Genomic DNA, 65002 nt, shown 5'->3' on the forward strand with positions numbered 1-65002 from the left:
CACAGACTTTTCATTGAGTGGGCAGGGAAAGCAGGATTCACAGGCTTTTTCATTGAGTGGGCATGGAAAGCAGGATTCACAGGCTTTTTCATAGAATGGCCAGGGAAAGCAGATTTCACAGGCTTTTCATTGCGTGGGCAGGGAAAGCAGGATTCACAGACTTTTTCATTGAGTGGGCAGAGAAAGCAGGATTCACAGGCTTTTTCATTGAGTGGGCTGGGAAAGCAGTATTCACAGGCTTTCTCATTGAGTGTGTTTTGGGAAGCAGGACTCACAAGCTTTCTCATTGAATGGGCTGAGAAAGCAGGACTCACAGGCTTTCTCACTGAGTGGGCGGGGAAAGCAGGAATCACAGGCTTTCTCACTAAGTGGGCTGGGAAAGCAGGACTCACAGGCTTTTTCAGGAACAGAAAACGAATTTCCAAGGCATCGAATATTTCCAAATCTCCCTTTATTGCATTATCGTTGAAAAGTTACCCTGCTGCATTTGTAACTTTTTAATGACGATGCAATAAAAGAATATGCTCACAACCCTCTCCTGGATGTCTCCAACAACCAAATATGTCCTAATACATGTCTTTTTTTTTACATTTTCCACAGATCCCGTATCACCCCAAAATGGAGCAGAAATACGTGTTCGTCCCTGAGCCTGTGTGCACACATAGGTCAAAAAATGACAGGAAGCTTTGATTCTCTGAAACTAAGGCGCTAAAAGAAAACTGACATTTATTTTATTTGAGACATAAAGTGCGCCCCTTGTCTTGAGCTCCTCATTATATAAAATATCTCCGGCAGCAGCCAGTTGCCATAGAGACCTTGAGAGAGCATGTTTATTAGACATCATTATGTTTTTTCCTTCAATCCCTTTTATTGTGTTTTTTTTTCTAGAATTTTTTTTTTTCAGTATTCAAAAACTGCTTGAATAAGTGTCTGTGTAGTGTATACATATATATGAAATAGAGATTAAAAAAAGGAGATGGCTACAAAAAAAAATTTCACGGTTCACTTAATGGATGTATAATCCTCCGCTGTCACTTTGAGACAATATTTCAAAGTGCAGCGTGTGATATCGACATTAATAGAAGCACTTTTTTTTGTTAATGCATTTGCCTAGAGCAATTTATGGTAATTATGTTTATTTCTTTTTTTTTCCCCCTTTTTTACAGACCTTTTTGGAAGCTATCCAGATAAAAATTGGAGGGAACAAGTTGTAGAGATCCCAAGCTATATAGTCTTATTTCGTCTTATTTTGCTTTAATTATTGTATTGTTAACGTTGTTACTTATGACTTGTGTTTTGAAACTGTTAAACTGTAAAGCACTGCGGAATATGTTGGCGCTATATAAATAAAGATTATTATTATTATTATTATTATTATTATATAGACCAACTCCAAATTGAGATCTAATGTGTCCCCCACCACCCTTGAATGTGCCCCTTTTGAAGCTCATCATGGTCTCATAGGCTATCATTAATTTTATTGTCCCCAGTATCTGCTTCCCCATTGATCCAACTGCCTCCTCGGCTACTTTCTGGGCCTATGTAGCCCCTTGGACAACGAAATCCCAGTTGACCACTCTTCGCTTTTAATTCTTCCACCTTCCCGTGCGAGACCTTTAATTTTTTTTGTTTGAATTTCTTTTTCTATTTTTTTATTTTATTTTTAGCTGTATGAGCTGTAGTTTTTATCAATTCCATTTTGGAGTCCATATGACTCTGTCTGGACTGATTTAGCGAATCCTGCTTTGAGCAGGGGGTTGGACCAGATGGCCCAGGAGGTCCCTTCCAACTCTACGATTCTATGATTCTATCACTTTCTCATCTCTTTTATCTGTCGTTTTTATCAATGCAATTTTGGAATCCATATGACTTTCTGATTTTTTTTTAATTTTATTTCTTGTTAGGTGAAGTGAACAAAAAACTCCAGCAATTCTGCCATTTCAATATTTTTTTACGGCATTCAGTGTATGGAATAAATATGATATATTATAACTTCGGACTGTTGCGCATCATGCAGCAATGCTACATATGTTTTTTTTTTTTTCTTAGCTTTCATTTAGGCATAATTCACGTTCATGTTTTTTAAATATTTTTTTCCATTTTTTATCTATTTCTTTAGGGGACTAGAACCTGTGATCACTTGATCGCCTCTATAATACACTGCGATGCTGTAATATTGAAAGAATTGTAAAATGTCCTGTGAAGCGTTGCCTATGGCATAGAAACTTAGCAGACACGGGGGTCTTCAATAGGCTACCCCAGCTGATGTGACAGAGCCATTGGCACCTTGTATTCTTGCTGAGGCGAGGACGATGGAAGCTGGAAGGATCACCCCATTTTAAATCTCGTAAATGCAAGTTTCTTAATTGTCAGCTTTATCTAAGATGTTAAACTGCTGCGATCAAAGCTAACTCCGATAGCAGCAGTTAGAATCCGGTGCCAGCTGTATAATACAGCCAACACCCATCCTGCATGAAGCAGGCTCAGCTCCTGAAGCCGCTCCATATGTGCAGCGTGCCAATCCACCATTAACGTTCAGTGGACGCATGAATTGACACCTGTAAGGACTGGGGTGGTCTCCCCTGGTGCCGTGGACTCCAGCACTTACCCGGGTTCACTGGGTACTATTGCCAGCCATGATAAAAGTTATCAAAACTGATGAAAAAGGAACAGAGAAGATGTTGCCCTTAGCAACCAATCAGATTGCTTCTTCAATCTTCAAAAGGGTCAATGAAGTATGAAAGCTAGAATGTGATTGGTTTCCAAGGACAGCTCCTCCCCTTTTTTTTCTGTTGCATCGGTTTTGATCACTTTTCCTCCATGTCTTGTCCTTCAAGAGTTAAGTACTTTTACGGCATGTCCTTTTCCGTAATAGAGAATGTCACATTTAATCATATATTACATTAGTAAACGGTTATTACAGATTATATGTTGGCTACATATATTTATTATACGACATTATAGCGTGATGTAAAATCCTAATTGACATCCTCTGATTCTAAAAAGCTTAAGTCAAAGACACGTAATGTCTCCCATCATTAAGAAGCCGGAATGCGAACATAGCCGTCTCCAGAAGTCGCATTGCGAAGCCTTAAGGACATGTGGTCTGTAAAAAAAAAATAAAAGCATAAAATATAAAACAAATATGTGGTTTAGTTTCCAGGCAGGCACCAAACAATGGGTTTTGTGTGTATTAGTAAAAACCACAAATCAACACCAGGCCGACTTACATCCTGTAAAATCCGATCCTCGGCGCGGTTTTATCTGGGAAATGTTAAATCGTTCTCTTCCAGTTTCAACCTTGACTGTAATAATATTCAGTACATGGCGGAGGGACGTCTGCACAATATCTGCGGAGCCGCGGACTGCTTCCAATGGACAAATCATACAACCAAGAAAATGCCATTTAGGATATTTAGAAAGCAGATAAGTGACCAGATAAGTCATAGGCCCAGGTCCTCCGTCACGATCATGGCTGACACCAATACCTGGCCCTGTACACACATTGGGGGAGATTCAACCAAGTGTTTTCGGCAGAAAACTGGTGTAAAACAGTTTGAAAAATTGCAACATTTTTGTGCAACCTGTAATTTCAAGTGAATTTAAAAACAGCTTAGCCAAATGGGTGGAGCTTGGGAGGAGCTGGGGCAGTGCTACTCCATCCCGTTAATTTCAGCAAAAGTGCCAGTATTCCTAACGCCAAGAAATGCTACTCCGGTCGCTGGCAAGGTACAAGCCAATTCAAAGGGAACGTGTCATCAGAAAATTGCCTGTTGTTTAAATCAGGTTTTTATGTTTATTGCATTTTGATTAAATATTTTTTTTTCCAATATTCCATATCACTATATATAAAAAAAATCTGAAATTTTGCAATTTTCACAATGCCCACTAAGTCCAATGCTAGAGTTTTCAATTCCTGTTCTGATCAAATGACTTTTCATCAGATTCATTGACATTACAGACAGGGTAACATCTCTTAATACATTAGATGACATAGGATCCACAATTCACTATATGAGATATCACAGCTCACCTCCTCCCCTCCTGTACAATGACTGATAACACCTCCAAATACAGTAGATAACACAAGATCCAACATACACAATAAATGATGTCACAGCTCACCTCCTCCTCCAATTCCTGTACAATAACTGATAACTCTATATGCAATAGATAACACAGGATCCACCATTCACAATAGGTGATGTCACAGCTCACCTCCTCCCCCTCCTGTACAATAAGTGATAACAATACATCAATACACAGTAGACATAAAAAATGCCCTAAATAATAAACACGGAGGACCGTGATAACACCAAACACCTATGTAGAAAAAATGGATGGATAATATCAAAAGAGTAATTATATGGCATCCATAAATATAAGCAATCTGCAGCTACCTGCATAATGAATTTTAGTTACAAGGTAAGCAGTAGTCAGCAATAATCATCTGTAGAGAAAAGTGCAGAGTGCAAAAAATGTCAATAATAGGGTGCAAAAGAAGTAAATAAATAAATATACCTGGACACTACTGGACAAGAGGAAAATGCATACCATGGCTCCAAGTGCAGAGTAGAAAAATCAGCATCAATCATAAGTATATAATGAGCAGCCAGAGAGATGAATAGTTACCCAGAGTGCCGGAAGCCCCAGTGTACCCCCTGACGCACGTTTCGATGTCAATCTTCCTGATATTCACCCCTTCTGAGGAAGATAGTCTGTATACATCTCCAAAACACTTCCTTTTAATATTTCAATAAAATTTATGTTTTATACATTACTATGTTTGGAGGACTTCTTTTTGCTCTACATAGGTGTTTGGTTTATACAGTAGATAACACAGGATCCACCTTCCACCTTAGGTGATGTCACAGCTCACCTCATCCCCCTCCTGTACAATGACTGATAACACCTCTATGTACATTATGAACACAGCTTATATCCTCCCCTCCCTACACAATAACCTTTGTCCTGTAGAAAGCCAATGTATTAGAGTCTATTAAAGCTTATGCCCATGTGGCTATGTAGTCTAGTCTTGCGCCTTGTATTCAGTCTGAAAATTGCGCTTGACTTGTTATATTTATTTTTACTATAGATTGTGATATAAAAAATAGTAAGAAAAAAGTAACAAAAAAATCTGATTTAAACAAATTGGTCATTTTTGTATTATACACTCCCTTTAAACGGGTTTCCCAAAGTCAAAACTTATCTTCCATCCATGGTTACAGGGGATAATTTTTTGATTGCTGGGTAATCGACCACTGAGGCGCCCAACGATCCAGATATTAATCTGAAGAAAAGGTCTCTGTAGAACCCCCTTTGCACGACTTCTATTCCATACATTGTCTATATAGGATTATGGGAGAAAAAGTTGTACAGTGTTCCACTATTTCTTGCAGTCTCATTGTCAATTAATGTCAATTAATGGAGCCAATTAATGTCAATTAATGTAGCCAAGGCTGAACATGCACATCTCTGCTCCATTCGTAATGGAGCTCTACAAAGTCCTGTTGAGGAGCTATTCGAAGACCTGTTGAGGAGCTATTCGAAGACCTGTTGAGGAGCTCTACAAAGACCTGTTGAGGAGCTATTCGAAGACCTGTTAGGGGGCTTTACAAAATCCTGTTGAGGAGCTCAAAAAAGACCTCTAGAGGAGCTATTCAAAGACCATTTGAGGAGCTCTACGAAGACCTGTTGAGGAGCTCTAGTAAGACCTGTTGAGCGCTACAAAGGCCTGTTGAGGAGCTCTACAAAGGCCTGTTGAGGAGCTCTACAAAGACCTGTTGAGGAGCTCTACGAAGACCTGTTGAGGAGCTCTATGAAGACCTAATGAGGAGCCCAGTTTTTTAAATCGTTGGGTGTTCCAGCTGTCTGTTTTTGATACCTCAGTTGGCCAGCAAGGTATTCATTGTAGCTCTGTCCTACTACATAGGTCTACTTATCAATGCCAGATGTTAGTATGAAATAAATGACTACGTCGTAAGCTCAATATTTATTTTAATACAAATATTAAGAGTGAAAATGAAGGTCACTACAGCAGAAATGCAGATGAGGAGAAAAATACATTGCAATGCTCATTAAAAAAAGAAATATCCTAGCTGGGTTGGATCTTAGATGCACCTGGATAAGGCTTGTTTCATGCCCTTGGCCTTACCTCCAATGGCAAAAAGAGGTCTCCAGTAAGAAGACCAACAGTCAAACTGGGTACTCCTACACATATCTAGTATGTGCGTACGATGGTATCCAGTTCTGAATTCTAGACAAGTGTGAAGACTTGTCTGACATACATGAGGCACAGTATAGTGCTATGAATCCATCTCCATAGTAAAAGCCCAAATCAATGACAGTACCAAAAATAATGATAACTGTAAATGTGATCTAATACAATTCATAAACTATATTACACAAATGAAAACACTGACATTTGTTTCATACCAGATATCCCTTTTTGCATAGGGAATATTTCATTATCACCATAAAAAGCTACAAAAAAATCCCATTTCCACTGCAGAACAGAACCCCACTTTTATGCAACAACAGAAATAACGAAAATAATCATAAAGTTAACGCGCCGCTCACATCTTATTTCCTTTGCTGCAGCAAAGTTTATTACCTGGAAAAACCTCTTTCTTCCTGAGAGATTTTTTCCATGGTTCACTTATGCTACTCTTGTCATTGCAACCAGTTGCCAAAAAATCATAAAATCGGCCTTTGCGTTCATGGGTACCACCCGCATTGGAAGCTTCGCAGCTAAAACTGTGCGTGCCCCTCTTTTCTTCTGCTGATTCCTCGTGCAAATTTAACTTATGTTGAGGCTTTGAATTGGTAACAAACCCCCCGCAGGAAGGGCCTTGGATGCTGTTCCTGTATAAAGGAGCATCTGCCATGCTGTATTCCATATGATGAGAGCATCCGGGCAAAGGCAAAGAGCTACTAGACGAACAGGAAGCTGCAAGATGCCCTCCATTGGTGTTAACAGCAAACGGGATGTTTAAGTAATGGTTGCCACATTCCTGGTAAAAACAACAAGTTTGAAGGCTACTGTCGTCCTTGGCAATACGAAGACGTTTCCGATAAGGGCAATCCTGGGGCACAAACCATTCCTGTGCTGATGCCCCACTCAGGGCACAGGCTGAGAAACACCAGTTGTTCTGCAGGAGAATCTCGCCATGGATTCTTTTCATCAAGTTGTTGATGAGGACTGATCTTCTGAGGAACACTTCGGGGTCATCAATGAATTTTAATTTCTCCAAGGACATGTAAAGTACATGGGCCCTCTCCTCAAAGATGGATACATTCTAAATCATGAAAGAAGAGAAAACAAAAATGAGATTTAGGGAAAAGAAAACAAATTATACAGTCAATTAAATGCTAAAAACTAGAATGTTCAACCAAAATACGTATAGAATGTGTAAGGCTAGGGCAGCAAGACCTAGTCTGAAGAAGGTTAAAAAGGAAAAGGTCCATTTAGTTTTAACATCATGTAGTGTTGGCCCAAAAGAAGACCAACTAATATATTTCTTTGTAATTGCTAAGAGGGAATTTACTAAATTTCTGAACCATCGAACCATCTTGATATGATTTATTTACAAATCAACCATCCCAACATCTTCTAGCACAAAGTCTTTATAGGTGGACTTAGGTCAGCAGAACCCACAGCCAAAGGTAGAGGCCATCGTCTAATGTCTGTAACATTTTCAGATGTCATTTGCTTGTTCTATGGTGGAGACCAAAGAATTTGGCATGTTGAATTTCAACATACCAGTTCCATTTTTACCAGGGAAGTAACCTGCCACCGGAGCGGTCTTGTAGCTGCACCCTTTAACAACACTTGGACGCTCCAATGAACTGAGTGCATGTTTTTCATGGAGGTCCTTAGGAATAGATTTCGACCAGCTTTATTGTTTTTACAGTAGACAATCAGGAGGCCCCAAACACTAATGATTGGCACTAAAGACTACTAAGGTCTACCAATTCCAGTGATCTCTTTGATTGACCACCTCCCTTCCCTTCTTTACAACTGGGATTTTTTGGTCTTTTCGGAATCACATTTACCCATGGAACATATGCAACCATTCCCAATGAGATATAACTCGGAGGGCTTACTTTTTACCCTACCAATGTCACGTGTGTTTATTTAGATCTACTTTTCCTTAAAACGACAAAAGAACAAGAGGAATTACAATAAAATACATCCCCGGTTGATATTCAATTAAAGCAAATGGACCATAAAATGAAAAGATCTATCCAGCGATTATAGAAAGCGTGATAGATAGACATCTCCATGATTGTAATTATATAAATGTAATATATCTGCGCTGAGAGGAGAGAAAATTTCCAGACCAAAGTGGAAAACTTTCCACATGCTACCATATAGGAGCATTTATAGGAAGTCCCGTATGTATGCACTTATTTATTACCCAGTATTTACACACAATCATTCACATCAATCTCTGTACCCATAAAAGTTCACAAAGTACAGTGAAACTTCTTTTCTACAACCACCCAAAATTGCATGACAAAAAGGTCTTCTAGATGGAATTGTCTTCACAAAAAAGTTGGCCAGTATGGTAGAGGTGAGCAATTCGATTCATGCTGCCCAGACCCGGCATGACAGATCTTCACTTCTGAGCTTGGCATCCTGGGCACCTTCAGCACTTACTGGTCATGGCGAGGTTATGTCATTATGTGAGGATTAATGACTAAACCTCACACGTTGTCGTAACCTACTTTAAGCTCCAACGGGGCATCGTAAGCCCTAGAAAGCCAAGGATTTCAGGAATTGAAAACCCTGGCCTGAACGTTGGACCAGAGCAGTGCAAATCGAATCACTCATCTCTACTATCTTCTCTATTATTGGTCATGAATAAGTGTAAAGTGGCTTCAAGAGCCAAAATGTACTCAAAGCTGTTTTTTTTTCCATAACTTCTCGACTCTCATGGCAAATTATAAAAAAGTGCCTCAACATATGTCATAAATGTTTAATGGACTAGGGATCCACTTCTGGAAAGAAAATCTCTTATTCACTGTTCCCTACAGTGACCAGCGGTAGCCGCAACCTGGCAGAATGGAGTCCAAACTGGGTTGCCAACCCTCCAGAAATTACAAGAAAGTCCATAAAAATTGGTCACTTTTTTCCCTACCTGTAAAAAAAAAATTGAAGGCGTCCGTGATTTTTTGAAGCTGAAGAAACTTCTACAGATATTTCTGATGGCAACTATCATCATTTTGCACTTTACAATGAATGCAGCGAATGTCGTCATATCCTAACTATGGGCTGTAGACCCAGATAACTTATAACTATAAAGATACATTCTTGTTTTCCAATGTGTCCATAAAAAATGTTGTTGGCCTGTTTTTTTTTTAATAAGATGTCCAGAAAAAAATAATACGTCAAGTTTGCAATCCAGACTTGGATGTACAGAACCATCACATACCCATACCATCCTTATTCATTCTGCATGTGGCTGTGCAGAACAGTGGTTAGTAGAGTTCCCAATGATGGAATCTTCTCATTTCAGATATTTTTGGATATGCCATGGATGTTGAAATTGAGAAAACCTCTTTAAATTAGGCAAAATATATCTATATTATTCAAAAGTTAAAACTATTATCATAACTACATGGATCAAGTCACATTTAGGTGTAAGGTCCTAAATCATTTCCTGTGTGTTTATATGCCATATTAGACTTTTTAGTAGAAGAGTCTTTACTATAGAGATTATTGATGACAGCAGAAGAAGAGTAGGTTGACCTTGAAAGGGAAAGTGACCTGTTTACTCATGCGCTTATGTTTGTAAATACAGGACTTCAGGTGTAAGGGAAAGCAAGAGAAACAACAATAGGTGAGGAGTGTGTTGATTTTATGGGAAGTAGTGACCTGTCCAATATCTTGCCACTTATTGTGTATTATCGCAGCGCTTGGTAACTTCTTAGAGGAGAAGCTGTGTTTTATATTATATGTACAGTGCAATACTGGACCAAGAGCATTGTACAGGTGATACAGATCAGCGGAGGTCAAGAATGGGGGAACGCAGATCTAGGTCTCTTTCCACCAGCAAGTGACCCATTCGAAAAGACCATCTGTAAGCCAGGATGAACAGTCACTCAAGTGGATTTCCACTCTGACGGAATATTGGGAGCCGCGGGCAATCAGTGGGTGCTGATTTGCTGCAGCGTTTATGCGACATAACAGATTTTTCAGCCTTTAAACCTGGATCATCCCTCTATTATTTTCAATGGACAGTTCGGTAGTCGGTGGGGCATACCCCTAATCTTTTTTTTTGGCAGACACCCTCTTAAAAAAAGGAAATATAATTGCAAATTGTAAATTTATTCACATATTTCCAGAAGGTATGATAGAGGAAAGGCAGAATTGGAGACGTGGCAGGTCTTCTTTACACAGTTTAATTCAGTTTAGAATCTCCTGGAAACATGAATAAACTGATAAGTTGGCATCATTATTCCACCCTACAGACGAGGAAAATGGTAATGCCTTGTAGCCTACTTCAAATTTAGTTTTCCAGGAGGAAGAACAGAGGAACAGCACAATATTAAATTCTTAGAAATTGTGCAATTTTATGGGAAATATTAGTAATTACTAAAACACACATGTCGACAGTACTTATTTCATGCAAATACATGATTTTTTTTTAAAAGTGGCGTGAGAGGCAGAAAAAGCAACATGTTCGCAGTGAACACTCAGGAAAGGCATTAGAATGTTGTACCAAAATATTTTGGAAGCAACAAAAGCCTTACACTCGCTGCCATGTAAAAATAAGACTGAATGCATCGCCCCATCTGTCATTCCTGACCTTGAATATTCAGAGGTGTATGGCATAAATTGCAGCGGGTACGTACCATTGTGCGCCACACAAACAAAATGCTTGAACTTGAATTTAGACAAAAGATTAAATCTGCAGTCAGAACCTTAAAAAAAAAACCTATAAAAAGTCATTGTATTTCCCCCCTTAAAAAAAAAAAAAAAAAGACTTCTGGCAAATGTTAAGAGTAACATGGACTCAGACGACTTTATGAAAGATGGCGGTGTGCCAAAGATGACACATAAGGTGCCATGGAACGGGATGGAAAATTCTTTACCACGTAAGTACTTGCAGGACTGCAGCGGAGAAGTTAAACATTTCCGGCCACACCAGCACTGAGGTAATAGGAGAGAGAAAGCCTTGGAAATCGGCATCTGCACTTCATCTGCTTTTCTTCAAGAAAAAAAAAAGCCCAAAAAAGAAGTCTGTAGTTTATTAGTAAAGTTAGCGGAGATCGAACGGGAACCATCTATATGGTTTGAGAATTTGAGAAATTGAAGCTGTTCATTTATTTCTACAATTTCAGGAGGAATAACAGAGGAACGGCGCCGTAGTGCACAGCCCCGTAGAATAACACCGGTCCGAGTGTGATCCGATACTTTGAATGACAGAAATTACAGTTGTCTGCGCGATCCCATAAGGGTGATTTATTAGACTACTACATGCACCAAAATTGGGCTTAATTTGTCCCAAAAAAACATTTATGCTTTGCATCAAATTTATTATATGTTTCAGACACATTCTTGATACATTTTAGACATGTTTGACAATGGGGGGACACTTATCAGAAAGAGGATGCGTGCAGCAAAACTGTGCTGAAGTGGCGCCACAGTTTGGCTTAACTTGGTTGACCATGGAAAGCCAATTTTCAATGCTGTTTAGGCAGTCTAAAGATGCGTCAGTCTAAAGAAGGATCAGTCTAAAGAAGCATCAGTCTAAAGAAGGGCCGGTCTAAAGAAGGATCAGTCTAAAGAAGGATCAGTCCAAAGAAGGGCCGGTCTAAAGAAGGATCAGTCTAAAGAAAGATCAGTCCAAAGAAGCGCCAGTGTAAAGAAGCATGAGTCTAAAGAAGGGCCAGTCTAAAAAAGGGCCAGTCTAAAGAAGCGCCAGTCAAAAGAACTGTCTCTCTAAAGAAGCATCAGTCTAAAGAAGCTCCAGTCTAAAGAAGCGTCAGACTAAAGAAGCGTCAGACTAAAGAAGCGTCAGTCTAAAGAAGCATCAGACTAAAGAAGCACCAGTCTAAAGAAGCGCCAGTCTAAAGAAGCATCAGTTTAAAGAAGCGCCAGCATGAGCCACTATGACAAATTTGATGCATTTAATGGTTGTTTAGAGCAAAAATGCTGTTTTTTTCCAGCATTTTTGCTATTGCATTTTTGATGGCTTTTTTTTTGCTGTGTTTTATTGGGTTTTTTATGTATTTTTGATACAGTTTTGATGCAGCATTTCGCAATAGATTTTTTTAGTGATAAAATTCTGAGATTCTTTTCTTTAAAACAAAGATTTGTTATTTTTATACCATTTTTACGCTCTTCTAGAGAAAAATGCACCAAAAAACGTGCAGTTCAACCGCATCTTTAAACATGTGTTGGGAATGGGTTTCATAAAATCTCACCCACTTTGCTTGGACACTTAAAAAAACACAGGATTTACACATTTGGGTGAAAATACTAAACTCAGTTGTCCAATGATTATCATATAATCTAAAAAAAAATCTGATATCCTTAGTTTTGCTCCCTTGCAGGCATGCCACCCACATCGTGTTCTGGGCTCTGGGCAGGGAAGGAAAAAGTTATATATTCCTTGTATTATGTCAACTTCCATGATGTCATGCACATTAATTCATTCCAGTCACACTGAACAAGTCTTTTCCGGTACAATGGACACATGGTTTATGTTGCCAGTTTCTGAGACCTGTAACTTTTTTTTGCATTTTTCTTTTGAAAAGGGACTGACAGCAGCATTTGATGGGAATTACTGCAGCGATTGGAGCTAATCCTGGTTGCTGCTTTTTGAGGCAGATGCCAGCTGTATAAAACAGCTAGCACCCAGTCTGAGTAGAGCAGATTCATCCCCTCAGCCCACCTGCAACCGATAGATATATGGAGAAAGCGAGAGAACGAGAGTGAGGGAAGAAGGGAAGGAGTTAATAAAGATCACAGATGAGTGCACAGACCCCCAGGCGATGAATGACTGTTCCTGGTAGTCCCATAGAGAATGAATGGAGTGGTGATGTGCCATCAATCTATCCAGGGCAATTCAGAGCTATGTTCTCGGGATCCATGAGACTCATCTGGGGCAATTCACAGCCCTGTTCTCAGGATCCGTGAGACACAACCGGGGCAATTCACAGCCCTGTTCTCAGGATCCGTGAGATCCATCTGGGGCAATTCAGAGCCCTGTTTTTGGGATCCATGAGACCCATCCGAGGCAATTCAGAGCCCTGTTCTTGGGATCCATGAGACCCATCCGGGGGAATTCAGAGCCCTGTTCTCGGGCTACTGAGACCCATCCGGGGCAATTCAGAGCCCTGCTCTCGGGGTCCATAAAACCCATCCGGGGTAATTTAGAGCCATGTTTTCGGCATCCGTGAGACCCATCCGGGGTAATTCAGAGCCCTGTTCTTGGGATACTAAGACCCATCCGGGGTAATTCAGAGCCCTGTTCTCGGGGTCCATAAAACCAATCCGGGGTAATTCAGAGCCCTGTTCTCGGGATACTGAGACCCATCCGGGGTAATTCAGAGCCCTGTTCTCGGGATACTGAGACCCATCCGGGGCAATTCAGAGCCCTGTTCTCGGGGTCCATAAAACCCATCCGGGGTAATTTAGAGCCCTGTTTTCGGCATCCGTGAGACCCATCCGGGGTAATTCAGAGCCCTGTTCTCGGGATACTAAGACCCATCCGGGGTAATTCAGAGCCCTGTTCTCGGGGTCCATAAAACCAATCCGGGGTAATTCAGAGCCCTGTTCTCGGGATACTGAGACCCATCCGGGGTAATTCAGAGCCCTGTTCTCGGGGTCCATAAAACCAATCCGGGGTAATTCAGAGCCCTGTACTCGGGATACTGAGACCCATCCGGGGTAATTCAGAGCCCTGTTCTCGGGATACTGAGACCCATCCGGGGTAATTCAGAGCCCTGTTCTCGGGATACTGAGACCCATCCGGGGTAATTCAGAGCCCTGTTCTCGGGATACTGAGACCCATCCGGGGTAATTCAGAGCCCTGTTCTCGGGATACTGAGACCCATCCGGGGTAATTCAGAGCCCTGTTCTCGGGGTCCATAAAACCAATCCGGGGTAATTCAGAGCCCTGTACTCGGCATCCGTGAGACCCCAGCAAGTTTATCTCTTATCCATGTTATTTTTTACTGTATTTTTTTTTACAAACTATTTCTAGTAGTTGATACATTTTAATTCTTTCATATCTTATCTTTTATATATTCCATTACATTTTTCATCCAGTAATAATGAGAAATGAAAAAATAGGAAACATCAAGGGTATAACTAGAATGACGTTCCACAGAGACATGCGAGCTAAAAGACTCAACTGGGTCTAATTACTGTTTTTGATTTGATGCTACTCTTTTTAATTAACAAAATATGTCATTGTGGTCCCTGAGGGGTGCAGTTAAGAAACCAAAAGTTGGCTCTCACACATGCCAGTGTTTTGCCCCCTTGTGAATATAATGCCAGCTATATATTACTGTCTTGGCAGATGTGACAATAAACAGTGCAATTATATAAATTCATGCCATCCACAGATGTCAAGAGGAGCACAGCCCGCCTGGGAGTCAGGAGTATATGACTTGGGTATTGACTTGACACCAAGCATCCACTAATGGAGTTTTGTGCATAAAGGTATCTGTAATGTACTTGTGACACAACATCAATGGAACCCCCGACCTCCTGAAAACCACAAGATCATGTCTCAAAATAATTCGGATTAGCACTTATGGGAACTGTATTATAGCAATATTTCAGTAGGCATATCAGGGTACTGGAGGGTTTTGTGATGTCTGAGGTCTGGATCATAGAAAGGGAATCTGGATTTAACGGATTTAATCTGAAATCGGACTAAGACTTTACCTATGTTGCAATCCACTGCAGTCCAAAATAAAAAAGCAAGTTGAGACCTCTCATTGAGCCATTTTGCTTCATAGGTCGTGCAACTCTTGTATTCCTCAACTGGTGAAGATGTGATAGTGAAGAGTTAGGACCTTCACTGATGATGAAGTAAGGCCCAGAGCTCATTTGGGTAGAATAAAAATCAGCAATGCAAGTCTATGGGTCCGTGAAAAAATCAGACCGCACTTGGATGACATCTGAGTGTGGTCCGATTTTCATGAACTGTCAAACTGGAGAAGGTGGAAGAAACTTTTCCTTTTCCAGGTACAAGAAAAACTGATGGCGCTCAGACCAAACTCTGATCAAAATAATCGGTCCATTTTTCTCGTACGATAGAAAAACAGACGTCTGAATGAGACCTTGAGCTGACTCGTCCAACATTAATGATGTCAGTATGGACTGTTATGTCCGAAACGACCATGAGTCTCTTGACCCAAACTCAACAGCCTCTTGGGTATGTATGAGTCAGGACACCCATGACCGGTCCGGACATCACAGACCATGAATGTTGGACGTGGATAGGAATCCTAAGAGGGAGCGGACCCTCCATGACAAAATAAGGGTTATTAAAGTTTAAAAAGCTTTTATAGTGGATCCATCTTAAAATATTATGTACGCCCCTTAGATCTCATGAGGCTGGTGTACTCGCTTTTAAAATACATGTCAGACTGGCTGTTTAATCCATTGTGAAATTCTCACTGCCGATTATTAAAAAAAAGCATTTCTTGAATAAAAAAAAAAAATTTGGAAAAAAAAAATCAGTCACAATAGTTCTCCTGCCCTTTGGCGCTATACTTAAATCCGATTTGTCATAATCCGATAGAGAGGACACATGCAACAACAAAAAAACAAATAGCAAAAAACAGCATACTATCAACTAGCAACATACATGGCTCAATGTAAGGCTGGTTTCACATTAGCGCTTTTTAAGCGCACGCACGGCCGGGGGTAGCTCCGCCCCCGAGCCGGCTCTCTGCCCGGCGTGCCCGCCCCTTGCTTGTAGCGCCGCCTCCTATCGCACAGCGGTGCCTGCGATCGGCGCACCCTATCTTTAGCATAGGGTGCGCAGATCGTGCGCAGGCCGTGCGCTAGTTGCGCTTTGACCTGCGCTGCGCACTTTTGACGGTGCGCCGTGCGCGCCAAAATCCGAAAAGTTTGATTTTGGCGCGCACGGCGCACCGTCAAAAGTGCGCAGCGCAGGTCAAAGCGCAACTAGCGCACGGCCTGCGCACGATCTGCGCACCCTATGCTAAAGATAGGGTGCGCCGATCGCAGGCGCCGCTGTGCGATAGGAGGCGGCGCTACAAGCAAGGGGCGGGCACGCCGGGCAGAGAGCCGGCTCGGGGGCGGAGCTACCCCCGGCCGTGCGTGCGCTTAAAAAGCGCTAATGTGAAACCAGCCTAAGTGAATATGTGATCACATGGTGCAGTGTGTACATGTACATCATACCTAGCACACCCACATGCACTATATACTCAAAAGAGGGGGATCAAAAGCTTTCCCCCACTATCCTTCCTAATAATTACTCCTGTTATTAATATGTAAATACTGTAGTTTAATAGTGCTCTTGATATATACTGTATGGTGTAGCTTTATTTTGTTGAGAAAACAATATCTGTTAGGTTTCAGATTGGATGGGTAAAAGAGTTGAACTGGCAGTAGCTTCTTCCATCTAAAAATGTACAATGTGCTACTAATGGCCGTAACGCAGCAGAACTCCATGTAAGTGAGCGAGCTACAGGACCCTGGACAAAGAGAGCATCCCCACCGCTCGTTTGTTCCAGAATTTATTTGGATTGCGCCATGATGCCTAGGTTTTGAGGATCTTTTAGTCTCCTTCCCTTTGTCAGGCAGGTCCTACTTAAGTGATTTCTTGATTGAGAACAGGTGTGGCAGTAATAAGGCCTGCGTGTGGCTAGGGAATTTGAACTCATCTTCCCAAAGATGCGATAAAACACAGTTAATTTATGTTTTAAGGATGGGGCAGGGGGCAAATCACTTTTTCACACATGGCCCTGAAGGTTTGGATTTTTTTTTCCCTTGATAATAAAGACCTTCATTTAAAAACAGCATTCTGTGTTTACTTGTGTTATCTTTGTTTAGTATTTACATTTGTTTGGTGATCTGAAACATTAAGTGTGACAAACATGAAAAAGAATAGAAAATCAGGAAGGGGCAAAAACTTTTTCAAACCACTGTATCTATCAAATATGCATCTATCATGTGTCTATCTTTAATCTATTTACCTATCGATCCATGTAACTATCTATCCATCTATGTCCCCCGTGTAACATCATGCATTATCCACAGCTATGACATCATTTATCAGCATTGACACGTATAATAGAACAATCAGTGTGATGTAACAGAATAAGTAAAGCAGACGAAACAAAACGTACTTTATGACTACAGCTGTTGAGCGGCAGATGATAATCCTCTTCTACATATTTCCTTTTAAAGTAAGCGCTCTTGGAAGCTGTTTTTGGATTTGAGATTCCCCTGTAATGTGATTCTGTGGTAATAAATCAGATATGACAGATGACATGCAGTTCGCCTGAGGTTCTCCAAACAAAATAACTTTTATATCCTAATGCACAACAGAATATATCATGGCACACACTGATCTCACAGCGCGGGAAGAGCACACAACGGAAATGTCTCTCCAACCATCACCATGCTCTCAGTAAGTGATGTACTGGTTGTACTGGGAATGTCGGCATTGTCACACATTTACATATGAGCTCCTCATTGTTTACAGGCAATACACTGGAGTCTTACAGAATTTCCACTGGAATTTTCTGGGAACATTTTTGTGGAATCTTCTATATTAGTCATTTTATGTCTGTATTATTTAAAAGTGAGTCTCTTTTAACCAATACCACCATCCTCATATTTAAAAGGGCTTGTCACTTGCCGTAAAGATGCAATTTTTTTTTTACCTGGTGTAAATGCCGCTGTTGTCCTGATTGTGATGTCGGTAATTTTTTGTTCCTGCTCCTCTCCATTCCTGAGATATGGCATCCCATCTGTTAACCTAGTCTTGTTAGCTGAGGGGGCGTGGTACTCAAGAAGACGCCCACAAAGATTAGGACCACGCCCTCTTTGTTGACAAGACTAGATTTACAGACAAGGAATAAACAGGATATATCTCAGGGATGGAAAGTCGCAGGAACAAAAGCAAAAGTACGTCAGAATCAGGAGAACAATGACATTTCCACCATGTAAATAAATACATATTTATTGCAAGTGAGAGGTCCCCTTTAAAGTGGTAATTCCACCAATACCTATCATTATTTAGCCATAGAATAGGTGATAAATGTATGATCAGTGGGGGTTCCATCTTGAGAATGGGGGTCCTGTGTCTCCAGTGTGAAAGGTACGTTACTGCACGTCTGGCTATCACTCCATTCACTCCTATAAGTCTATTTGTGCAGTAGTGCACATTTGTGACCACCATTAACAGAGACCTTGAATTAATTTGTTATCCTGTATGTCCACTTTGTCTCCATTAACCCCATGGACACAAGACCCTTGTTTTCAGGATCAATGGGGGTTCCAGTGGTCAGGCCACCACCATGTATCACCTATGTTGTGGGTGGGTTATAAATGCTACTGGTGGGATGGCCCTTTTAAAGGGTAACCCCAGTTTCATGCTGTTTGAGGTCTTGGAGAGGGCTGTAGATTACATTATAGTCTTATGGTGACCAAATAATATAAATACACCGTGCCCTAATTATCCATAATGACACCGCCATGATGCCCTTGTTTCCCTATGATAAGCTGCACAATGCATTACTGAGATTACTCGGTGTATGTATGGCTGTCTTTCAATGAAAGCGAATGTGTACGTTGCCTTCCAGGTAATAAATGTGTGACGGCGTGTCAGGATTATCCATGATATTGTTACAAATGTCTATGATAAAGTCTATAATAAAGTCATACTATACATTCTGTACTGTGGAAAAAAATAATAAACTAGAAAACATGATAATAATGGTATAAGAGCGCAACATCCATTCATGTCACCGACATCTTATTATTGTGTTCTACTGCCGCAATGATATCTGAGAGGTAAAGACACCGACATTATATTTATTAGGAACCAACCAGAAAGCTAGACTTATCGAATGACGGGTAACTATGGAAATGGGGAGAAGAACGCGCCACGTTATCTATGTCTAATCTCACGAGAGGACAGAACTGTCACATAGGCTTGCTACAGATAGACACATCTGAGATATATAGATGATAGATAGATAGATAATAGATAGATTGGCATCAATTACTGCATCACTGCGGCATGGCATGGAGGCGATCAGCCTGTGGCACTGCTGAGAGGTTATGGAAGCCCAGGTTGCTTTGACAGCAGCCTTCAGCTTGTCTGCATTGTTGGGTCTGGTGTCTCTCATCTTCCATCTACCCAATAGATTCTCTATGGGGTTAAGGTCAGGCAAGGTTGCTGCCAATCAAGCACAGTGATACTGTTGTTTGTACACCAGGTATTGGTACTTTTGGCAGTGTGGACAGGGGCCGAGTCCTGCAGGAGAATGAGATTTCCATCTCCAAAAAGCTTGTCGACAGAGGGAAGCATGAAGTGCTCTAAAATTTCCTGGTAGATGGCTGCGCTGAGTTTGGTCTTGATAAAACACAGTGTGTCATGGTTTGAACAGGGTTCTTGCCCTGCACTCACAGGGTTAAGTGTTCGTGGCCTCTTTCTGGATCTGGGAGGGGTATTTATACTCACTCTTTACCAGGGTTCTCTGTCAGCTATACTGTTGTTCTGGTGTGTCTGACCCCTGGTGTGCGTGTATTCTGCGTTGCTTGTTTGCTTCCCGTGTATGACCCGGCCTGTTCCCTCACTCTGTACTCCGTCTCTCGCTTTGGTACTACTGTCTTCTCCGGTTCTGACCTCCTGGCTTGGCTATCGTTACTCCATTACAGTTTGTCCCTATTGTACCGTCTATTGCCCGTTCTGGTTTTCTGACCTATTGCTACATCCTGACTATCCTTTCTGTCTAAACCCCGTGGTACTGTATTGCTATCTGGTGCATTGACCCTGGCTTCATCTGGTTTCTGTCTCTGTCTATGCCCCTTGGTAACATTGCCCCGTAGTTACCTTTCTAGGAGTTTCCCTGCAGCTCCTAGATCTGTGGAGCTTAGGCCACGCCCCCAGCAGTCATGTGCTTCAGGTCCTGATACTCTGAAGCACGCATCGTCACCGCTGCTGCCCTGCTCCACAGGTATCTGTGAGTACTGTCTTTGTACTCAGGACACCCGCACTGGCACAGTGAGCAAGTGCAGTGCGGTGTTCCTGACATTATAGCTGAACATTTCAGTTTTTTTTTCCCCCTCTGAGGAAAAAAAAAAAAAAAAGTGTGTTATCCTCATGGATCCCATACAAGCTTTGGCTGATCAGGTCAAGCACCTGACCCAAATGTTCCACAAACTTAATGTGGAACAGCGCACGATGGCCCAGACCCAGCAACAGTTGGTGGATACGGTACAGGGGGCTGCCGCTACAGGGGATTCTTGTGCTGGGGATAGAGATGTGTCATTGGCATTCCCAGAATCTCCGGTCAAATTGCCAGACCTTTTCTCAGGGGATAAAAAGGAGTTCAGGTCTTTCAGAGAAGGATGCAAGCTGTTTTTTTCTCTGAGGCCCCACTCTTCCGGGGATGAGTTCCAGAGGGTGGGGGTCGTCATTTCCCTACTTCGGGGGGCTCCACAGGCATGGGCTTTCTCTCTCTCTTCCTCTGCTCCTGAACGCATGTCTGTGAATTTGTTCTTTGAGGCTCTGGGGCACATTTATGAAGAGCCTGATAGAGTGCGTCTGGCAGAGGATATGGTGATGAGTGTGACACAGGGAAGGAACTCTGCTGAATGGTTCTGCTCTGAGTTCAGACGCTGGGCAGCGGAGGTCTCCTGGGATGACGCTGCCCTCCGGGGTTTGTTCTGTAGAGGCCTGTCCGAACGTTTGAAAGATGCCCTAGCCCTTCATCCTCCACCGGATTCTTTGGAGGATGCTATGATCCAGGCTGTCCGCATGGACCGTAGGCTGCGGGCAAGAGGGGTTATGCTGCAGGAGACCCCTTTATTCTCCAATCTGAGAGACTCTTCATCTAGTCCTGAGCCCATGGAGGTTGGTGCCACGTCATTGGAGGAAAAAGAGAGGAGACACCGAAGAAACAACCAATTGTGCTTTTACTGTGGATTCGCTGGACACTGGAGAAGGAACTGTCCTTTTTGCCCTTCAGTGAAGCCGTCAGGAAAACGACTGAGTCTGGGTAACAATCGAGGAGGTTGCCCAGACTCCCAGGTACCCTTTTACTCGCTTACTAAAATTCTGCTTCCGGTGGAACTGGAACTTACAGGCGGTCCGGTTGGGACTACCGCCTTTGTTGACTGTGGTTCTTCTATTAATCTGATCGATGCCAAAGTTATGACTTTTCATAAGATAGGGACAGTCAGGTTAAAAGATCCTGTTAAAATCGTGGCAATTGATTCTTCTCCTATCACCCAGGAGGGAATTTGTTTCATGACTGATACCTTTTCTCTGAAAGTGGGTTCCACTCACGTGGAAAAATTAAGATGTTTTGTCATAAATAATCTGCCAGCTGGACTGATACTGGGTATGCCTTGGCTTCAACGTCACAATCCTACTATTGACTGGGTCACAGGGGAGATCATTCAGTGGGGTTGCATGACTAATGGTCTATGTTGTAACTTGACAACCCTTGTCACCCCAATAAAATCTGTGCCAGTGTCGTCTGTCGATCTGGAAGGTATTCCGGAGTGCCTGAAAGATTTTGAAGACGTATTTTCTGAAAGTGAGGCTGAGGCGCTACCACCACATAGACCCTTTGATTGTGCCATTAATCTAGTCCCTGGAGCCAAGTTACCCAAGGCTCGCCTGTTCAATTTGTCCAGGCCCGAACGTCTAGCCATGAAGGAGTACATTACTGAGAGTCTCCGCAAAGGGCATATAAGGCCTTCTGTTTCACCTGTGGCAGCGGGCTTCTTTTTTGTTAAGAAAAAAGATGGTGGTTTGCGGCCGTGCCTCGACTTTCGGGAATTAAACAAAATTACTGTGAAAAATACATACCCTCTCCCCCTAATTCCTGATCTATGTAACCAACTCACCGGGGCCAAGTGGTTCTCTAAACTGGATTTACGTGGGGCATATAACCTTATAAGAGTCCGTGAAGGGGACGAATGGAAAACAGCATTCCTGACGACCGAAGGGCTGTTCGAAAACTTGGTTATGCCCTTTGGTCTCACCAACGCTCCTGCTGTTTTTCAGAATTTTATTAATGTAATTTTCTCTGATTTAATCGGTCGTTTTGTGGTTATCTATTTGGATGACATTCTGGTGTACTCGGTGGACAGTCAATCTCACTTGCACCATTTGCGGATGGTTCTCATGAGACTGAGTGAGAATCATTTGTATGCCAAGCTGAAAAAATGCTCATTTTTCATGCAAGAAGTATCCTTTCTGGGGTTGATTGTGTCAGGGGAGGGGTTCCGCATGGATCCTAAGAAAGTCCAGGCTGTTACGGAGTGGGTGCAACCTCATGACTTGAAAGGGTTGCAACGATTTTTGGGCTTTGCCAACTTTTATAGGAAATTTATTAAGGGCTTTTCGCAGGTGGTAAAGCCTCTAACGGACCTCACTCTCAAGGGAGCTGATGTAAAAAATTGGTCTGTAGCTGCAAAAAACTCTTTCATGACATTAAAAAAGTGCTTTTCTTCAGCCCCTGTATTGGTACAACCCGACCCGTCAAGACCTTTTGTCGTGGAGGTTGATGCCTCGGAAGTGGGGGTGGGGGCAGTTTTGTCTCAGGGCCCTCCTACCCTTACTAACCTGAGGCCTTGCGCCTTCTTCTCTAAAAAATTTTCCTCTGCCGAGAGAAATTACGATGTCGGCAATAGAGAGTTGTTGGCGGTAAAGTTGGCTTTTGAAGAATGGAGGCATTTCCTGGAGGGGTCTGTTCATCCCATTACAGTCATCACTGATCACAAAAATTTGGCCTATATCGAGTCTGCCAAGAGATTGACACCCAGACAGGCTCGGTGGGCGCTTTTTTTTTCTCGTTTTCAGTTTACCATCACATTCCGCCCGGGATCTAAAAACATCAAGGCTGATGCCTTATCCCGAAGCTTTGATTCGGTGTCCCCTCCAGAACCTCCCTCCTCCATTCTTCAGCCAGGAGTAGTGGTGGCCGAAATCTCATCTGAGTTACAGAGAGGGATTTTGGAGGCCCAGGCTCGGGCTCCTGGTGGTAAACCCCCGGGTAAATTGTTTGTACCGGAACGTTTCCGTCTCGGACTTATGCAGGAATTTCATGATTCTGTGTTGAGTGCTCATCCTGGGATAGCAGCTACCCGGGGGGCAATTGCGAGGGATTTCTGGTGGCCCTCTATGGTAACAGATATTAAAAAGTTTGTGACTGCATGTGGGGTGTGCGCTCGTTCTAAAAGTTCTCAGGTCCGGCCGGCCGGGGAAATGGTGCCTTTGCCAATTCCGGATAGACCATGGACACATTTGTCCATGGATTTTATCACAAATCTTCCTCCTTCCAGGGGCAACTCGGTGATATGGGTGGTGGTGGATAGGTTTTCAAAACAAGCTCACTTTGTACCTCTCCCCGCGTTACCATCTGCTGAAACCCTGGCCCGCTTATTTATGCAGCATATAATTAGGTTACATGGAGTGCCTATGAATGTGGTGTCAGACAGAGGGGTACAGTTTGTAGCCAGGTTCTGGAGGGCTTTTTGCAAAAAGCTGGAGATTTCGTTGTCCTTCTACTCTGCCTACCACCCAGAGTCTAATGGACAGACGGAGCACACGAACCAATCGTTGGAGCAGATTCTGAGATGCTTGGCCTCTTCCAGGCAGGAGGACTGGTGTGAAGTATTGCCCATGGCAGAGTTTGCATTCAACGGTCGTGTGAGTCAGTCTACTGGGAAGTCTCCTTTTCAGATAAACTATGGCTTTAACCCACATTTTGGAGAGTTTTCCCGTATGGATTCAGGTTGTCCTGGTGCTGAGGATGTGACACAACGTCTTAGAATTCTTTGGAGGGAGGTTCAGAGGAATATTTCCAAGGCCCAGGAAAACTATAAGCGGTTTGCTGACAGGAGGAGGGGGCCAGGTCCAGCATTTGCAGTAGGGGAGAAGGTGTGGCTATCCACCCACAATATCAAGCTTAAGATACCTTCTATAAAGCTGGGCCCCAAGTTTATTGGCCCATACAAAGTTGTGGAGGTTGTTAACCCAGTAGCCTACCGACTGCAGCTGCCCACCTCCTTTAAAATTTCTAATGTCTTCCACAGGTCCCTGTTAAAGCCTGTGGGGACGGTGAGAGAGGATCCCTCATCAAATGCTCCGCCAGTGCTGGTAGAGGGGCAGTGGAGTATGAAGTAGGGCGCATTGTTGACTCCCGGTGGGTGCGCCGGAGACTCCAGTATCTGATACACTGGAAGGGGTACTCTCTGGAGGATCGGTCATGGGTTCCGGCCAGTTCGGTGCATGCCGATCGTCTGGTGCGGGCTTTCCACGCCAGATACCCAGACAAGCCTGGGGGTCCAGTGGCCCCCCATTAAGAGGGGGGTACTGTCATGGTTTGAACAGGGTTCTTGCCCTGCACTCACAGGGTTAAGTGTTCGTGGCCTCTTTCTGGATCTGGGAGGGGTATTTATACTCACTCTTTACCAGGGTTCTCTGTCAGCTATACTGTTGTTCTGGTGTGTCTGACCCCAGGTGTGCGTGTATTCTGCGTTGCTTGTTTGCTTCCCGTGTATGACCCGGCCTGTTCCCTCACTCTGTACTCCGTCTCTCGCTTTGGTACTACTGTCTTATCCGGTTCTGACCTCCTGGCTTGGCTATCGTTACTCCGTTACAGTTTGTCCCTATTGTACCGTTTATTGCCCGTTCTGGTTTTCTGACCTATTGCTACGTCCTGACTATCCTTTCTGTCTAAACCCCGTGGTACTGTATTGCTATCTGGTGCTTTGACCCTGGCTTCATCTGGTTTCTGTCTCTGTCTATGCCCCTTGGTAACATTGCCCCGTAGTTACCTTTCTAGGAGTTTCCCTGCAGCTCCTAGATCTGTGGAGCTTAGGCCACGCCCCCAGCAGTCATGTGCTTCAGGTCCTGATACTCTGAAGCACGCATCGTCACCGCTGCTGCCCTGCTCCACAGGTATCTGTGAGTACTGTCTTTGTACTCAGGACACCCGCACTGGCACAGTGAGCAAGTGCAGTGCGGTGTTCCTGACACAGTGGACCTACACCAGCAGATGACATGGCTCCCCAAACCATCACTGACTGTGGATCTTCACACTAGACCCCAAGCAGCTTGGATTATCTGTCTCTCCATTCTTCCTCCAGACTATAGGACCTTGATTTCCAAGATCTAGTGTGAAGCTCCCAGAGAATCTTTGGAGTATTGTCAAGAGGAAGATGAGAGACACCAGACCCAACAATGCAGACGAGCTGAACGCTGCTATCAAAGCAACCTGGGTTTCCATAACCCCTCAGCAGTGCCACAGGCTGATCACCTCCATGCCACGCCGCATTCATGCAGTAATTGATGCAAAAGGAGCCCCGACCAAGTATTGAGTGTATTTACTGAACATTTCTGTAGGCCAACATTTCGGATTTTAAAATAATTTTTTCAAGATGGTGTTATAAAGTATTTTAATTTACTGAGATGATGACTTTGGGGTTATCATTGGCTGTAAGCCATAATCATCAACATTAACAGAAATAAACACGTGAAATAGATCACTCTGTGTGTAATGACTCTATATAATATATGAGGTTCACTTTTTGTATTGAAGAACTGAAATAAATTAAATAGATAGATAATAGATAAATTAGATAGATAGAGATAGAGATAGATAGAGATAGACAGATACAGAGGTGTGAAAAAGTGTTTGCCCCCTACCTGATTTCCTATTCTTGCATGTTTGTCACACTTAAATGTTTCAGATCACCAAACAAATTTAAATATTAGACAAATAAAACAGAAGTAATCACAAAATGAAGGTTTTAAATGAAGATCTTTATTATTTTAAGGGAACAATAAATGCAAACCTTCAGGACCCTGTGTGAAAAAGTGATTGCCAACACCCCTTAAAACATAAATTAACTGTGGTTTATCATATCTTTGGGAAGCTGAGTTCACATTTGCTAGCCACACCCAGGCCTGATTACTGTCACATTTGTTCTCAATCAAGAAATCACTTAAATAGGACCTACCTGACAAAGTGACAAAGTGAAGTAAACCAAAAGTCGCTCAAAAGTTAGACATCATGCCGCAATCCAAAGAAATTCTGGATCAAATGAGAAACAAACTAATTGAGATCTATCAGTCTGAAAAAGGCTATAAAGCCATTTATAAAGCTTTGGGACTCCAGTGAACCACAGTGAGAGCCATTATCCACAAATAAAGAAAACATGGAACTGTAGTTAACCTTCCCAGGTGTGGCCAGACCAAAATTACCCATAGAGTGCAGAGATGACTCATCTAAGAGGGGACAAAAGACCCCACAACAACATCCACAAAACTACAGGCCTCATTTGCCTCAATTAAGGTCAGTGTTCATGACTCCACCATAAGAGACTGGGCAAAAATGGCCTGCATGGCAGAGTTCCAAGATGAAAACCACTGAGCAATAAGATCATAAAGGTTCATTTAAGTTTTGGAAGACAATTTCTTGATGATCCCCAAGACTTTTGGGACAATACTCTGTGGACTGACAAGACAAAAGTTGAACTTTTTGGAAGGTGTATGTCTTACTACATCTGGCATTAAAGTAACACAGCCTTTCAGAAAACGAACATCATACGAACACTAAGATATGGTCGTAGTAGTGTGATCGTCTAGGGCTGTTTTGCTGCTTCGGGACCTGGAAGACTTGATGTTGTAAATAGAACTATGAATTCTGCTGTCTACCAAAAAATCTTGAAAGAGAAAGTCTGGCCATCTGTTCGTGACATCAAGCTGTAGCGCACTTGGGTTATGCATCAGGATAATGATCCAAAACCACCAGCAAGTCCACTTCTGTATGGCTTAAGAAAATCAAAATTAAGCCTTTGGAGTGGCCTATATATATAAAGCCGTTGGTACAACTCCAAAAAATTGGTGGTGCACAAGTAGGATCCCAATCCGTAAACTTGTGTAAACTAACTTGGCACACACACGTATGAAGTCCAATGAAAGTGATATTTAATAAAGTACAGTACATACAGCATGCTGTATGTACTGTACTTTATTAAATATCACTTTCATTGGACTTCATACGTGTGTGTGCCAAGTTTGGAGTGGCCTAGTTAAAGTCCTGACCTTAATCCGATTGAGATGCTTTGGCATGGTCTTAACAAGGCGGTTCATGGTTGGAAACCCTCCAATGTGGCTGAATTACAACAATTCTGCAAAGATGAGTGGGACAAAATTGCTACAGAGCGTTGTAAAAGACTCATTGCCAGTTATTTCAAATGCTTAATTGCACTTGTTGCTGCTAAGGTAGGCCCAACCAGTCATTAGGTTTAGGGGGCATCACTGTCACACAGGGCCCTGTAGGTTTGGATTTCTTTTTCCCTTAATAATAAAGACCTTCATTTAAATACTGCATTTTGTTATTACTTGTGTTATCTGTGTCTAATATTTACATTTGTTTGGTGATTGGAAACATTTACATGTGGCAAACATGCAAAAGAAGAGGAAACGAGGTAGGGTGCAAACACTTTTTCACAGCACTTTAGATAGATACAGTACGATAGATAGATAGAGAGATAGATAGTTAGATAGATAGTTTGTAGAATCGGCTGTATTTAGGTTTCAGTATCACAGATGGTTGATGAGTGACTCCTCTGTATATCACCCCCTGTCTGTAATATACAGAACTTCTGGCAGAGTGTGCTGAATGACATTGCTGACAAGGATAAGGCCCATTGTCGCTAACACTTGGACTATCACTCTCAGCATGCTTTTTTTTAGCCGTTCTTCAGGACTTTATACATTGGCCATGAATGATTTACCTACCTGGAGCAGAGTCACATATTCTGTACTCCTGGTGCTGGGCATGGAGATTGGCGGAGGAGCTGCTGGCCTTGCCCTGGTGATCAGTCTCCCACACAGTCTTGTACTCTGCAATCTCTGAGGGACCTTCTGAGCTAATGGGGTTGCAGAATCTGTTCATGGACAGAACCACAGTCATCTCTTATAGCCTGCAATCTGTGAAAAAAAACAACAACAATATGTTGTTAGCAAGACGGCTGACATCTACGTATCAGTGCCCTCTATGGCCTCAAGGTGAAAATCCGTAGATGTAGCAGAGCTGAGTGTGTCATTTAATAGCTGCATTGCCTGTGCACTGTAAAAGCGTAACCTTTCTTGCTTGTACTACAGATCTGTGTTGCAAAACTTCAAATCCAAGTAGGACCAGCACTCTGCAAATCTGGGAAAGTGCCAAGGGGCCCACCCTGCCCAGCACCTGGGAGTGCCCACTCTGCCCAGATCTCTGTCCAGCACACGGGGGTCCCAACTCTCCTCAGGTCTCTACCCAGCACCTGGGGGGTCCCCACTCTGCCCCAGTCTCTATCCAGCACCTGGGGGTCCCCACTCTGCTCAGGTCTCTATTCTGCACCCAAGGGTCCTCACTCTGCCCAGTTCTGTGTCCGGCACATGGGGGTCCCAACTCTGCCCAGGTCTCTATTCTGCATCCGAGGGTCCTCACTCTGCCCAGTTCTGTGTCCAGCACCTGGGGGTCCCAACTCTGCCCAGGTCTCTATTCTGCATCCGAGGGTCCTCACTCTGCCCATTTCTCTGTCCAGCACCTGGGGGTCCCCACTCTGCCCAGGTCTCTATTCTGCATCCGAGGGTCCTCACTCTGCCCATTTCTCTGTCCAGCACCTGGGGGTCCCCACTCTGCCCAGGTCTCTATTCTGCATCCGAGGATCCTCACTCTGCCCAGTTCTGTGTCCAGCACCTGGGGGTCCCCACTCTGCCCAGGTCTCTATTCTGCATCCGAGGGTCCTCACTCTGCCCAGTTCTGTGTCCAGCACCTGGGGGTCCCCACTCTGCCCAGGTCTCTATTCTGCATCCGAGGGTCCTCACTCTGCCCAGTTCTCTGTCCAGCACCTGGGGGTCCCAACTCTGCCCAGGTCTCTATGTAGCACCCTCTTAATGCTGCTATCAATGGTGACAGAAGCATTTCAGAGGCCGATCAGCCCCCTGCAACATGATTGTGGGGTGCCAATTACACTGTCACAGCATCCTGGGGGCTATCGAAGGTTCACTACCACAGGATGCCACAGTACCTTCTCATTACATATACTGTTGAACAGAGGTCTCCAATCGGTGGTTCTAGCATTGCTGGTGCATGGGGATAACTTCCCTTTGCTACATCTGTAGTATCTGTCCATTGATTCTAACAAAGCAGATGACTAGCTTTATACAACAGTACATTCTCATCACATACACTGTGGATAGGTGGTCTACAAGCGGTAACTCTCAGCATTGCTTGTCTTAGCATGCGCTATATCTGTAGTATCTGTCCAATGACTCTGCCATAGATGGTGACTAGCTCCATACAACAGTACCTTCTTCATAAACAGGCAGGGGCTATAGATGTCGGAAAACCACATTATCACAATGCATGAGCAATGATGAGAGTTATAGTTTTGCAACAGCTGAAGAGACACAGATTGGAGACCTTCAATTCCCAGTATATGTAATAGTGGCACAGTTGTATCATAGCTAGTCATCTTTGGTAGAGTTAATGGAAAAGGACTTCATCTGTTGCATGTCTACGTTATCACATTGCATGTGGCCTCCAGGCAGTTGGAGATCAGAGATCTCCAACTTCTGGCTCTTCTTTTGCTGCAAAACCATTACTCCCAAAATAATAGTACTCATGCATTGTGATACTTCTACCTTGCTCCATCTATTACTTGTCCACAGCACCTACTCCTAACATATCATGGAAATCTGAAGTCTTCAACTCCGAGCACTAAAGGTGCATTGTGATAACTTGGCCTTGCTCCACAACCATTGATTTTACCCAAGAGGATGAGTAACTTCCGTACAACAGTACCTCGTTATTACATACACTGCGGATCACTGTTTTCCAAAGAGTTCGGCTTATCCTTTATTTCCAAACCACATCTCCCAGCATTGCTTGTGCGTTGTGATAACTTAGCCTTACTACATCTGAAGTCCTTTTCCATTTAATGTGCCGAAGACAGCTTTTGTACAACAGTACCATCATTACATATACTGTGAATCAGAGGACACCAACCTGTGTCTCGTCTATAACGATAACTCCCAGCATTGCTTGGGTGGTGAGAAAATGCCGTTCTGTTACGTCTGTGGTGGGTGCCTGTTTGCTCTACCAAATAGGATGACCAGCTTATATACAACAGTACCACCATTACCTATATTGTAGATCGAAGGCCTCCAATCCGTGGCTCTTCTGCAGAGGCAAAACTATAGCATCCAATCTTATTTGTGCATTGCAACAATCTCTACTTCATGTCTGTTTGCCCAAGAGGATGGCTAGCTTTTATACAACAGTACCACCTCACATATCACACATTCCGGGAACCCAAAGGTCTCCAGTCTTCATCTCTTCAGCTGTTTCATCAAAACTATAATTCCCGGCATTGCTTGTGAATTGTGATAACTTCCGTAGTCTTTCTCCATTGACTCTACCAAAGGGAATAACTAGCTGAGTAGTTTTTATCCAACAGCACCTTTCCATTACATGTACCATAGATCATACGTCTCCAATCTGTGGCCCTTCAGCTTTTCCAAAACTACATCTCCCAAACTTACATTGTGATAACTTAGTTTGCTACAAATTCAATTCCAATCCTTTCCAGTATACTCCACAAAGGAGAGAAAGCAGCTTGTATACAACAGTACCTACCTATTACACACACTGTAGATTATAGGTCTCCAATCTGTGGCCTTCAGGTGATCAAAAATGATATCTCCTGACCTTACTTGTGCATTACCATAACTTAGCTTTGTTACAACTCCAGTCCTTCCCTTGATACTCCACAAAAGAGAGAAAGCAGCATTCATACGACAGTACCGTCTTATTACATACACGGTGAATGGAAGGTTTCCAATTCTTTGGCTCTTTAGCTGTTGGAGATTCCTAGGATAGCACGTCGAGGATCACTCCTTTCAGTGGTCACACAGTAGACTCTCTCTCATAATAATCTACTTTTTTTTTATACATTTTTCATCCTGTTTTTGCACCCCTCTTGCGCCGCACCTTATGAATCCTTTACCTTCAGGACGTGAAGGCATCTAATATTATAATCTGATAACTTTACTCCTATTCAAAATCCCAACCTAGATCACAATAACGGTAATAAACCCTAAAGAGCGAGTAGAGACGGTGAGGGCAGTAGTAAAACAAAGCAGCAGTATCTTACAGGCAGTATGCACTAAGGACAATCTCGGCTCCTATTGCCTACTAACCTCGTGCAATATCCAGGTTAAAAAAAAAAATGAGATTTTCCTCCAGATCAGGTAGAATTGTTGGAAATATCGATTCAACGGATTAATCCTCCACAACCACCTAAAAAAAATCCCTTTTCTTCCCGGTGCAGAGACCTCTCTGGATTTAGTTAAGCGTCCTCTCTGTTTCCATTTGGTCACTACTTGCATGTCATCGTTATCCGAGCCGCCGGTGATCCGTTTTCTCCATCCGTCTCTCCTTATGAAAAGCAGAGAGTGATGCTTTGGTGGTTTCCACTCGGACTGAAAAAAAACTGGATCTGCCTCCAGTCAAAACATTGTGAGATTAAGACAGAAAATTGGCTTTGGTTTCAAGACGTGAGTTCCAATCCCACAGGAGCCAAGCACAATATGAAGAGAGCAGGCGGAATATTAAACAGGAGCAGGGTTGGGGAGGCAGTCATCCGCCTCCTTCTCCTCGTATCTCCCTCTCTCATTACATTCGCCCATTGTGCCGCTCACCCCTCCTCGTTTCACTCTTCCCCTCTCGTCCTCACCTTCCTTTACACCAAGCCTCATTACATCTCGCTGGCTCGCCACGCATTTCCACGTCGAATTATTGCAACACAAGTCTTAAAAAGTCAATGCAACCAACTATTGGATTTCCACAATATCCGCTCTTATTTCTAACTTTCCTTTGTACAGTTTTATTTTATGATTTATGGGGAGCGGTTATATCGAAATCCGCCCCCTAATTGCATGTGGCGCTGTATATGATGAGCAGGCCCGTCTCCATTTTTATCCAGTCCTTTGAGTGTGCTTTCTTTGCTTTCCATTTTCCCTCCTTCTCTTCCAAGAACTTTAACTTTTTTTTTTACGGTACGCTCTAAAGTTTTTCCATCACCATTATGGGGTGCATACGACTTTCTAATCTCTTTTCAGGCAATTTTTTTCCAGTTGTGCCATTTTGATTGTTTTATAGTTTCACTGTTCGCCTTATAGGAAATATATTCTGATATTTTATTACCTCGGACGCGTCGATTCCAAATATGTCTTTTTTTTTTAGATTTTCGACATATTGGGGGAAAAAAAGAGTAGAGGTGAAATAATCTTTTGTTTATTCATTTTTTTAAGAATATTTTTAATCTTTTTTTAATATCTTTTACAGGTCTTAAACCTGTGATCACTTGATCCTCTGAAAAATACTCTGTAAGGGCTTGTGCATATGACCTTATTTTTGGTTCGAGTGCAATCTGATAAAACATAGGATCACACTTGGACCAATGTTATTCTCTGGGATCGCAGTCAGCCATGCAAGTCAATGAGTGCAGCGAAACCATCGGGCTGCACTCAGATGACATCTGAGTGCAGTACAATTTCCTCGGACCAATAGAAAGGATAAGCTGAAGAACAGGTTTTTTCCATTTTCTCCTCATCAAAGAGAATAATACCATGCTATGATTACACTCTGATTAGAGTATGATTAATATAATAGGTTCTATTCTCTCGGATCAGAGAATATATGCTGGTGTGACCGTAGCCTAATACGGGCTTCTAGGGTTGCTGAGCGGAGATGGAAGAAATCCCATACTGCCGAGCACTTTATTGCATACAAGCAGTCCCTTGCCAGCTTCAAGTCCACACTCACTGACACAAAACAAACTTACTTCTCATCTCTCATATCCTCCCGGTCTCACTACCTTGAACAGCTTTTCAACACTTTCAATTCTCTACTCCGTCCCCAGCACCTCCTCTTTCTCCTCTCATTTCTGCTGAAGACTTTGCCTTTTTCTTTAAGCAGAAGATCGATAACATCAGAGAAAGCTTTGGCCACAGCCCCCAATCCCCCTCCTCTTAATTGCTCAGCCCTGTTCTTTCAAAACCAGTTTCTCCACCGTGACAGATCAGCTCTCCACCCTTCTGTCAAGATCACATCTCACCACTTGCACGTTTGACCTGCTCCCATCCCACCTCATCCCTAACCTTTCCACAGTCTTAATCCCAACTCTAACACACCTCTTCAACTTTTAACACAAATGGTGTCTTCCCCTCAACCTTCAAACATGCTTTGATCGCACCCATCCTCAAAAAGCCCTCCCTCGACCCATCCTCTGCGTCTAGCTATCGCCCGATATCTCTTCTCCCTTATGCCTCAAAACTACTGGAACAGCATGTCTATCTTGAACTGTCCTCCCACCTCTCCTCCTGCTCCCTCTTTGACCAGTTAAAATCTGGCTTCCGACTGCATCACTCAACTGAAACTGCCCTAACTAAAGTCACCAATGACCTACTAACCACCAAAAGCGAGCGACACTGCTGTCCTCTTTCTCCTGGACTTGTCTTCTGCCTTTGACACTGTGGACCAGTCCCTCCTGTTACAGACTCTCTCATCTCTTGGCATCACAGATTTGGCCCTATCCTGGATCTCGTCATATCCAACTGACCGGACATTCAGTGTCTCCCTCTCCCACACCACGTCTTCACCTCGCCCCCTGTCTGTCGGTGTTCCCCAAGGCTCAGTTCTAGGAACCCTACTCTTCTCCATCTACACCTTCGGCCTGGGATAGCTCATAGAATCCCACGGTTTGCAGTATCATCTCTACGCCGATGACACGCATATCTACCTATCTGGACCCGACATCACCTCCTTACTGACCAAAATCCCACAATGTCTGTCCGCTATTTTATCTTTCTTTTCTACTCGCTTTTTCAAACTGAACATGGACAAAACAGAATTCATCTCTTTCCCCACCTCACTCTACCCCATCACCAGACCTATCCATCAATGTCAATGGCTGCTCACTTTCCCCAGTCCCGCATGCTCAGTGCCTTGGGGTGATCCTCGACTCTGCCCTCTCTTTCAAGCCACATATCCAAGCCCTTGCCTCCTCTGGCCGACTCCAACTAAAAAATATTTCCCGGATTGCATGCCCTCATCATCTCACGCCTCTACTATTGCAACCTCCTACACTCTGGCCTCCCCTCTAGCACTCTTGCACCACTCCAATCTATCCTAAACTCTGCTACCCGACTAATCCACCTGTCTCCCAGTTATTCCCCATCCTCTCCTCTCTGCCAAGCCCTTCACTGGATTACTCTTGTCCAGAGGCTCCAGTTCAAAACCCTAACTATGACATACAAAGCCATCCACAACCTGTCTCCTCCATACATCTGTGACATGGTCTCTCGGTACTTACCTACACGCAACCTTCGATCCTCTCAAGATCTCCTTCGCTACTCCCCTCTTATCTCTTCTTCCCACAACAGCATACAAGATTTGTCCTGGGCTTCCCCCATACTCTGGAACTCTCTACCCCAACACATCAGACTCTCGCCTGCCACGGAAACCTTCAAAAACAACCTGAAGACCTACCTCTTCCGACAACCTTACAACCTGCGGTGATCCTCAGTCTACTGAACCGCCGCATGACCAGCTTTACCCTCTTCTAGTGTATCCTCACCCATCCCCTGTAGACTGTGAGACCTCACGGGCAGGGTCCTCTCTCCTTCTGTACTTGTGTGTGCCTTGTATTGCTCATGATTATTATACTTGTCTATGTATGTAAATCGCACGATAAAAATGAATAATAATATTGTAATATTGCAGCATATTGCAAAATTACAGCTCTCCTATGAAGCTCAGCCACAGGATTCATAGGTGTAGAAACATGGCAGACATGAGGGCCTACGGTAGGCCAAATAAAAGCCATAACAATGCCATCAGCATCCCGAAATTATCAGAGGGAGGACGGACAATGAACATCAGAAGCAACATCTTTGGGTATTTTTACAATTGACAGCAACATTTTACTTGGGACTGCTGGGTGCTGGCATCAACCCTGATGATGACATCTCACAACATGTTCTAATAGCAGGCATGTAGCTTGCAGGTCCTGAGCCCTGAAGCCAAGGCTTTATCTGTATCCACCACCTAGCCATCAATGGTTTTAAAAATCACTAAAGATGAAGTCACTATAAACAGAGCGGCCATGCCAAATCCTTGGGTTCAGTAGAGAAAGCTATAGCAGAAACCATAAATGATTGCACTGTGGCCTAAATTTCAATCCTGAGCAATGAAATGGTTCCACAATTTGGTATAACTCAATGGACGAAAATAAGTTAACTGACTGACGGTTTAAACTTAGACCAAGGATGCTCCAAATTTATCATCCAGTCCGACCAGCTCTGAAAAATTTGGCACATTTTAAGACTGTTTAGCCTAAAAATTTCAGTAAATTAACCCCTACAACTGTGTTCACCACTTTTACACGAATTTGAATATCATAACATATATGATGACATGACAGAACATAGGATTTATTAGCAAAAATGTCACTTAAAGGGTTATTCTTATTTTCACAGATGGATATTGTTGGATAGAGCTTGTAAAACAAGCACTTTTGCAATTTACTGCTTATTCAAATTTGCAATTGTGAGATATTAACTCTATTCTTTTTTTTGTTTACCGCTCATTGCCTAGGAAACTGACCACCATCTGCTTTCTTGTTTGTAAGCTGAAGCTGGTCAGGATTAGGAGGTGACAGCATGCTTCAGCGATCACGGACAACTTCAAATCAGCCCTTACAAGCTCAGTAAAAAAGACCTTGTAAGCGTTGTGCATGCTCTGCTGTCTAGCAGCGATGGTCGGGTCTCCAAGGCAATGAGCTGTAAACGAAACAAAAGTTTTAATATCTCAAGAACGGCTAAAAAATTTAAGAAACAGCAAATTGCAAAATTGATTGAATTTACAAGCTCTATCTGACAGTACTCTTTTAAGAAATTGGGAACAACCCTTTGAAGATTCGGAACCCAGGATTAAAAAGTATTTCTCAATCCATCAACTAACCATCAAAGGTTTCCATTGATGGTTTCACAAGCTGATATACAGGATGATAGTTTACAATATCTATTAGTAGAAGCGTATCTTAAAGGGAATGAATAATCAGAAAATGACCTATTTTTAAATCAGGTTTTTATGTTACATGTATTTAAAAAAAAACATTTTTTTTCAGATCTAATCTATATTAATAGACAAAATGAATAATTTAGCAATTTCCAAACTGGCCACTAGGGCTAATTTAGACTCATACTTCATGTTCTTTCAGGAAGAGTTTTCAGCACGGTACTCAGCACTAGGGACACCAGGGACACGTCCTACCAGCTTTGCCTAGCTATACCTCTGTAATCATGACTGATTTCACGTGGCGCGCTATACTGTAGGATGGGATCGCATGGTATCACATCTAATAACCGAGATGTAGATGGAAGCTCCGGAGCCCCAGAGCAAAGACTTTATTTTGATCGGCCCCCTAACCCTGATCAAGTTCACATTATCTGTGGATCTTTGTCAGACCCATATACTATGAATGCAGCAAACACAACCATGCAACAATGAATGCATACAATGCCAACCTCTTCAATGATTAACACGTGGGCTCAAGATCTCTATACTAGTGATTGGTGGGGTTACCAGGGGAGAGGAAACCATGCAGTGCAAAAACCCTATTTTCTAACTCTGGCACCTGCTGGTAGAGACAGTTTCCAGGAACGGTTGCAAGCTAGGGTAGATGGCAAGGCCTACTGAACCTTGGGCGTTCATGGCAATTTGGGTAGAATTTGGGTGTGTACCGTAGCTGAGACGGGTAGTAGGTAGAGAAGATAACTGCCAGAATTTCGAGAGAGGATGCACAAAATTATAGGCGGGGGTGGTAAAAATCACTGTCAGCATTGCCAGGCAAACCAGTGTAGATGCCAATCTCCTCCAAACTTGGATGGGGCCCATTGCAGGTACCATGGCTCAGACAAGGTGTAGGTAAAATTGTGGAATGCCTAAAGCTTAAGAGAGAGGTTGCAAAACTATATGTGGAGGCAACAAAAATCACTGTCAGCAGCACCATGAATACCAGTGTAGTCGCCAGGGTCATCTGGACTTTTTCTTTGTTTGGGGGGGGGGGTACGGGTGGGTGAGGCAGCTGATTGTCCCATGGCTGAAACAAGAAGTGGGTAAAGTTAGAGAAAGCTCTAGAGAGGGGATGAAAAATTGTAGGAGGGGGCAGTAAAAATCACTGTCAGCAGTATCATGCAAACCAGTGTAGATGCCTGGGTCTTCTGAGCTTGAGGTTGGGAAGGGGTTACTACAATCTTGTTGCGCATGTTCCATGGCTGAGACAAGAGGAAGATAAAGTTGAGGATCACCAAAAACTGGAGGGAGCTTGTCCAGCCCTTGCCATGTACAGTTTGCTGACTTGAGGATGGAGTATACAGGAAGCTCACGATGACTTCTGTTACCCAAGTCAACTTTTGCCGCTCTCGCATTTACGCACCCGGTAGTGTTTTCCCACTGAAGGATCTGTATATATTATTGTTTTAATAACGTGCTTCCTCCATTGTCTTCTGGCTTTCTTCATTGTGTAATCACTGCTACAGAAGCCGGCAGTCTGAAGACTTTCACCGGGAACGCTGCTTAATCCAGGGAGGGATAGTATTACATGACTGTTATTTAATAAGCCAGACTGTAAATGCTAGGCTATTGAATGAACAATCTGCGCTCCCGCCTCACTCCCCGATCTATTTCACCAATATAAGACACTAATTCAGTTCACCCCCATTCCTGATAGGAAACAATGGGGTCATTTATTTATTGGGTGACATCACAAACCGCTCCATGTAGACGATGTTTATTTGGAATCCTCTATGGATTTATTCTGCCAAATGACAAGTGTTAACGTGAATGTTGGCAAAAGAAGAAAAATGATCGATGCTGAGAAGTAGTTTGTATTGACATATCCTGGAATTATGAGGAAGAGTAAAGAGATTATCCCTATTCACATGCCCTAAAGAGGGATTCTCCAGGGGTATAAAAAAGTCTAAAATGGCCCAGACTGAGTTGAAAGAAGCGATATTCGATCTCACCGATCCCCCGAGGCTCCCACTGAGAAATGGCCAGAAATGCCCACTTAGACAATTATTGACACCCTTCAGTGAGTGGTTGAGCAGCCATTTCTTATGTGCTGAAACGGGAGTAAGAGGTGGAGACTTTAGCCCAATCTGACGCCTTTAAAAATAGCTTTGATTCCTTGGAAAATCTACTTTAAAGCTTGGCTTGTCGACTCAGGATTCTACATGCAAGGTACACGAAAAAAGTTCATATTTAGTGGTGAACTTAAAGGGGTAGTCTAGTGTAAGGGAGTGAGATATGATGTCCCTTCCTCAGATTGCCCCTCCTATGTTATTGTGTATATATTGCTAAGTGATAATGTTTATGATTAACGTCTGCGGTACTGCTACATAGAAATATGTATTATCGCTAGTCTTTAATGGTATTGCCACATGCATGTGTTACCATTGTGTAGAAAGCTGTAATATATTGTCTTGTGTTTCTGTATTATATTATTGCATAATATAGTGTGCCTGTTGTGCATGTACAGTTAGTGTAAGTTAGTGTATCCTCTTGGGGACATTAGAGGATGGCACTTTAGTATATAGTTTACATAGTCATGGGTAAGTGTAGTTCTGCTGCGGGCCACTAGATGGGGGCATACTAGTAGGCTCTATAGGTATAGCTGATAGGACGTTCATAGAGGGGTAAGTGTAGGAGGGGATGCCGGGTAGTAAGTGGGGACCTCGTAGGGAGTTAGGTCAGACTGGGCCAGGGTGCCCTAGTGTCCACATGGGCTATAGGCCCGGACAGCTTGACAGCCACACAATGTTCAAGCACCGCAGCCCACGTTACCCACGGCCACTATTTGTCATAGCAGTGGGCCAGTACAGAAATGGAAAGATGTGGCGACTTGTCGCCTTGGCCGATGCTTTTAGGGCAAGAGTCGGCTGGACAGCTGAAGTGAAGGAAGCTGGTACTTCAACGAGTTCGGTACAGATGGGCCGGATGCTTTACCAGATGCAACCAAACCTGGTGACTGATGATTTTGAGTCTGGGGCGAAACAGGCAGAAGGATTTGTCATCATGGCAAGGTCAGGCCAGGAAGCAACTGGGGAGCAGTCTAGGACGGTCTGGTCCGGGCTTGTACTGCACAGAAGTGACAGCCAGAAAGGGAGAGATGAGGAAACAAGTAAATGTCTTGATGTACCAACTGTGGATGTAACGTGTGAAGTACTCAGTAAAGAAAGTGTTAAACTTAACTCGAACTGTGTCTCCATTGCTTGGGGTCACCTGGAAGAGGGACCATTATCGCCTGGGAATGCCCAGAGGAAGCGGAATCTGGAGAGGCAGGTATGCAGAAGAGAACAGTATATTTTTCTGTAGGGGAAGGACTGGAGTGGATATGCATATAGCAGTAATTCAGGTCACGACTACAGTCCTGTCCCTCCCTTACACTACTACTAGACAACCTCTTATTAATGGGCCCGGGAAGGTGAAAAAAATAACATACTAATGTCCCAGGCTTCTGCTGGGATCAACATTAGACAGGGCATCACGTGACAGCTGCAGCCAATCAGTGGCCAGTGATCAGCTGCAGCGCTCATATTTTATCCAAATAGAAAAAAACAGTAAATGCTTTGCAGCCAATCATCGCCAGTGTTGATGACGGCAGACTGTCAGGGGATATAGCACTGAGCGCAGAGGAGTGGTGACGGTTCTGGGAAGAGAGGAACTCCCTGGGCTAATTAATAAAGGGGTTGTTGTCCAATAATGTCATAATGATGATTTTACGCAGCGCAAAAGGGGTTTAAAAGGGTTTTCCTCTTTTTTTGAACAGTTTACCAAAAAAAAAAAAAAATTTGAAAGCCGTAATACTAAGAGACCATGAAATCAGCTGTAATCGGGATTGCACCCCAGTAGTAAGTGTTCAGGTTCCCTGCAGTGCTCCTACTCATGAAATAAAGCATTGCATTGTGCCTATTAAAATCAAAGGCTCGTCAGTGAACATGGTCATGCCAAGTCCTCTACTGAGGAAAGCACTCACTGATCCATGCTCAGACTAACCCATGTTTTTCTCAAATGCCAAAATTTGAATTTTTGAAGATAGATTTTATAGATCTAAAGTGGATACATTACCAGATTTCACAACACAAACTCTATACATATTAAAATTGATGTATTGGACCTGGTGAAGCTTCGGTACTCACACTGAAAATGTTAGAATGGATGCAAAATTCTGATATTAAAGTGAGCATTTTTTAGTCCAGCTATAAAGAGAGTGAGCTCATGAGTCCAAGTGTATTCAGTCTCTGCCCACCCAGCTGCGACTTATACTGATCAGCGTGAGATCTCAACAGGGAAGAAGGACACTGAGGAGATGTGAAATATGCCATAAATATCTAAGATGGGAATACTCAGTAAGGTATATATAGGTAAGTAGCTTGAGCTCTATTTACCCATTGGGTATATAGGTAAGTAGCTTGAGCTCTCTTTATCCATTGGGCAACGAGAATTGCTCGATGGGTCAGCCATTTTTTTAAGTGGCCAGCATATAATATATTTCCATTAAGGCCATGTTCACATGTTCAGTATTTAGTCAGTGTTTTACATCAGTATTTTTAAAGCAAAATCAGGAATAGAACAATCAGAGGAAAAGTATAATAGAAACCCGTCACCACTTCTGGATTTATCACCAGCTCCTGGTTTTGGCTTACAGATACTGATGTAAAACACTGACCCAATACTGACCGTGTGAACATGGCCTAAGACAGCTGCTGGCGGGGAAGTATTCTTCAGTGATAAAAGCTGCTTGTAGCCGGATGGTTCTGAAGTTGGGCTCAAAATAGTTGGCTTAATATCAGGACATCTTCAAACAAAAAAAGGACTTGTTATAGTACAATAACGCCTTTAAGCTCTCTTCAGAGCCATTTTGCAAATAATCGGTGGTCTAAGATAACAGATTTACCAATATCATATTGGTGCATTTATCAATGACATATCTTTTTCACTAGATTTCCCTTTAATTGGTTCATCGGTTGCAACTTTTTGGAGGATTAATAAATATATTTGCCTCCCTGATCAGTAGATCGTTTCATCAAGACCAGTCATCAGAGCACACAGCGCCACCTATAGGTTAATAAAAGTAGCACACATGAAAATCTACTGATGCTGCAATAGCACACACAACCCATGTGCAAGAGTGGTGCTATTTCTGGAATAATGCTGGCATGATTTTCTAATCCTTAACAAAGAAAATAATTATAGATATATTGATATATTGATAAGAATAAAACAATCTCGGAACCGAACATACAATTCAGATGGACGACGGTCGTTCTGTCTCCATGTGGAGGCTTTATTTGTATTTTACATTTCTTATACAAGTTCTCCTTCTAAGGGAATTAAAAACCTAAGGTAGGATTCCTTGGGAGTGAGTCAGATGTATTGGCAGCAGCATCCAGAAATTTCGGCCAGCTTTGCAGGAGCCCTTAGAAGAATGGGTCTACTTATTGCCAGACGGTCTTCTCAGAGGGATTAGTGGGGGGTTTAGTCTGTATACTGTATGTGTTTGAGAAATGCACACACATGGAGCGGGACGAGAGCCAAGCGACACTGCATGTCCGGAAAATAAACCCTTTCACCACTACAGAGTCTTAGACCCTCCATGACGAGAGCTAAAGCCATTAGCGTTACTGGAGACTTTCGGAAAACCAATGGCCACCCATTCATAAAGACAGAGCGACGCTGACGAGCCTGGAGGAACAAGCAGTGGAGTTTACTTGTATATACTTGTATACTTCTATATCGGATATATATTACTGTACTACATCTCTATACACAACTACGAGATGAGATATGAGTCAGGAGATGGATAGAAGAACAGGATCAAATCATCCAACACTAAGGGCATATGCACACGGTGGGGATTTGCCTCTGCGGATCCGCTGCAGAGTACAGTACAATGTTATCCAATGGCTTTTAAAAACCGTAGTGCACATGATACAGATTTTTCCGCTCGGATTTGCTGCGGTTTTAAATCCGCAGCATGTCAATTCAATGTTCCATTGTACAGGTGTCAAAACGCAGGAGCAAACCGCAGGCAAATCCGCAGGTAAACCGCAGGTCATTTTACCTGCGGATTTACCTGCAAATCCACGTGGAAAAATCCGCAGCTGAATCCACACTGTGTGCACTCACCCTTAGGGTGTGTGCACTCGGTGCGGATTTTGTTGCGGATCCGCAGTGGATTTGCCTCTGTGGATCCGCTGCAGATCCGCAAGTAAGGTACAGTACAATGTTAACCAATGGATTTTTAAAACCGTAGTGCACATGCTGCAAATCCACGTGGAAAAATCCTCAGCTGAATCCGCACTGTGTGCACTCACACTTAAGCTCTGTTCTCACGCAGTGTTTATTCTCCATTTTTTGCCCTGAAAAAATGTAGACAATTGCCGGGAAAAACGCTTTAAAACGTGACCATTCCATAGTGAACAGTCTGTGCATTTTTTATTGATCTCAATTAGGAAAAAACACAATAATAAGGATGAAAAAATTGACATGTGTTTATGTGGCGCCCCTGAGGCTTCAGTCGCCACAGAGGTACTGCACCTTCTCCTAAGGTGTAGTGCCCCGCCATCCAGGTAAGGTGGGGACTCATGACCACGCTCCACACCTGCATTCCACACACAGGATTGTTCAGTGGGGCCACCTAACAGCTTCAGGCTGGGGGTTATCAGAGCACCCCTCGTGGAACCCTGCTTCGTAACACGAGATGTGCTGGGAGGCGGGTGGAGTGAGATGATACAAAAGAGTGGGAAGAGTGAGAGTTAGTTGGAGAGAGAGAGAGAAGAGTGAAGATGGGTGTCTGAAGGACGTGCTGCAGCAGGTCCCAGTGATCTGGGCTGCTGGCACGAGAAAGACCAGAGAAAGAGACTGATAAGATTGATAACCTAACCTTCCATAAGAGAGATAGAACAGATCGGAACGAAGGAGAAAAGAAGGACGGTGGGAAGCTGGTTGAAGAAAGATATAGAACCCTTCCAGTCCACAGCGCAAAGGCCGGGGCCCGGTCCCCGAGGTTGATTGGATCTTTATGTCCGGCAACAGACACCGGAGGAGTAGTGAGCCACTAACGCCTTGCTCCCATCATAGACTTGGGACACAACAGCAACTGAATAGAGAGCCGGGACGCAGAGAGGAGTCCCCGAAGCAGGCTACAGCTGTCTGTCATACAAGTAGAGACTAGGAACACCTAGAGAGAGGCATTCCAGGGTAAGTAAGTACTGGAGTGCTTCGCACCTAAAGGCGCATTGTAGGAGTCGTTCAGTGAAGGTACATATTGGTGGAGTGTGGAAGGGAGAACCCTATCTGGCCTGGAGGTTGGCTGGAGCCCTGACCTGGAGAACACAGTACGGAGGCAGGCGTGTGTGTGAACTGCAAACAGTGAGTAAAGCCTTGGAACCACACACCCTGGTGTCCTCCAGTTATTCCAGCACCGCTACACCTGGGTAACAACATCTATACCATTCTGCGCCTCTCCTCATCCATTGCACCTACACTGCCCTGGGACTACAGCTCCACCTGTGGGGAGCTACTCCATCTTTGCTGTACCACACCATCAGTCCCAGCGGATCTGCATGCAGCGTTGGCTCAACATCTTACTTGCCAAACACCACGGGTGGCGTCACGAACTATTCAAATAAACTTTAACACCATTAACATCACCGCCATTGATATTGGGCGCCCAGGGCCACAGACCGGGTCACTGCTGCTGTGACACATTCCCACCTTGACACCGACCCGGTACCGAGTACCCCGCTGCCCTGGGTGTGAGAGGGCGACCCAGTTTTGTCGTCACGAACAGGATGACGAGACCCGATGCCATCGGGTACTGTGTGCCTTGGATTTTTAACTTTTGAAAATGTGCAGAAGACCAAATTTAATAGACTGTAAAATGGACATTAGAAATGGCCGCTGGCGCGGAGAAGAGGGGCGTGAAGAGATGGGAGGTCCTAAGAAAAGACCACGAAGAGTCTTGGGCCTTCCCTGCCTGAATTACTATGTGACAGATACATGGCCCACCCCCCTGAGGGGTAGGCATCCTGGCTTGGTATGGAGGCGCTGGAAGAAGACGCCGCCCCCGGAAGGAGGGGCAGAAGAAGCCAATGGCGGGAAAGGGGCCAAGGCAGGAAGAACGCCAGAACGCCATTTTGGAGAGTGAGGGAAGGAGGCCTGCGGAGCGCGGGGAAGTGCAAACCCCCGGCGCCATGGCTGACGGCTCCAACCCTGAAACTGGCATGAGTTGCCGGCAGCTACAGGATGAGATCACGGAACTGACTACTCGTCTGCAGCTAAGAAGAGAAGCGCTGGAGAGGCTGAGACGGCAGTGCACCCCAGCGGGGCCTACACCAGCGATACCCCCTCCATCGGTACCTGCCGCTACCACACCAGACTGTCCCCGGGCAGCGCTGAACTACACATCTACCCTGACAGTGCGGTTGAGCACCACCTGCCCGGAGAAGTTATCGGAGAACCCGGGGGTGGAAGCGGAGCTCCCGCCTGGACCTGGCACGGCTGCACCGGTTCCCACCGAGACCCCTGCGGATCCAGAGTCCGCACCTGCTCCTTCATCATCTGCACCGGAGCAGAGGTCGCATCGCCGGGAGACCTCAGGTATGTCCAGCGCTCCTTCACCCGAGAGGACCCGGGGTTGCCCCACCGTTGCAGTGGCCGGCCAGGTTGTACTAGACCTGGTCTGGGACCGGGAAGCCAGTCCCCGAGGGGAGACATCGGAACCCCCAACGGTGGTACCGCAGGCCCCAGTAGGCAAAAGCAGGTCCCGGGAGGAGGAAGAGCAGGATGAGGCCTGTTGCCGAGCCACCATTAAACAGCTGGCAGCTGAGTACCGAGAGAGGGAGCAGAGGAGATTGGCTGTACTGGGCCTGGATCTGAAAAGAAAAGAGAGGACCCGTGCTGGGCATTACGGTTCCCAAGATGCTGCAGGATGGAGGCAGGTCCTTAACGTCAATCAAGAACGGGGGTTCGGATTTATTGCAGACCCCAAGAGGATAAGTGACTTATTCGTTAACCGGAGGGACGTTGAATCCCACTTGCCCAAAGGACACCCTAAAAGAAACCTGCAGCCTGGGGAGTATGTCACCTTCACCTGCCATGAGGGGCTCAGGGGATGGTACGCCCTGAATGTACTACGTATCCCTGCAGAATTTATTGAGCGGTACCTGCCAAAGAGACCTGTTAATGCTCCTCCACCTACAGTTACCACCCAAGCTGCTCAGGTGCCTAGGAATCCAACGATTACCACGCCAATTCCAACCCAGCAGCCTAAAAAGAAGCTCTCTGGCTTGACACCGTGGGAAGAGGACTACCTAAAAATGGTCAATGCTTATCTCGAATATGGTGATGGTTCAGCTTCCAGAACCCCAGGAGGGGATCACCAGTAGAAGAAAAATAATTTTCCAAATCTCGTTACCCAGGAGGGTTTGTTGCACCAGTTGTGCCTTTGTCTTTTTGTTCATCATGTTGCCCAGTTTTTGATTGGCAGCGTTGTTTTGAAATGGAACTGTAGAGATCATAGACGCTGATTGGTCCAAAACTTTTATTGTACATAGTTTGCACCTCTTTAGGTGCCCTTTCTTGGTTTTACATATAGGACCCCTTTGTGAAGATTATAGTTACACAAAGACACTTTGCGAAGATGATGTTTTTGAATGGACACTTTTCGAAGAATGATGTCTACCTCAAGGGACACTGCAAGAAATCCCGGCTGGGAGCATTGTTCAGCACTTTGCCAGAATCTTTGAATGTTTTATGATAACGTATTTGATAATGTTGTTTCTTATGAAAAGTAAATGTCTTTTATAGAATATTTGATACAGAGAATTAGAAAAGTTTTGAGATAGAATGTGAGAATTGAATAAAGACTGAAGAATTGAAAGTGACAGGTGACAGGCCAAGTACAGATGGTCAGTGTCTTGCGTCCAGTAGAAAGAGAGAGAAAGAATAATTGCACTTTGAACTAGGAATTGCACTTAAAGAAATTTTTGATACTAAAATAGGAAGTTAGCCTGTTTGTAACGTTTAAGAAATGTGCCTCCTACATTAGGAAGATTAGATAAGTATTGTTAAACAGCATTTAAAATTTTTTGTGTGTTCCTGTATTGTACCTTTTGTTGTCTTGCAGCCTACGGACGTGCTGTGTTTAACGGGGGGTATGTGGCGCCCCTGAGGCTTCAGTCGCCACAGAGGTACTGCACCTTCTCCTAAGGTGTAGTGCCCCACCATCCAGGTAAGGTGGGAACTCCTGACCATGCTCCACACCTGCATTCCACACACAGCATAGTTCAGTGGGGCCACCTAACAGCTTCAGGCTGGGGGTTAGCAGAGCACCCCTCGTGGAACCCTGCTTCGTAACACGAGATGTGCTGGGAGGCGGGTGGAGTGAGATGATACAAAAGAGTGGGAAGAGTGAGAGTTAGTTGGTTAGTTGGAGAGAGAGAGAGAAGAGTGAAGATAGGTGTCTGAAGGACGTGCTGCAGCAGGTCCCAGTGATCTGGGCTGCTGGCACGAGAAAGACCAGAGAAAGAGACTGATAAGATTGATAACCTAACCTTCCATAAGAGAGATAGAACAGATCGGAACGAAGGAGAAAAGAAGGACGGTGGGAAGCTGGTTGAAGAAAGATATAGAACCCTTCCAGTCCACAGCGCAAAGGCCGGGGCCCGGTCCCCGAGGTTGATTGGATCTTTATGTCCGGCAACAGACACCGGAGGAGTAGTGAGCCACTAACTCCTTGCTCCCATCATAGATTTGGGACACAACAGCAACTGAATAGAGAGCCGGGACGCAGAGAGGAGTCCCCGAAGCAGGCTACAGCTGTCTGTCATACAAGTAGAGACTAGGAACACCTAGAGAGGGGCATTCCAGGGTAACTAAGTACTGGAGTGCTTCGCACCTAAAGGCGCATTGGAGGAGTCGTTCATTGAAGGTACATATTGGCGGAGTGTGGAAGGGAGAACCCTATCTGGCCTGGAGGTTGGCTGGAGCCCTGACCTGGAGAACACAGTACGGAGGCAGGCGTGTGTGTGAACTGCAAACAGTGAGTAAAGCCTTGGAACCGCACACCCTGGTGTCCTCCAGTTATTCCAGCACCACTACACCTGGGTAACTACATCTATACCATTCTGCGCCTCTCCTCATCCATTGCACCTACACTGCCCTGGGACTACAGCTCCACCTGTGGGGAGCTACACCATCTTTGCTGCACCACACCATCAGTCCCAGCGGATCTGCATGCAGCGTTGGCTCAACATCTTACTTGCCAAACACCACGGGTGGCGTCACGAACTATTCTAATAAACTTTAACACCATTAACATCACCGCCATTGATATTGGGCTCCCAGGGCCACGGACCGGGTCACTGCTGCTGTGACACATTCCCACCTTGACACCGGCCCGGTACCGAGTACCCCGCTGAACTGGGTGTGAGAGGGCGACCCATTTAAAAAAATATAGCAGATCCGAAAACGCCAGGAAAAAAAAAAAAGACATGTTTAGAAATCTCATTCATTTTCAGACCAAAAAACAATCCACAATATTTTACAGTAACAGCAATATGAATGAGATTTTGCTTTTTTTGACATCCGGTGTTTTGATTTTTTTAAACGCAGTTTTAAAATTCTTTTAGTGTTTTCACTGCAGTTTTTCCCCATTGAGATTCATGAGACTTCAAGCAAAAACCAAACTCAAAATAATACATTAAAAAAATACAGAAAATAAACACTATATACAGTATATATACTGCATAAGAACCAGGTGCAGAAATCCCTCTGCTGCTATCACTGATGTTAATAATGGTCGTCTGGGGAAGGTTCTGCCGCTGATTGCACTTGGCAAATCATCAAGATCCTCTGCTGGCAGCTTCTGTGAAATCAGGGTACAATGACGTCCCAGATGTGCTCGATGGGCGATAATTCCAGAGAAGCTGCAGCCATGGTAGCAGGTTTAGGCCATTCGGGCTGTTCACAGAAGCACGAACAACATGTGGCCTGGTGTTGTCATATTGACAAACAGCTCCTGAAACATTTTGGAGAAATGGCCATATCACTGGTTGACCAACAAAACAATATAATGCTGAACTGTTGGTCTGAACTGAAGACGAGATGGGTCCGACTACCATACATTATGCCACCCCACACCATAATCCTGGGAGTAAGACCAATATGATGTTCCCTTGTGAAGGCCTCTTCATGGCGCTACCCATGTGGTCTCATCAGGTATGTAGTGATCCATTCTGTACTGCAAGTGAAATTAGACATCACATACCAAGACTAATGTGTAAAGTAGTGTCTGAAAAAACCATCAGAATTTGTATGACATTGGGCTGCCAGCCATGAAGCTACACATCTTCATTGACCTCACACATTCACTCTCATAGACCTTCCTCGAGGCGGCAAAGGAGGCTTTAATGGAGTTCCTTCCTCCCTAGTAATGAGTTCCACTTTTGTCCTGGATGCAAGCAATGATAGCTGGAGATTGGTCTGGAGATCTTGATGGTCTACCCGAGGGAATGTGAAAATGTCCCAGTAGACATTTTCCAATATGACAACACCAGGCCGCATGTTTCTTGTGCTTCCGTAAACAGCCTGCACACCCTAAACATGCTACCATCGCCTGCAGCTTCTCGGAAAATCATTGTTTGACAATTTCAAAGGGAGCTGCCAGTGGCGTATTTTGATGATTTTTCATGCCCAAGCACATTCACTAGGGCAGAACAATTCGTCAGACAACCATTAATAACCTCATTGCATTTTCAATGTGGAGGAGTGGAAGTCTGCGCATCTGTACGATATAGTTTTAGAGCTCTTTATTGTATTGCAAAGAGTCACATCGGGGTGAACATCTGGACAGGATGATGGCGTGCGGAGTGACTGCATATGTATATATATAAGTACATGGATATGCACAGATGAATTGCTGACACCTTTGGGATCCTATATAAAACATATGCGTCCCCTCTGCTTGTTCTTTCCTGCAGTTGGAGATCTGTATAACATATGGTTTCTCATCTGTGGAAAGAGCTACAGGCAATGAGCAGGAAAACTGCGATCACCTAGAGCCGAGGGCGTCCCTGCCCGTCGAGGAGCTCATTACCCTTAGCAAATACTGTATACAGGCTACAGTCACAAGAGAGGTCCATAGGCTCCCCCATTACACGTACATATAGAAAATCAGGCCCGCGCTGCGAGGTGCACAGAAGGAGCCGGGAGATTGAACCCATCTATTTTGCATATAGACAGACACCATTTGGCTCATGAATGTGTTTGCTTTTGGTTATCGCTGCTTTATGGGCGCTCAGTATCCTGCTGCTTAATGTGGAAGTATGAAGGTTAGGGCTGACTTGTCTGATGCCACCAAGGTATGGGACGTGGTGAAGAAGACATTGGGGTTTGTGGTCATCTAGATAAAACATGTGACAACACTGCACAGAAAAGGCCGTTATGGCTTTTTATAACTTGGACTAGCTGAAGAGCCTGGCGTTGCCCGGGCATAGTAAGTAACTACGATTAGTTATAGCAAATTATAATGATTATATCTATATATATAAAGCTGAATGTATAGCCCCGCCCACTCCGCATAGCCACATTCACTATAATATCCCACATCACCTCATCAGCCAGAGCCACCGGACTATCCCTAATATCCCACATCATCCCATCAGCCAGAGCCACCATACTATCCCTAATATCCCACATCATCCCATCAGCCAGTGCCACCAGACTACTCCCCCTAATATCCCACATCATCCCATCAGCAATAGCCACCGGACAACTACCACTAATATCCCACATCATCCCATCAGCCAGAGCCACCGGACTATCCCTAATATCCCACATCATCCCATCAGCCAGAGCCACCAGACTACTCCCCCTAATATCCCACATCATCCCATCAGCAATAGCCACCGGACAACTACCCCTAATATCCCACATCATCCCATCAGCCAGAGCCACCGGACTATCCCTAATATCCCACATCATCCCATCAGCCAGAGCCACCAGACTACTCCCCCTAATATCCCACATCATCCCATCAGCAATAGCCACCGGACAACTACCCCTAATATCCCACATCATCCCATCAGCCAGAGCCACTGGACTACTACCCCTAATATCCCACATCATCCCGTCAGCCAGAGCCACCGGACTACTACCCCTAATATCCCACATCATCCCGTCAGCCAGAGCCACCGGACTACTACCCCTAATATCCCACATCATCCCGTCAGCCAGAGCCACCGGACTACTACCCCTAATATCCCACATCATCCCGTCAGCCAGAGCCACCGGACTACTACCCATAATATCCCACATCATCCCATCAGCCAGAGCCACCGGACTACTACCCCTAATATCCCACATCATCCCATCAGCTAGAGCCACCATACTATCCCTAATATCCCACATCATCCCGTCAGCAATAGCCACCGGACAACTATCCCTAATATCCCACATCATCCCATCAGCCAGAGCCACTGGACTACTACCCCTAATATCCCACATCATCCCGTCAGCCAGAGCCACCGGACTACTACCCCTAATATCCCACATCATCCCGTCAGCCAGAGCCACCGGACTACTACCCCTAATATCCCACATCATCCCGTCAGCCAGAGCCACCGGACTACTACCCCTAATATCCCACATCATCCCATCAGCCAGAGCCACCGGACTACTACCCCTAATATCCCACATCATCCCGTCAGCCAGAGCCACCGGACTACTACCCCTAATATCCCACATCATCCCATCAGCCAGAGCCACCGGACTACTACCCCTAATATCCCACATCATCCCATCAGCTAGAGCCACCGGACTACTACCCCTAATATCCCACATCATCCCGTCAGCCAGAGCCACCGGACTACTACCCCTAATATCCCACATCATCCCGTCAGCCAGAGCCACCGGACTACTACCCCTAATATCCCACATCATCCCGTCAGCCAGAGCCACCGGACTACTACCCCTAATATCCCACATCATCCCATCAGCAATAGCCACTGGACAACTACCACTAATATCCCACATCATCCCGTCACAGATGCCGGACTACTACCCCTAATATCCCACATCATCCCGTCACAGATGCCGGACTACTACCCCTAATATCCCACATCATCCCATCAGCGTGGGGTCATAACCAGAGCGCTGAGTGGAATGGCCCTCACTTCCATACCGGGGATCCCTTTAAGAGAGGCCTGGGGTCAAAACCAAAGCGCTGAATGGATTTGCCCTGAATTCCATACCAATGATCCCTTTAATAGAGGCCTGGGGTCAGTATCAGAGCATTTGAAGGCAATTGTTCTGACTTCCATACCGGGGATCCCTTTAAGAGAGCTTGGGGTCAGAACCAGAACGCTGAGTGGAACTGCCCTAATTTCCACACTAGGGATCGCTTTAAGAGAGGCCTGGCGTCAGAATTAAAGTGCTGGATGGATTTGCCCTGTCTTCCATACCAATGATCCCTTTAAGAGAGACCTGGAGTCAGAATCAGAGCGCTGAGGGATTTACCCTAACTTCCTTACCGGAGATCCCTTTAAGAGAGGCCTGGGGTCAGTACCAAAGCGCAGAGTGGATTTGCCCTCACTTCCGTATCGGGGATCCCTTTAAGAGGGGCCTGGGGTCAGAACCAGAGTGCTTAATGGAATTGCCCTAACTTCCATACCAATGATCCCTTTAAGAGAACCTGGGGTCAGAACCACAGAGCTGAGTGGAACGGTCCTAATTCCATACTGGGGATCTCTTTAAGAGAGGCCTGGGGTCAGTATCAGAGCGCTGAGGGATTTGCCCTAACTTCCATACCGGAGATCCCTTTAAGAGGGAAGATGTGCCTATGGGATGGAGGATGTGTGAAGGGTATACGGGCAGGGAGAGGAGGATTCATTTTTGTCATGTGCTCTCTGCTGCTTTCTGGGGGTCAGACAATGCCTGGGAGCTTGTGTTAACTGGGATGCTAGATTTCTCCCACCATGTCAGTGTCTGCTGAGGTGTTGTCGAGTGGGAAAACTGTTGCTCATAGCAACCAATCACAGCTCAGCTTCTTTTAAACAGCACTGGTGAAATGAAAGATGCTTCGTGATTGGTTGGTGATACACACACACATTCAATTTTATATATATATGGTAGATAATATATTGTAGTGTCCATTATTTTAAAGGGAACCTTTCACATTGACTTCTGATTTACATATTGTTTTGGGAAAAATATAAATTATAACTTGAATTATATATATATTTAGTTAAATCTCTATTCTTTTTAGGCTTAAGAATCCAGTGGACGGTGCTATTCAGTGACTGCATATAGAGATGCACTATATGGACAAATATATTGGGACATTCATCTTAATCATTTAATTCAGGTTTGTCATTCAGTCCCATAGCCCACCATGTATAACAATCAGCCCTTCACCCTCAATGTAAAACATTCAACCCCATTGCACCCGGTATATAACATCCAGCCCCTCAACCCGGCTGTGTAACAGCGGCCCTTCACCCCCAGTGTATAACATCTGGCTCCCAGTATATAATATTCGACCCTATTGCACCCGGTATATAACATCCGGCCCTTCGGTGTATAACATCTGGCCCTTTGCCCCTGGTGTATAACATCCAGGCCCTCGGTGTATAATATCTGGCCCCACACCTCTGGTGTATAACATCCGGCCCCTCGGTGTATAACATCCAGCCCCTCGGTGTATAACATCCAGCCCCTCGGTGTTTAACATCTGGCCCCTTGCCCCCAGTGTATAATATCTGGCCCCTCGCCTCTGGTGTATAACATCTGGCCCTTTGCCCCTGGTGTATAACATCCAGGCCCTCGGTGTATAATATCTGGCCCCTCGCCTCTGGTGTATAACATCCAGGCCCTCGGTGTATAACATCCAGCCCCTCGGTGTATAACATCCAGCCCCTCGGTGTATAACATCTGGCCCCTTGCCCCCAGTGTATAATATCTGGCCCCTCGCCTCTGGTGTATAACATCTGGCCCTTTGCCCCTGGTGTATAACATCCAGGCCCTCGGTGTATAATATCTGGCCCCTCGCCTCTGGTGTATAACATCCAGGCCCTCGGTGTATAACATCCAGCCCCTCGGTGTATAACATCCAGCCCCTCGGTGTATAACATCTGGCCCCTTGCCCCCAGTGTATAATATCTGGCCCCTCGCCTCTGGTGTATAACATCTGGCCCTTTGCCCCTGGTGTATAACATCCAGGCCCTCGGTGTATAATATCTGGCCCCTCGCCTCTGGTGTATAACATCCAGGCCCTCGGTGTATAACATCCAGGGCCTCGGTGTATAATATCTGGCCCCTCACCTCTGGTGTACACTGTACAGTTTGGTGGTTAAAAGATAATGCTACTGTATGTGGTAGACTTTTACAGGTTGTCCAAAGCAAAATCCTAAAGGGTCTTTTTCCTGGGCATACTCATTGTTCAGCACCATCAATTATGCAAAACAAGCTGGTCTGGAGGTCTGTGCTGGCTCCAGAAACAATGTCTGCTCTGTTTGGACCACTGCAGGCTGTGATTGGCTGCAGCATTCAGGTGACTAGAAGAGCTTGTTATTGAATGTTCCTCTGATGGTTCGTTCTACAAGTCACCTGATCGCCTGACTGCTGCTGCCAATCACTGCCCGCAATGGTCCAAGTGACTTTCGAAAAGAGCATACATTGCTTCCAAAGCTATAACAGACCTTCGGCCTGTCCGGCACTGGATCCACATGGCTGATGAAAGGGGAGAATGCCTCCTTTTATGGTTTTAAAACCATTAATGCCTAGAAAAAAAGATTATTTTAGCGTCGGACAACCCCTTTAATGCTTTGGGGCAGGGTACCAGACATTTTGGACAACTGTAGCTTCCAGCTTTGTGGGAACAGTTTGTGGAAGGCCCATATCTGTTCCCAACGACTGTGCACAGTGCACAAAGTCCTTAAAGATATGGTTGGGGGAGTTTTGATGAATGAGAAAAAATTACTACAGACACCTTCGAAATCTTGTAGAAAGTCTGTCCAGAGGTGTGGAAGATCTGCAAAGGGACCAGCTCCATATTAATGGCTGTAACACCCGTACCTGTACCTCCGCGGGGTCCCAGTCAGGGTCCCCACTCCCAGTCTGCTCCCCTCCGCTCAGCCTCCGCCCTGGTCCCTCCGCTGCTCCTGCTTCCTGGCGCGCAGCCAGCAGATCTCCAGGTATGACGCTGAGGTCGCGCACGCGCTCCCGTCTCTTCCTGTTGCTAGTTTCCGGTTCAGTGTTCTGTTGTGTCAGTGTTCTGCTGTGCTCCGCAAGTGTCCTGCCAATACCCAGCTAATACCATTTGTCTTCTCAGACTACCTGCGACTCCCTACTCCGTACCCGGGATGATACCGGTGCTGCCTGCGCAAGTGCCATCCTGCTCAGCCGTCCACCACTTCGTCACAACCATGTAAGAGAAAAGGTCCTCCAAAAACCAAGTTTGACGTCAGTACTGCCAGAGTCAGCTCCGTCCCGTGCAGCCGCACGTGTCCCGCCTGTCAAGTGCAATACTACCTGTTATCCCTGCCTGTTCACCTGTCTGCTGGGCCAGCTTCCACGTATCGGGGGTCTAACTGGAGGTAGCACCTGCGTCCCCTGGATACCCCAGTCTGATCCTTTTCGACTGGTCTTACTACGGGTTTCTGGGGCTCGCATAGTCATGCCCCCTTCGGAGCCCTCTGGTCCGTGGTCCCCTGGTCCCACAAAAATAGCAATAAACGAAAGTGCACTTCAACCTCTGTGCCTCAGCTTCCATTCGTTACAATGGCTATGGATTTCGAATGGGAAGTCAGAAAATCTTCTGCAGGTGGATTGTATAGGAGTCCCAGTACATTAGTCCATAAACGGTGAAAATAAAAAGTCTACATACTTGTTAATCAGTCAGGTTTTTGCTACATAAAAAATAATAATTTCAGAATTTTTTCCACCTTTAATGTCGCCCATAATCTGTGTGATTCAAACAAACAATAAACTGAAAAGTTTTCAAGTGCAAAAAGAAATATATAGAGCTAAAATAATGTGATTCCATAAATATGTACACCCTTATACTAATACTTTGAGTACCCTTTGAATTTACGACATTAAGTTTTTTTGGTATGAGTCTATTAATATCAGGAGTCTATAATTCCCTCTACCTTGATTGCCCTAATTCCAGCGGCCGAAAAACAGCCCCAAAACACAATGCTGCCTCCACCATGCTTCACTGTGTGTATGATATTCTTTTGGTGATTCGCTCTGTTGGCTTTGTGCCAAACATACCTTGTAGAATTATGGCCCAAAAAGTTCAACAATGGTCTCATCAGACCAGAACACATTTTCTCACAAACTTTCAACAGATTTGATGTAGATTTTAGCAAATTATATGTGGGATTGAATATCTTTCTTTGTAGGAAAAGACTTCTGTCTTGCCACCTTACCCCACAGGCCAGACATATGAAAAATATGGGAGATTGTTGCCACATGCAGTACACAACCAGTACTTGCCAGAAATTCCAGCAGCTCCTTCAATGTTGATGGAAGCCTCTTGGCAGCTTCCAGGACCAATTTTCTTCCTGTTTTTTCATCAATTTTTGAGGATTGTCCAATTCTAGAAAATGTCACTGTTGTCCCAAATTTAAGCCACTTTTTGATGACGTCTTCACAGTGCTGCATGGTATATCTAGTACCTTGGAAATTGTTTTGTACCAGTCTCCTGGCTAATAACTTTCAACAATGAGATCCCTTTGCTGTGTTGTCAGCTGTGTACGGACTATGGCTTATGCTGTAACATGGAACTAAGAAAATGTCAGGAAAATCCTCCTAGAACAGCTAAACTTTATATGGGGTTAAACAGAATCGCTGTAAATGATGGTGACTGTGTACTGCCTACTATGTAACATGAGTGTTAATATGATTGGCTAATTCTGAACATAACAAAATTCCCCAATTATAGGAGGGTGCTCATACTTATGCAACCACATTATTTTATTTTTATTTTCCGACTCAAAATTATTTTACTTTGTTTCTTAATGGATTTGTATGGCTTATGGGTGATAATAAATATGGAAAAAAACTAGTGGAAGGGGTAAGTACTGGTGTTCTTTACTGAGGTCCAGTTGTAGTATGGAGTCTTATGCACAAAGCTTCCTGGGAAAAAATTAGGCAAATCGGCCATATTCCAGAATGAGAAAAACTGTCTTTCCAGTGCCACTTACCGACCGTATGAGAAAAGCTAATTTGAAAACATTTATAATAAAGAAAACAACATAGAAAAACTGAAAATCAGAAAAAAAAGACTTATCAGTCTGAAACCCCATAATGAAGTCAAACATGGAGACCAGGGTGGTCACACAGGCAATCTAGCTGTTTCGTGTAGTTATTTAAATAGTGATGTCACAGAGTAGAATAGTGATGTCACACTGCATATTTAGAAGGTCATTGTGACTGGATAGTGATGTCACAGTGTACAGTGATGTCATATTGCCTATAAAGGTTAATATAATTGGATGATGATGTCACAGATTAATACAGTGATGTCATACTGGCTATACAGAAGGTCCATGCGAGTGATTGGATGGGTGATGTCACAGAGAGGTTCTGTGATGTCACACCGCCTATATAGAAGGTTTAGTGTGATCGGTTTATGAGAACCCAGAAAAGGGCACTGGTGATGTCTGACGGTGTCACAAATGGAGTGCAGTGATGTCACACAGCTTATGCTGCAATATAGTTGATGTGATTGGTCCATAGGAGTACAGTGATGGCACAGGCTATATAGCCAATAAATGTGTGTGATGGTATGATTATATCACAGAGGATAACAGTTATGTTACCAGTATATGTAACTTGTCAGTGTGAGTGACTGGATAGTGATGTGACAGAGGAGTATAATGATGTCACAGTCAATATAGCCAGTTGACATGTGTGATAGGGTTATAATTATGTCACCCAGTCTGTGAAATGTGTCATTGTGAGTGTATGGTGATGTCATAGATTAGTACACTGATGGTGTAGTGGAGTAGAATGATGTCACAGGAGGACACTGATGTCACAGAGGAGTATAGTGATGTCACAAGAGTGCAGTGATCTCACAAAGGAGTACAGTGCTGTCACAGGAGTACAGTGATGTCACAGGAGTACACTGATGTCACAGGAGTACAGTGCTGTCACAGGAGTACAGTGCTGTCACAGGAGTACAGTGATGCCACAAGAGTACACTTATGTCACAGGAGTAGAGTCATCTCACAGAGTACAGTGATGTCACAGGAGTACACTGATGTCACAGGAGTACAGTGATGTCACAGGAGTACAGTGATGCCACAAGAGTACACTTATGTCACAGGAGTAGAGTCATCTCACAGAGGAGTACAGTGATGTCACAGGAGTAAAGTGATGTCACAGTAGTATAGTGATCTCACAGAGTACAGTGATGTCACAGTAGTATAGTGATCTCACAGAGTACAGTGATGTCACAGTAGTATAGTGATCTCACAGGAGTACAGTGATGTCACAGAGGAGTACAGTGATGTCACAGGAGTACAGTGATGTCACAGTAGTATAGTGATGTCACAGTAGTATAGTGATGTCACAGTCTACACAGCTTCTCGGTTTATAACTGGATGGTGATGTAATCTGGTCTTTGCTGTGTATTACATCCTCTCTCCTCTCACCAGACAGTCCACAGTTACAAACTACTGCTCAGATATGATAATGCAAGCTGATACTTCTGCGCAGTGCCCTGTGGGATTACCACCACTTATGAGACCAGAAAGAAACATTACCTCATCACAAAAATAAAAAAAATAAATTGATTTAAGATGTTTTTATTTTCTACATCCCAAACCCATCAAATGAGGGATTTCTGGAGAGGAGAAGCTCCATCTTTATACACATATTGAGGACGGTTTCTCCAAAAATAGATAGTTCAGGTCAAAGCGCGTGGGAACTGTAATGTAAAACGCACATATCCGGATCTTATCGTGGAGAGGAGTGATACATTGTATTAGGAAGGAAAAAGACAAATCTAATAAAGTACTAAAAATCTCCTGACCAAAAGAAAAAAACATTAACATAAAAATCAAGTATCTAAAATCACTAAAACTGATCATTGCTGCCGGGAAATCCATAAATACCCTATTTTTTTTTTTTTTATTAAAAGAGGCAGAAGGTAAAAGTGATGACACCAAATTCATCGGATGCTTTTTTTGGAATTAAAAAGCAATAACCGCTCCAAGTTTTAATGGAAATTAATGTATGTGACCGTCCCAAGGTGCCGTATAGATGAGACACCCACGGGCAGACGTGCAGCCTCTCCATCATCATCGCCTCCATCCCCGTGGCGGAGAGGAGGTAGACATGCAGCAGTTAACCCTCAGGTATGTCATAAACACTAAAATATTCATCTGCCCAACCTAAAGTGACCTTACTGGCAGCTCCACAGACTGCTGGGAACAGACTGCTCCTTCCTCCAGCCCGGGGCTATGTTCTGACCTGATGATCGCACAAGCACAGACACGATCCCTGGATACACAATCATACACTCTCCCTCCTTCCATAAGAGACCATTAGTATTCCAAACAGCAATTACCACTATTATCACGTTAACCCCCTGCAAGTGGGACCTACGACACTTTCCCCCTCTTTTTTTTTTTTTTTTTTCCCGGTACCCGGCAGGTTATCATCTTTGACAAAATCACCCTTTAAAAAAAAACAAAAAACGATCATTTGCAAAAATTGTGCTCCGTTTTGGAACAGATGATGCAAATTTTGCTGACGGTCGTCTCAAACATTTTTCTTTTTTTTTTTTTGCAGAAAATATAAAATTGACGTCTGCGAAGAACTGGACGCGCGTCGAGATTAGCGTGCAAAGTGGGCGCCCGACGTTAGTTACCGCCATCGGTCCGGCGTGACGAGTTTTGATGGTTTTTTTTTTCGTCTGCACTCTCTAAATTGTGAAAATGCTGCGAAATATATTTTGAAGACGGCGATTATAATTTACCAGTGCGTAAAGCGTAGAATGATATCGTCTGCCCTGAAATAAAGTTTTTTTTTTGACGACGCATCGGGGAGGTCAGGAACAAACACAATGCCCGCATTCTTCCACCCAATCCCATACCCATTCCCTTACCGGAGCTGCGTCCTGGCTGCGTCCTGAGCGACGGATCACCGGATACCACAGCGTAAATCCCTCGTCTTTCGCTGGCATCTGGGAGCCCCTGGCTGCTGCTGTGTGCACTGTGACTTCCAGCAGACGTTATGGTAATGAAATGATGGCTTATAGTCTAGCAGCGAGCCTGTGAAACCAGTAAATCCTGTTTAACATTTCCCTCTGGATCTCACAGTGTGCCCCCAGGGTTAGAAAGGAAATATGACAACCTTGTGTCTTACCCATGCAATGCACTAAGCTTCCCATATACTCCCTCCTCCAGATCGAGGAGGTGTGACTGCTGGCACCTGGTGGCATTACCAGGCACTGCCCAGCGCTCTGCTGCCTGCTGGTGATCATTCCCATCACTTTTCATCATGCTGGATGCTGCTCTCGTCTTATCAGCCTTATTTCCAATGCTAGCTGCTAATCCGAGGACTCGCAGATGTAGCAGGGCTGAATTTGTCGTACAAATGTCTCAAACTGGTTTCAGCCTCCGATTATTTATTGTCTTATTTATATAGCGCAGGTCCTGTGTCCAGTTTTTGACACATGATAAGGTTTTAATAGTAGAGACAGTATAGAACCATCCCGATTTGGGTCACCTTGTCGTGGTGGGATGGTTTTTACTTGTTTTTTTTATGACATTATATATGTTATTTATATGTCCTATTACTTTTTACTTAGTTTACTTTTACTAGAAAAATCACAAAAGGGATAGGATTTTCACACCACGGCCGTAGTATTAATATTCATTCATATGCGCCAAAGGGACCTTTTGGACCAGTTAGGGTCCTGGAGCATAAGCGCTCCAAAAGATCCCTTTGAAAATACCATTACTATTAAAGACTAACAGTAAGTGTGGGCCCATTGGAGCTATTGCATTGGGGTCCAAAAGCTTCAGGTTGCCATTAATGTGACCATTAATAAATTCAGCTCTGCTACATCCACAGACCATTCCACATTTATTGTTAGAAAACCCCAATAATGGGAATAGATTATAATACGATGACCGTGATGTGAAAAGGTTATCCCTTTTGTGATTTTCTCGTTTTTTCTTACTCCTTAACTTCCAAAGGGAGGGCACTGTGTGATAGGTGATGTTGTATATATCTTATTTGAAGAAACTTTAGAAAAAGGAAAAGGGATGAAAAGAGATTATTAATTTCTAGGAGGCCAGGGTGAGTCTGTGACTGGATGATATCTCCACAACTACTAACACACTTGTCACTTGCCATAAATATATATTTTTTTACCTGATTTAAATGTCTATGTTCTCCTGAATCCGGTGATGTTTTTCTTTTATTTCTACGCCTCTCCGTTCCTGAGATATGGTCCCTTCTTCCCTGCATATAAATCTAGTATTTTAGCCAACTAGGCATGGTCATCAAAGAAGATTACCGCGTAGAATAGTCGTGAGTCACGCCCACTTGGTTAATTAAACAGCATTTATATATAATGAAGAGTTGGCCATATCTCAGGAACGGAGAGACGCAGGAACGAAAGAAAAACATCGCCGGATTCAGGAGAAAAGCGGCGTTTACACCAAGTAAAAAAAAAATATTTAAGGCAAATGACACCTTCTCTGTAAAAGCATTATTGACTTATCTAGGGGTCCTGTGCTGGTGATGGTTCCCCTTTAAAGTCGCCTCTTTATAGCTGTGTATTTCTATGTATACCACCCCCACATCTGTATACATCCCTCATGTGACTGTAGAAGGATGCGAGAAGATGTGAAATCCACTGAACCGCTGCGTAGCGTGTTTAATATGGATGTCGCCTGCCAGTGACCATCCATCTGTCAGTTTGTCCTGCAGCCAAGAGGGCATCTGTAGTTGCGCATATTCGGTAATGACCCAGCTGCGACGTTCGTTCTGCGAGTCCTGTGCAGAGCGTCGCTGCTTTCATATCATTAATTTTATCGCGCTCCGTTCTGCAGATTTATCCGAGCTTCCAGATTCAAGTCCCTTCATGCTCCATGCGTTCTGCAGGAATTTCATGCCCGGCCATACCAGTAGTACGAGTTTAGTCCTCACACCAAATTTACATAGACATTATACAACACATTAGATTTGGGAATTCGGCACATGTTGCAATTAATCAGCAGCTTTTTGCTTAAAGTGACTCTTGATAAAAATCTGTTCTTTTGTGTGGAATATTCATCTCTCCTGGACTGGGTACAAGTCTCCAAAAATAGAGAAGATCGTCCAGACGTCTGGTGCGGCGGGAATAAGCTGTTTGCAACTGCCACTAGAGGGCGCTTTCTACATGTGCATGTACAGTTTTCATTGGGTGGAATTACTAAGGCGGGAGGTTCATACCCAAGTCCTAAACAGAGACCTGCTCGAGAACCATGCCCCGAATATATTAAAGGGAATCTGTCACCTCATTTTTGGGCTATGAGATGCGGCCACCGCCATCAGGGGCTTATCTACAGCATTCTGTAATGCTGTAGATAAGCCCCCGATTTAATCTGAAAGATTAGAAAAACGAGTTAGATTATACTCACCGGGGGGAGCGGTCCGATCCGGCGCCTCCCATCTTCATGCGATGACGACCTCTTTCTTACTTCTTCCGCGGCTCCTGCGCAGGCGTACTTTATCGGCCTTGTTGAGGGCAGAGTAAAGTACTGCAGTGCGCAGGCGCTGGGCCTCTTTGACCTTTCTCGGCGCCTGAGTACTGCAGTGCGCAGGCACTGGGAAAAGTCAGAGAGGTCTGGCACCTGCGCACTGCAGTACTTTACTCTGCCCTCAACAGGGCAGATAAAGTACGCCTGCGCAGGAGTTGTGGCACAAGTAAGAAGGCGGACGCCATCGCTAGAAGATGGGAGGCGCCAGACCTCGACACACACCGCACCGGACTGCCCCCGGGTGAGTATAATCTAACTCATTTTTCTTATCTTTCAGGTTACATCGGGGGCTTATCTACAGCATTACAGAATGCTGTAGATAAGCCCCTGATGGCTGTGGCCGCATCTCATAGCCCAAAAATGAGGTGACAGATTCCCTTTAAGAGGCACAATAGTTGAATTTGGCAGAACTTGTGGTGTACGTCAGACATAAACTGAAATATTCTAACGTTTTAACAAAAGTTTAATCGGGATTATAGTGAATTTGTCAACCAAAATTGCATCTTCACCTCCGGATGAGCTTATCTTAAAATTTTTTTAAGAAAATACCAGCAAGAGCAATGTACCGAAAATAATGAAAGAAAGCGCGAGAGATATAAAGGAAGAAAGGAAAGAGAAAGAGAGGGAAAGAAATAAAGATAAAGATAGAGAGAAAGAAGATACCAAAGGTAGTAGCAGCATGCCGTGTGTACAAAGATACTGTCACGACTCCGTTGTCGGGTGACCCGGGATCAGTGGCTCCTTCTGCGGCTCCCACCATGGCCGAGGGGCACACGGTCCTGGCCGGTCAGTTCTTTAGGTGATGTCACGACAGCGGTGACCTGGTCCATGGCCCTGGAGGTGCAATAAAAATGCTGAGGGAAAGTTTATAATGGATTTAACGTGACGTCACCTGTGGTGTTCGGCAATGGATGGCCGACGCTGCTTAAGGAGACCACTGGGGCCGATGGTGACACAGCTGGTATGGTTCTGCTCCCCACATGTGGAGCGGGGTCCCAGAGCTACAGGTAAAGTTATGACAAGGGATCGTGGACCTTGGGGTGCAGGACTGAGGAAGTGGGAAATGACTGAAGACACAAAGGTTGTAGTTTCCTTTACCTTTACTTGATGATTTGAAATGCAGACCGGGTTACAGAGAACAGATGGTATGAGATCTGGGCAGCCTGGAAGAAATTTAGGTTTCCTAAGCCAGATGGTTTTGGAGGCCTTCCTATTGCGCTGTCTTCTGAGGTCCTGGCTGCCTAAAGCTATGCTTGGGCCTCTGTTCCTCCTTGTCCTTGCCCACAAGGCAGGCAGCTTGAGCCTTCTACAGGTGTCGCTCCTTCATGGCGGCTCCTGGGTCTAGGGTGCTGCTGTGCCGACAGGTGGTTGATGGGACCAGTTGACCTGCAATCCCCTGCCCTCCTGATTTAGCTGCTGGGACTTCTGCACCCACTCAGCCACGGACTCCAGCGTCTGGTTTCTAGCACTCAGCTCTGTGGTGAGCTTGGTCACAGCTCCACTCCCCAGGTTATCTTTCACTTCCCTCCTTCTTCTCTCACTCTCCTTCACAGACTGACTAACCCCCACCTCCAGGCCAGAAGTTATAGGGAAGCTTTCCTGAAATCAGGTGTTAGAGCTCCCCCTTCCGGTCTGAAGTCAGGAAAAGTGTTGGATGCTGGTGTTATCTGGCAAGGGGAACCCTCCTTGCTTCCAAGCATGACATCACCCCCTGTGAGGGAGGCAATGCCACTGTGGCAACTGGACTCCTGGGGTGCCACACTTCCCTGTCCCTAATGCTAGGGGATGCCATAGCTCGCCCTGTTCTCCAGATTACTTCTGAAGGTGAAGATGCCGGGGCCACGTACTTTGTCTTATCTGCTGAATCCACCCTCCATCTGTACCCTTCCCCTACCCAGGGAAGAGGGGAGTAGTTGTGCACCGTATTACACCAACCAATCAGATGAACAAGGTAACACAAACAGGGGAAATGGAAAATACCAGGCATACAAATATTCACTCACATATAACAGAGGAATGCACCAGGGAGTGGAGGATGGGGAAAAAATGGAATTATCACACTTACTAAACCAAGCAACAGTCAGTGATAAACCCACCAAACACCTTCTCATATAACCACCTACTGCTATTCTCCCAGCCATGCAGCATAAGCTAGCTCTGACTGTGACTGTGTGTCAGTCAGGGCCCAAATTATATAGGGGATAGGTGCGACTAACAGTGCTCAGCAGAGAGCTCAGACGCTCAGAGCTCCCAACATAGCTGATTAACCCCTGTTCTGCCTAAATAAATTTGCACCATTTAAAAAGAAGGTGAAGTGCTTATTTTCAGCGCAGTAGTAGGAGCAATCAGACGCTGTGGTCTTCTTACTCCTCTCTGTCACGGTATGCAAACATTGACTGAAATTGCCATACAGACTTGAGGTACTTAGTGCAAAAATTGGCCAAACTTGCTAGTGTTGAGCGAGTATACTCGTTGCTCAGGTTTTCCTGAGCATGCTCGGGTGTCCTCCGAGTATTTTGGCGTGCTAGGAGATTTAGTTTTCGTTGAAGTAGCTGCATGATTTACGGTTGCTAGACAGACTGAATACATGTGGGAATTCCCTAACAAACAGGTATTCCACACATGTACATTCCACACATGTATTCAGGCTGTCCAGCAAATCATGCAGATGAGACGAAGAAAACTAAATCTCAGAGCATGACAAAATACTCGGAGGACACCCGAGCAGCGAGTATACTCGCTCATCACTAAAACTTACCTCTCTCGGGTCAAAGCCTAACCAGGATCTGGTAGTAATTAAAAATAGTCCCAAGACAGGTGGGATGAGTGCTCAGTCAGTCATGGAGGCAGTCATCACC

At 44.4% G+C, this 65002-nt stretch overlaps 1 protein-coding gene across 2 annotated transcripts; it reads right to left on the reverse strand.

Annotated features, from left to right (window-relative positions):
• Window positions 1–5980: 5980 nt before the first annotated feature.
• On the reverse strand, window positions 5981–59773 carry SERTAD4 (SERTA domain containing 4). 2 transcript variants are annotated; one of them, XM_073553425.1, is made up of 4 exons: window positions 59498–59773; window positions 27996–28187; window positions 17347–17459; window positions 5981–7298 (listed from the first exon to the last, which is right to left on the reverse strand). In XM_073553425.1, exons 2-4 carry the CDS (start codon window positions 28168–28170, stop codon window positions 6576–6578), a joined length of 1011 nt encoding a protein of 336 aa, XP_073409526.1. In that variant the 5' UTR covers window positions 28171–28187; window positions 59498–59773; the 3' UTR covers window positions 5981–6575. The 2 variants fall into 2 exon arrangements, with proteins under 2 accessions (XP_073409526.1, XP_073409527.1); XM_073553426.1 differs by lacking the exon at window positions 59498–59773 and adding an exon at window positions 31446–31882.
• Window positions 59774–65002: the final 5229 nt, after the last annotated feature.

The sequence above is a fragment of the Dendrobates tinctorius genome, unplaced genomic scaffold (assembly GCF_039654945.1).
Source record: "Dendrobates tinctorius isolate UK_male_01 unplaced genomic scaffold, ASM3965494v1 ptg000201l, whole genome shotgun sequence".
Lineage (NCBI taxonomy): Eukaryota > Metazoa > Chordata > Amphibia > Anura > Dendrobatidae > Dendrobates > Dendrobates tinctorius.

Excerpts from the sequence above, each read along its gene's own strand:
- SERTAD4 (XM_073553425.1), bottom strand. The coding sequence starts at position 28,170 with ATGACTGTGGTTCTGTCCATGAACAGATTCTGCAACCCCATTAGCTCA. Across the intron at positions 17,460-27,995 it reads AATATGTGACTCTGCTCCAG|AATCACATTACAGGGGAATC; the intron begins GTAGGTAAATCA and ends TTATTACCACAG. Across the intron at positions 7,299-17,346 it reads TCAACAGCTGTAGTCATAAA|AATGTATCCATCTTTGAGGA; the intron begins GTACGTTTTGTT and ends TTCATGATTTAG.